The 72089-nt window shown below is 41.0% G+C and overlaps 1 protein-coding gene across 4 annotated transcripts; it reads right to left on the bottom strand.

Annotated features, from left to right (window-relative positions):
- Positions 1-20482: 20482 nt before the first annotated feature.
- SOCS5 (suppressor of cytokine signaling 5) lies at positions 20483-69038 on the bottom strand. 4 transcript variants are annotated; one of them, XM_066546523.1, is made up of 3 exons: positions 68944-69038; positions 30624-30715; positions 20483-28224 (listed from the first exon to the last, which is right to left on the bottom strand). In XM_066546523.1, exon 3 carries the CDS (start codon positions 28210-28212, stop codon positions 26602-26604), a length of 1611 nt encoding a protein of 536 aa, XP_066402620.1. In that variant the 5' UTR covers positions 28213-28224; positions 30624-30715; positions 68944-69038; the 3' UTR covers positions 20483-26601. The 4 variants fall into 4 exon arrangements, with proteins under 4 accessions (XP_066402620.1, XP_066402619.1, XP_066402618.1 ...); XM_066546522.1 differs by lacking the exon at positions 68944-69038 and adding an exon at positions 54368-54458; XM_066546521.1 differs by lacking the exon at positions 68944-69038 and adding an exon at positions 54071-54173.
- Positions 69039-72089: the final 3051 nt, after the last annotated feature.

Here is a 72089-nt window from a genome sequence, read left to right as displayed (position 1 = left end):
GTTGTGGAGGACCTGAATACTTCCAAGAACTTGTCAGTGATTCAGTGTGCCATGCTCTGAGCAAACAGGCCCCTGGGGATGATGCATACCAGTGGTCTGACAACATCTCCAGCCACGAAGTCGTGGCACAATGTTCATTTCCCTGAGGACCTGAAAAAAGACATTTCCTGTAAGGCTCTTTGGATTCCCCTCTGGACAGGGACAAGTTTTTCCAGCATGGAGGTTTCCAAGCCCAAAAAGGAGCCTTGCTTTGGCTTCCCTGACCTTTTCAGCAGCCCCCTGGAAGCACGTGGCAGAAAGGGAAGCTGCTTTTCCCAACACCATTCAGCTGCCAAATCCCTCCACAGTATTCCTGCAGCCCTGCCTGGCCCTGAGGCCATGGAGCAGGAGCCCCATGGGCATCAACCTGCCCCTAATTCACCCCCTGAGCAAAAACCACTACAGTGAATGATGATGACAGCAACCAGGGCAGGGGTGGTAAGCAAATCTGTGACCTCTTAGGCTGTGCCATTAGAAACGTGGAATATTCTATTTCAGTTGAAAGGGACTTACAATGTTCATCTAATCCAGTTGCCTGACCAAACAAGATGTCTGACATACAAAATATTAAGCAGAAATCTTATTTCTGGCATTTCTTCACTTCTACATCTCAGAACTTGCAACTAAACCTACTCAATCTGTAAATTTGCATATGTTGTTTATTAGATTATTTGCAATCTTTCTTGCTGCTGAAGGGTTAACACAGTGTCCTTATATCCTGATGATCCTTAATTATAAATAATTAAGGGCACGGCAGAACTCTTCACTAAAAACTACTGTAGTCTTTTCCAGAACTGATTTCTAATCCTTTCCAGGACAGCTGCACAATTTAATATTAAAAATAAAAGGTGCTGAACCATATTTCACAACTTGCCAGCTGCCTGCCAGGGCAGAGGGGTGCGTGGTCCTGGCAGGGAGGGCACAGCCTCAGCTCCAGCCTGCTTGGAGAGCCTAGCTCTGCTCAGCCCAGTGCCCCAAGCAGCAGTGGCTCAGGAAGGACCAATTCCCAGCCCATCCAGGGATTTACTGGTGTGGCCACAGGGAGGGGGTAAGTGCTGCAATGGGGAGGCTTCTACACAAGTTTGGAGAGGGCAAAGAAGGCACAGCTGAGAGGGAAGAGCTGACTGCCAAGGCCAAGGTGGCCACCTCAGCCCCTCTCCTTCCTTACAGCTCTGCACCTTCCCCTCCTTGTAGGTCACAGAGAGGTGATGACAATGGGAACTAAGGGAATTAGCTGGCTGGGCTCAAAAAAACAAAAACAAACAGGTGGGCAGCAGGTCCAAAAAGCTGACTTGTAAAAAAAAAAAAACCAACCTAGAAAGATCAATAGTGACACCCCCACATTAGAAATGCCTTCCCCTCTAATGGCACAGCCACTGACACACTTTCTTCTCTTGCTTTGCCATTTATCTTGTAAACCAATCCATCTGCCTTCAAACCAAACATGCCATGTAAATATGAATGTTATTAGGAAGCCTTTTTTTTTCCCCTAGAGTAAACTAAACAGCTGGAGGTTACATTTTTTTTAATATTGACAAGCCATTACCAGGCGTAACATAAAGCAGTTGGCTGTGCACACAGCCCCACAATGTTTCACTGGGCTGATGCAGCAAAATAAAGGAACTTGTGCCTTGTACCCAGCTGCAAATGCCAGAGAGACTCCTGAATGCCACTGAATTTACAGCAACTGTCACACCCGAAAAGCTGATGCTCCCAGACAGTGGAAGTACACAATTAGGTCACATTAAACATTGAGAAAATACCACAGGAGTTCCACATGCCAGCTACAAGTGAGTGACACTGGGAAACAGCTCGTAGCTGGCAAATGCCATCCCAACATCAGTGCATAATTTCTGCTAAAAGTTCCTAGATGAAGTCTGCAGGTGCAGAAGTGTGAGCAATCACCCAAACAGAGGCAGTAATAACATTTTCCCACAAGGCAGAGAAGTGAGACAGGCAAGAACCAAAGACAAGTTTATTCCTCCTGGGAAGCCACCACTACCTCCTGTTCACAGAAGGGGAATGGCTGGAGACTACATTCCTTCAGGAGGGTTTCCTTTAGGCTCAGAAGAACAAGATGAAGCAGCGATGCTCACAGCAGAGGCCTCAGACTTGTGTAGGTTTTTTTTTCCATGTACAGCACCAAGCATAGCAACTGGCTCTCCTAGCCCTACCACAGGAGGAAAAGCATTTGCAGGGTCCTTACCATTGCACCCACACACTACAAAGTACATCCCTGGCCAGAGGTGGGCTGGTGAGAAATGCACAGCCCACAGCCCACACAGCCCACTCTGCTTACAAAAAGCCTTTTGCATCCTGTCAGCATCACCAAACTGTTCAGCCGAGTCCAGTCTTGCAAACCTGAAATCAAAGGCAGTTGTCACTTGCAAGGTAGCTGTTATCACAGATAACAGACACTGTTGCACAATATTTGGTGCTCGCCATAAAATTGCACTGAAAAAGACTTCTATGCCCTTTCCATCACAACGGTGATGATTATTTAAAACATCAATAAAAGGGCTCTGTACAAGACCTCAAAAAGAGGGCAATGCTACATGGGGAAAGTACAGACCATGACATGTAAACTTTAACCATGTGAAAAGTGTCAGTTTGTGTCTTTTTACTCCCATGTACCTTGAAGCTACTTGTGGAGTCCACTGATTACAAAAGCACGTTTAATTTTGCCTGTGATCAAACACATACCCGTGATGCAGCAGCAAGCAGTGCACCTCAGGGAAATGTCACACAGTTTTTGGGATGGTGAGTGGGCAGCACAGCTTTCTCAGTACATGAATTAACACCTCAATTCTTTGAAAGTTTCCATTTTTCCAATTTCTTCACCAGGCTTTTTCAGTAGAAACGCTAGCTGTCACGATCAGCAATCCTGTTGCAATATTTCCTCACAGAGCATCCCCAGGTTTGCTCCCAAACAAAAGAGCAAGGCTATTCTTCACACTTTCAGGTCAGCCCTTTAGCACAGGCCAAGAGCAGCATCTTATCCCAAAAGCAGCTGTCAGAAGGGCACAGGCAGATATGTGTGCAGGAAGTAACCTCCTGAGGTATTGCTGCTGCTGCATGACCAGGGGCTGAGAGCAAAGCCACACACCAGCACACACTAAGAACCAAGAGGAGCACTTAGAGGAAACAACCAACCTACAAAATATTTTGAATTGTGAAACTTAATCTAAATTCCAGCCCAGAACAAAGACAGTAAAGTTATGACACCGTCATAAATCAGATTTAGTATGGTCTGTCGTGGCACAAGATTACAATGTTACACTTTCACAGAATGGTTAAGATTGGAAAGGGACCACTGGAGGTCATGTAGGTCCCAGTCAAGCAAGGGTCCCCCAAAGATGGTTATTGAAGAATGTGTCCGGATAGCTTTTGAATACCTCCAAAGAGAGAGACTCCACAACCTCTCCACACAATCTGTTCCAGGGCTTAGTCACCCACACAGTAAAGAAATCCTTACTCAATGTTCAGGTGGAACTTCTCGTACATCAGTTTCTGACCATTGCCTTTTGTCCTATTCTCGGGCAACACCAAGCAGAGCCTGGCTCCATCCTCCTGGCACTCTCCCTTCAGATACTGACAGACTTTGATGAGGTTCCCTCTCTGGCATCTCTTCTCACGGCTGACCAGGCCCAGCTCCCTCAGCCTTTCCTCATACGTGAGATGCTCCAGTCCCCTGATCACCTTTGTCACCCTCGGCTGGACCTGCTCCAGGATCTCCATGTCCCTCTAGTCCTGAGGAGCCCAGAACTGGACACAGCACTCCAGACGGGGCCTCACCAGGGCCCAGAGGTGGGGAAGGAGGATGAGGGCTGTGTGGGAGCCGGGCGGCCCCGGCTGCTCCCTCTCGCGGCTGCCGGGCCGCGGCCGCCCGGGGCCTCGCTGCGGCACAGCCCGGCCTGAGGGGAGGGCCGGACCCGCCTGCCGGGACACGGCCCCGGCTGGGATCGCCAGGAGCGAGCGCCATGGGAAAAGGGAATCGAACCAAAATACACATACCCCACTCTCCCAAGCTGTAATTGAGGGCGAGAGCTCATCAAAACGGGCCCAGCCTAACCTGGAGGAGACCTGAGACAGAGGAGCTTGCATGGCTGATACCCGGCAAAGCAACCAAAAGTCTTCACCAAAAATGATTTAATTAGTTTCTGTTTAGCGTAACTTTCCCTCCCTTACTCCCCGTGCCCTCCCCACGACCCCAGCCTGCCTGGGTTTTGGGGAGTAATTTTAGGGCTCCGTGTTTCTGACCAGATCTCATCTACTGTGACATGTGACAGAGCCCAGTGAGTGGAAGGCTCCAGCCCACAGATACCCAAGAAAATCTAAGATTCCCTTGCTGCTCATGCAGTTTTCTTAGATGGTTTGTCAAAAGTTATTGGTGGCTATTTTTTAAATGGAAGGAGTAGTGAGAAAATAGCTTTGCAGCATATTGGGCTAGCAGATTGTTCAGACTCTGTACAGGGACAATAAAGCCTTTAGGAGCCTTTGATTGACATATATAATGAATGTAGCTGTCAAACTTTTGTGCAGCGATCTTATTTTGGCAACCTATTTCACTGGCCAGGGTTTGCATGAAAGGAATAATCCACATTGTTGTGGTGCTGCTATTTACAGAGCCTAGAGGACAGTGGCATCAGTACAGAATAAATATTAATATTAAAATTTCTTTTGAAATACATAATTCTGTATGCAACCTATACTACATGTGCATCTTCATACAGGGAGAAAGGCATTGTTCTGCAGAGAGAAGGGGGCCTGGAGCTGCTGGGAGTTGTTCATTCACTGATTCATTATGTAGCCTTTGAGAAGGCACTTAGTCGCTCTGCAGTTTAATGTTTCTCTCTGTGAAGCAGAGAACAAAGCCTCAACACAAACTGCGATCACTGTTATCAGTCAGAGTGGCAGAGGTCACAGAGCCAGCATGGGGTCAAGGGCCTGCTCTGAGCAGAGCCCTTGTGTGCACAAAGCCCAGGACAGCTGTGCTCTTCTGAAACAGCTTCTTTCTCCTACCAAAGCAGTGGCAGGGTCAGCTTGGGCTACCTAAGACAGTAGTTGCTGCTTACCCACCACCTTTCCTTGGTTATGAACGATAACTTGCCAAAAAATCACTAGCCTCAGAGAAAACAGGCAGAAAGCTACTGAGAGGGCAAAGCAAAACATCAAGGAGAGGTAGAAAATAAAAATCTACATAAGCAAGGATGACTCTCACACTGTATTTGCTATGCAGTCAAGCCCACAAGTGGGTTGTGTGTCTGAAGGTGGAAATACAAAGACATGTCCTGTTCCCTGGAAAGGTAAGCAACTTCTCAAATTATCTTTAGAGGCTATTATTAGCCTCACTCTAACACTGATGTACCCTGTGCCCAAAACCACAGCACACACACATTGTATCCATAAAAACAGATGTTCACAGCTCTGCAGTTCATAGAAGTGCTGGGCCCATGCTTTGGTACCAGCATAATTTAAAAAAAGAAGTCTGAGTAGTAAGTGAGGGCATGGAAAGGACATGCAGAGCAAGAACTTGAAAAGGGCATGAAAATCCAACTTGAGATGCTGAGGTCAATGGACACACATTTTTTAAAAGTGTAACAGGTTTGTTTGTTCAGTCATTCCTATATTAAATTCTAGAGATAGGAACTTTGTGTCTACCCCCAAAATAATAGTATTGTCTGAGACAAAGCCAACTTCATACGGTGTGCCAGAGCTTTTGCCAGCCCATTTATGTCATAAAGCATCATATACAACCAGGAAGCAGAACAGGAGCTTTATGTCCCTGTTGCTTGGGTCCTAAAATACAGAGAAAGGAGACAGGGCACAGAGCAAAGAAGAACCAAGCCTTGTCCTCGTTCACATGACAGCCCTGTAAGGCTTTTACACAAAAGATGTAACTATATGGTGAAACATCTGTGGGGGACACTCTTGTCTGGCACAGAGGGGTTCTGCAGATGGATTTCCAAGGTGGAAAAAAGAGTACCTAGTTGGCAATGCAAATTACTTCAGACCAAACTCCAATACATAACTATAGATTCCATGTATAGATCCAGCCTTAAGCCCAGGAGCAATACAGGTGGAGAGAAAGGAGCCTGGGTGATATAAACAACATATATAAGCAGTTCAAGGTAGCTGAAAGTAGCACTGGTGCCTCTGGGTTTCTGTGTTCATCATTTAAGGTGAACATACAAAACTCAGAGTGCAGGAGCCCAAGGATGTTCCTCACTGGCTTCAAGCTGGCAGTTTCCTAAAAGCAGCACTTGTTGGTTTCCTTGGTTTGCTGACCAGCAGTGCCACCTCCCCTCCCTGCTGCCATGGTGCTCAGCCTTCCCCAGTGTCAACAAAATGGCATGTTACTCTACTTTGCCAAACTTTAGCACTGAGAATTTAATTTCAAACAGTTCAGCATCTGCTTTAGCCAAAACAGTTCAGCCATTTCCAGGAATATTATTAAAGGAAAAATATACTGCTTGGCACATATTAAATAAATCCATGCAACCTTTTATATTAGGATCTTTAGCTTCAGAAGAGAAATTTTCAAATTTGGCAGAGAAGTGACCTTTGTGGTAGAAACTTGTCTATATTAACACCTACCTAAATTTGGCCAGATTACAGGGCAAGGAAATACTGCAGTTAAGGACCCAGTAAAGACTTTTGAGAATTGCAGTTACTTGCTGTTCCTGCTGTGGGCAAGAGGTCCCTATCTCCTGCAGAGCTGCAGCTTGTGTTCACCCATTACCTTGGCCAGTTGTGCCTGCACAGGTCCTCCATGGCTGGATGATGAAATTACAGAGCCAAGGGTGAGTGGGGAGACCAGCATTCCTTCTGACATCTTCATATATTGCCATATTTTTCTGATAGAGGACAGCCTCATCTGCCACACAGCCCAGGTACAATGTCAGCATCACAAGTGCTGAACAGCACGAGGACACTGCAGAAGACAAAGTGTGACCAAACAAATCAGGGCAATTACAATACATAAATGCACAGCTGGAAGAATTAATGTCAAACAGACAATGGCATTGCAGACATCCCCTAATAATGAAGGCTTGAATGTGCTGTCTCAGTAAAACTCTCTGAATGAGGTTTGTGTGGAGTATAAGGAGAGTTTCTGAGAGAAATATAAATATAGGCCACCATTCTGCAAAACTTCCCAAACCCAAGCCCTTGCATTCAGGTGCCATCTCAACTGACTTTGCTGCAAAATCAAGGCCATTCATGTAAAAAGCACAGACAAGAACATCTGCTCAAACTGGTATGTTTAAACTGTATTATTTAATTATTATTTAATTAGTTTTTCTTATGTCACGTAAGTGCAGTTTGAACACTGGCAGATAAATGCTCGTGCATTAAATAGGGAGGAATCAGTATTTGCTGTTATATCTCTGACATGAACGGGAGTGGCATGAGTAGGTGGGCTGCAGATCCCATTCATCTCTTACAAATAGGGGTTATGAGGATTTACAGATTTACAATGAAAGCACTCACCTGATTGATAGTTACAACATTTCAGTAATTCTTCAGTCTTGGCTCATGGAAAAAGGACAAAGCCAACCAACCTCCTAGACCATGCTATTCCTTCAAGGATTTACAGCCCAGCACATCAGGGAAATGGTTTCAAGACAAGGAAAAAGATCTACGGAGGAAACACTCAAAGCAGCCATTAGAAAAAAAAGTTTCCACCTTTCACATAAGGGTATCTTCTCCCCAGTCTTCAGCACACTATGCAGTCCTTTTGTATATCCATGTGTGATCTCAGGACTCATGTCCATATACCAAGAACTGGCATGTCATCATCATCCTAGAGAATGATTTCAGTTCATGAAGTGCTGCTAGGAGAAGGATTATAATTCCTCTCACCAAAAGACTAGACAGGCTACAAAGGAAGAGGTTAAAAGTTAGTTAGTTAAAAGTTAACTTTGTTCAGGATATGTGCACCATCCCCTTTCCTCACCCATAAAGCAGGAGCAACACAGAACTCATATACATATATAGAAGTTTTATATATATATATATATAGATAGATAGATAGATAGATAGATATAGATTATAATATAAATTACATACTTCTATACATATACATATATATATATGTAGCTAGATATAGATCTGTTTATTATTATATACATACTTCAGGTCTGGTTAAAGCATGGTGCAGAGCAGAGGGAGTCTGTGGGGCTTATGTTCCATGGGAGAAGTAAACCGTACCTCCTGCAGAAGGCAAAGTGTCCCTGCAGACTGCAGAAGGCACTCAACAAACAATTTTGGTTTGTCACTCAAGTGCTTGGTTAGTGATTCACCCTGAATAGCCAGGCAAGGAAGAAGTGAGCTTGTCCTCCTTAAGTCCACTGGCTGCATTAAGAAGAAAGAGCTCAATGTGGAGCCAGTGCAAGAGAGAAACTTCCCACCCACAGTGCTGCAGGACACACTTTCCCAGGAACATGAACCAGGATTATGCATCACAACAGCAGGTATGGCTGAAACAGGTATGGGCCAACCCAGCCACACATGGACCTTGTGTCATATTTTTCATTAGCAGAACCTTTACACAGTAATTGCCTCCCAAATGAGGAAACTGCAACATAAAAACCATTTGGGTGACTTCCTGATTGGTGACTGCAGAGCCACAGGCTCATCTCAGCTCTTCCACACACCCAGGCTTAGAGTGCCTGCAAAATCCTTTTCCTTTTATGCCTCTGAGTGGTTAAGGTAGCATGGCCAGCCATTTTGCAGGGGATTGCAAGAAAATTACACGCCTGATGTTTACATGTTTTTGTCCATGAGACAACTTCGATATGCTTTGTGAAACACACACTTTCACAGAAATCTGAGGAGGAAAGCCACATAACCAAGAACAGCAAGATGTCGTTCTGTTTGAAACAGACAATTTGAACAAGACTGTTTTAATGGGAAGAGGATTTAGTAGACATTTTTAAATGTTGGCAGCAGGTTTTGCTAGACAAAATCTTATTATATCATTCATTGGATAGATTGCTAATCTGCAAAAACTCATCATTTGAGACCCACCAAATACCCTTCTAATGTTAGGGAAATCCCTTGACTTCTATGTACAGCTTTGGAGACCATGATACAAGGTCAAGCCATTTCTGAGTGTGAAGTCTCCCCAGTACTTAATTTTTCCAGGTGACACTTGCTGCCACTTTGCTGTTTGAAGGACAACTTTAGTTATTACAATATTTCAACAGAGGACTGCACAGAATGACCATGTTCTTCTTCCCTTCTAAGAGTTGCATAAGCAGATAAATGCTTCTGTGTTCAATAACTAAAATTAAGATTCCCTCTGCCTGTAGCCTCCTTCAAGAACATCGCTATTCTGCTTGAGAAACCACATCCTGCTCTGCATCCTATGTGGATTTGTTCTGTCAATCGAGAGACATCAAGCTCAGCAACCTCCCAGGACTGCAGATAATCTCTTGAGAGTCTACAGTAAACATTTGTTTACAGACTGGGTCAGATCTGATGAACTGTACAATTTCCCAGCACTCAGGAAAGTGCATGGGACTGGCTTTTCAACCAGTGCAGACACAGGGGTGGACTTACAGGCCAACTATAATTTTTCCTAGAGAATGCTGAGTATATCTTTTTCCCACTTAGAGATATTGTTCCACATTTTCCTAGGACTTCAGAGCGTGTCCAGCAGTGACTGGAACCCCTATGTAGTAAATCCACTCAGGCTTACCAGGAAACTGGAAACCCAGCGTGCATATGTGCTATAGTCCATGTAACCTGCTACTGCTAAGAGTACTACAAAAAATTTGAAAGTCTTACTCCAGATATTGCTCATGGCTGCAGACTGGATTGCCCAAGTCTGATTCTGCTGGAAAACCATTCTGCTCAGTTGGTACAATTCACACACATACAGTCAAGGACTTCCCAAATCATCAGATAACCCACACAGCACCTCATCCATGTTCCCATCTTAGGCAAGGGAGATTTGACATTTCTTGGACAAAGTCCTGTATTTCCAAGTTCAAATACATGCTACAGGCAGTAGTAGCACTACTGAGTGCATTTGCAGACCCAGATCCCTGAGATACCTTCAAACAGCTCTCTCCCCACCTCCTGCATGCCTCAGCACATAAGGAAATCAGACCCAAGTGCCTGATTTCTCAGTATGGCCAGATGGTCTGCACAGACCCAGTGCTTTGCCACCAAGCACCTCTCAGAGCAGAGCATGAGCAGCTGGCCTCCAGCAAAGCTGCCACAGACAGATCCCCTGAGTCTCACCATGCTTCACTTAGAGGATGTCTCATGGCTGCTCTGACTTGGAGGCGACCTTCACTCCACCTGATGAAACCAGCAGTGGGCTGAGGGCCAGGCTCTGGGCCCCAGCCTGTGCAAACATCTGCTGGGAGTCACGCAAATGGCCTTCTGCTGTGGAAAAGAAGTCTGATTTTGAAATCTGCCCTAGAGATCTGTAGCAGAGGACGCTTTCTGTGCACAGGCTGAGCATCACGTCACGAGCAGTCTCAGCTGAACATGCCTATTTATGGTGGAAAGCTAAAGGTGCTATGAGTCAGGTGCCTGAACAGGGATCTCTAATTATACCTTCCAGCTACATGTAATATGTAAATATGCTATGTGGGCAGGAAATGTATGAAATAGGAAGGCATTTATTATAATTATTTTAAATGAATTTAAAAAATATTTAAGTATTTGAACTTTATTTACAGCATGGCAAAAGCTGCTGCAAAGAAAGCTGGAAGTGAATAAACTCCTTACCCACAGCTCTCTTACAGGCCACTCAGCAAGATGAAGTGAATGTCACTTTTCTGCCTCAGTTTCTTTATTGTTTACAGCCACACCAGGCAAAACTGAGCTGTTCAATAAACTGATCTGAGTTTTGCAGGTGGAAAGGAATTTCTAGAGTATTGTATGATTCATAAAAATGTAATACAAGAGTATTTAAACTGTGGCTTCTTCTGACAAAGTGGACAAATTCCTGGATTTCTTGGTTGATGTTCATAGCAAATTAACCTACTAGGAAAAATGCTGAAGTGACAGCAACAAGAAGCAGAGAAAGAGGCACAAGGGGGTGAACAGCATCAGTGGGAAGGCTCCCCAGGCTAGCATGTGCCCTCAGGAGAAGGTCCAGGATGACACTGGTGACAAACACAGTGACCTACACACTTTTGTCTGCTATGCTCTGTGATGAGATCCCCGTATATGCCCATCCCTGGCCTGGCCGCTGCTCCTTGGGGACAGCCTGCTCCCCTGCTCCCAGCTCTGACTTGGAGCCTGCAATGTAGGATATGCCTATGCAAACTCCTGGGAAACCATCCAGAACGGCCACAACACAGCTCCCTGACCAGAGGGATAACAGATCCTCAGAAATATTTTAGAATCATCCCTGTAAAAGTGGTTTGAACCCAAGGGATGGGTTTGGACAGTGACTCACGGTGCCCGGTGCACAGCTGGAGCAGGACTGCATGTGCAATTACAGTTATTAAAGTCAGCCAGCTATAAAAACTCACTGCTTCCAAGTGGCATCTGAGAAACCACAATTATTTCCCGTTCAAACTGTAGAAGAAAAATGTGGTATTTTTTGGTACCAGCATGCAGCAGTGTTTGCAACAGCTGTATGTGTTCAACTGAAAGGGAAATGATGGGTTTTGACAAATTTAGGTTCCAATATTAAAGGTCTGTACTATGAAATTCATCAGCCATGAATCATTTGTGTTTACAGATGTGACCTTAGGACCTTCACTGTCAGTGCAGGCTTTGGACCTGTGATATGGTCATACCCAAGCTAAATGTCCGTTCAGCACACCCTGATGTCATCTATCTCCTCCTTTCTAATTTAAACGGAGAACAAAACTTACTGATAGAATTACAATTTTCTAAAGAATAAAATTAATGCACAGAAGCTGGGAAGCAGCAAAAAAACCACCGTTGAAGTAAATTCCTAAATCAAGTGAAGAGAACCTTGGACAGCAACTGTGGCTCAAGGCTCCCATGACGATGAGAGCAGGGAAGGCAAGTCTTGTGCTTCACTTGTTTCCCGACACGCATCTGGGAGCTCCTTGGATGGGGCTGGCATGAAACCTTCACGGTAGGATGATCGCTCAGAGGCTTACAGCAGACACACCACAGAGAAGAAAAATGTCCCACACCTACTCTGTGGATCAGATGGAACTATCATTTCAGAGGAGGTATCAAGGGAGAGGATTAAGAGCAAGGAACAATTGCATCTGATGTTCTTGAGCCAGCTAAGCTGCAGTGCTCCTTGTCTAATGGGCAACTGCCCCAACATTTTGGGGTTTAGCAGCTTTAAATAGTCAGTTAAACTGAGTGTGGCAAGGAGGAATAGCCTGAAACAATAGTTGTGTGTATATGATTCTTGCCAGTATCCTATGATAGCAAAATGATCTCTTTGGAGGGCTTACTACTTCTTCTAAGAGCCCAAAAAGCTGTTAGGTACAAGCTGGGCCTTTTCTCCTAGCAAATTTGTCCAGATTTTACACTGCTAGAATCACATAGCCAGCAAGCAAAGAAAACTTGGAGCTTTTTGTTCCAAGGCACCAAGGGGAGGCAAGTTCCCTAGAGCATGGTGGTAACAGACTGACTTTTCTGGAGCAATAAAGTCTGCACCCATTCAGCAGTCCCCAGTGCCTGTTAAAGTTTCTCAGAGAAGCTTGGGTGTTTGTGGATTTGAGTTATCTCTGAATTCAGAAAAACAGAGGAAAGCTGTTGACAGCATAGCCATCATAAGAGGGCCAATGGCAATCCTACACCAGCACTACATCTCTGCTTATCTCCACACTTAGCAGAATATTTTCTCCTCTACTTCAAAGCATTCAGCTAATCTCTAAGAGTATCTCTTACTTTCATCAGCCAGATTCTGCTCTTTAAGGTATCAAGCCTGGAGATGAATATAGTTTTAATGTGATGAATTCAGTATTTTCAGGCCTCTCTGGCTTCATGAGAGACTACCAAAGTCAGCAAATAATTCAGATTGCTTTAAATTTTTATTTTCTAAAAAAATCTCTCAAATTTGAAGAACACACTATTGAGGATTTTTGTTCTCAGAAGTAACAAACGTTAGATCAGTCTGACTTCCTTCATCATCACAAACAAAATTTAATGTAAATATGATGTGTATTCTGACTATTATCTCTAGCTCTCATAACAGAAAAATTCTTTGGTTAATAGACTTTTCTTTATGTTCTATACCTCTGAACACTACAGTATTCTCAATAGTTTTAATGTGTCTCTTCGCACATGATAAACCTTTCAGGCCTTGCCATTAAGGGACATTACTGTTTCACATAATAAATTGGTATAAATAGAAGATTCCATCCCAAAATGTGTAGTACCATTAGGAATGGGAACATGGGTATGTCCCAGTTTGCAGTGTAAAACGCTAATGTCATAATGTATATTAATTTTTAATACTAAAAGAACCATTTCCACAGATTTTCTCCTATGTATCTATTTAACAGTTTCAGGCAAAGTAAATGGTACATAAATTTTAATTAAATAGATTTAAAAACAAATCTAAAAAAAAAAAAAAAAAGACAAAAACCAAAATAAACCCAAAACCACCCAAAAATCCCAATGACCAGGCATCATCATCAGAACCGCAGGTCTGGTCTATTTAAATTTCAACAATTGCAATAGGAAAGAAAAGACAGTGAATTACTTACAGTTTGTCTCCATGACAGCTTCAAACAAACAAACAAAAAAAAATCCAAGTTAGTTTTTAAATACGTCTACCTTTTTAGTCACAATTACACACACCAGGTACAGAGACACACAGGACCTCGTTCAAGTGACAACACGCGTAAGTGAATTACCACGCCCCGTGTTCACACAGCCCATCCTAATCATCTCTGAAGAGCTGAACAGCCTTTCTGTTGCACAAGCAACTGCTGGGATTGTGATCTCAGCTCTTTGGGGTGTGCCCTGAAACACCAAATATTGGGATGTTTGTACAATGGACAGTTACCTGTGATGTCCCTGCAGCTGGTTCCCCTCGCTGGAAGTCGTCAGGCTGAACCTTTGGCCATCTCAATATTGCCACAGCACGAGTTGTGTGGGAGGCCTTTGCCATGGCCATGCAGGACTGCTTTTGGCAAACATGCTCCAGGATGACCACAGGGCTCATCCTAAAAAAGTTTGACTGTAAATACACATAGAAGCCCTGGGAGCAACAGGGAGCACTGGCAGTGTCTCCCAGGCTGGTTGCTGAGGACAAAGAGCGAGCTGACTCAGCCTGCACTCTATAGGATAACACAACAGAGGGTGAGCACACAAGCAGCCTGACAGGCCACCAAACAGCACTGGGTCCCAAGCCAGACATGGTAAGCGAGGAATAAAGGAGACTCAAACTTTCTTTCCACAAATACACAACAAGAAATCTCTTATTTGGAGCAGTGACCTAATGCCAGCACTGAACAAAGCACAGCTGTGTTCCTGGAAGAGCGTGGCCTTACAGAGGGAGTCCAGTGGAGCAGCTGTGGCCTCACGGCCGTGCTATGAGACATTCTGAGGAAAGAGGTGAGCATGCACTATCTGTGGCCACCTTCCCCATGTTGCAGCTTCTATGCAGACAACATTCAAATACATGGCTCAAAAGCTGCAATAATTTGACAGGCTGGGTGAGTGGGGAGCTAGGGCTGGGAGATGCATTCCACAAGGTATTCCATGAATGCTTCCAAGCCCCCCACACAGGCAGTGCTGCCTAACCCAGTCCACTGTTTCTGAGTCTACCTACTCAAGTTCTCACAATAAATCAAAACAGCCCCTCACAGCTTTCCCTTACATCCCCATTGTAAACTCATGCTAATTTCTCATCTCACACAACAGCATTTAATCACTGTAGAATAAACCAATCAAATCAAGACAAAATATAAATGATTAAAACCTGCAGCTTCAAATTCTGTATTTCTAGATCTACAAGCTCACCTACAGAAAATTGTAGGTGATGTGCTGATCCAGGTCTGGATCTCATACAGGAGGAATCCCAGCCCTGTCATTTTTAACTCGGGTTCCAACACAAGTTGACCTAAACAGGAGCTGGGATGCAATGATCCTGATGGGTCATTTCCAACTCAATCCTATTCTATGATTCTATAGCCCATCACACACATGCCAAGCACACCTTCTAACTTTCACCTAATGTCTATGCTGACCAACAACTGCACAGTAAATTCTGGGTGGGGATGTGACAGAGATACATATGCACAAGTTAAGTAAGCTGTAGAATTTGGAAGGTCATTCTGTACATAAGCACGTTGTAAGAAAGTTTTAGATTTCTTTTGCATGTTTACTGATTAGTTAAAAAACCTTTATGTGAAGACATTTGCCTAAAGTCTTTCAGTCTTTTCCTCGTCCATACAAAGAGATTGGCTTGGCACAGAGAAACATCCTCCCAAAATACAATTTCAATAAGCTTGAAATCTTTCAGATAATTAACTATAAAAAGTATATATCTGTTAAAGTACATATTCACTACCCAAGAGGTCACAACAACATTTTTACAGGAGCAACATCCATTTCCACAGACTCTCCACTTGGTAGACAGCCCTGCTATCCCTGGAATCTGAATAAATGATGAGGTGCAGTACTTTGCAATCCCTTGGAAAGAGGGGAGCAGGGCACTGTTTTGCTGAAAGCTCACATTCCTGGAAGCCCTCACATCAGCACACTCCTTGGTAAAGATGACAGGTAGCTTCTTTCATTACCCAGTTCACCAGAGAAGTCCAAGCTTTGCTGAGTGGCGTTTTAACCACATTTAATATTTTCATCTTCTCATCTTCATTATAGGTGGTGTCACAACCAGCACTTTGGTTCCACAACCTTTAGATAAAAGAGCTGAGACCTGGACTTACACTGTGGAAGGTGGTCCCAAAAAAATCATGCTGTTCAAATAGAAAACCAAAAGGTTCCTCAATCTCAAAGATAAAATGAGATTATTCAGATATGTGTATCTGCAGTTTTGGGAAAAACTTTAATTAGCACAAAACTCAGATAAAACAGTAAAGCAAGTGCAAAGGGCAGTTTAGTCAAGAGAGAAGCAGTGCAGGGAGGGCCAGCTAGAAGGGCATGCATTGCTCACCCTTGTCATCAATTCAACAGCCAGCAGAATGGTTGCTATGGGCTCAGCCATCTGATCTTCATAGATGTCTAATCCAATTAAAGTACTCTAAGGAAAGAGGTTTTAAAATAACATCTAGAGATGAAAATTAAAAGAGAATGAAAGGAAGTGTTTCTAAATCTATAAGGTTTCTAACCATTGCAAGATAGAGGAGAAAAACAGTGTTTGAACAGGAAAGATGGCCACAAACAAATTTTTCACTAAGAAGCTCAGACATCAAACAGTGTGCCAGAAGGAAAGGGAAGAACATGTCCCTGCAGAGAAGTGATGACTAAACTTGAAGGAGAGAATCTAATTACTTGGCTTAAGCATTCATTGCTGCTGTTAATTAGGGTATCTCCCAACAGAAAAGCAAAGTCATGATTTAACACTGAGGACCATATGACTAAGGGCAATGAATAGAGCTTTGAGTGGAGATGCTGATTTAAAAGACTTTGAGCAACTCTGAAGCATAGTGTTGATCAGTGTCTACTTGATTGTTACAGATTAGTTAATTACTTAGTTATTTTTGGCAAAACTTGCTGTACCACAACAAATTATAAGCTATTACAGAGTCAAGTTAAAATGGACATAGTAAGACTAGACAGTGTTTTGAGAAAACCAAGAGCAGCCCTTTGAAAGAACCTGAGGGGGGCAATTATACAGCAGAAATTATCCTTACACAGAACTGAAAGCAGCTCACTGCTCAGAGTGCAAATTGCTCATGATATGGGTACAGACATTATCTCTGTACTCCAGGAGAAGGCAGCCCAAGGAGAGCCCTGTCCCATTAACCAAGGCAGATGGGCACAATCTCTTACCTTGTACATGATGAAGGGGATGCCAGAACTGACCCTATTAGGATGGAGTGAATTGGTCTGTAGGCTTACTCAGGCAGGAGCCAAGTCAGAATTTCTCCTGTCACCCCAAAACTTCAGGCTAAAGGAGGGTAGTAAAAGCTCTCTAACCACAAGGCATGGAAAACAAGGTTGGCCACTAAATCCATTCTCAGCCCAGTCTGAAATGGGGATCAACTCTCTTTCCACCTACAATAGCTATCCCCAAAGAAGCCAGGAAAGATTGAGCCACATTCAGAGCCTCAGACTATCCTGGGCTGCCTCATGAGGTGGCACTGGTCCTGGGAGGAGCATAAGGATTAGAAATGAAAGTTTTGTGAAGAAGTGAAAACTGCCAGAAAGCAGGACTCAGGGCAAGCTCTGGAGGGCACCAGTGCCTGTGAGGCACACAGCGCATGCAGCAAGCGATGACCTGCTGGAAAGTGACTTCCAAGGCATCCACCAAGGGCGGCAGCCAAGTAGTGCTTCAGGGCGGTGCTCGACCTCTCTGGGCAACTGTATCTCTGGAGCCCGTGCCAGTCTTAAATTCCAGCCAGAGATACCAGACACCTGAGAATTTAAGGAGGTCTTAAAGTGACACATATACCAGTCTTGGAAATAGCTCTTTCAAAGTTTGGAACTATTTACAAGCACTTTTCCTTTACCCTCCAATATAACAAAACAAATAAACAAACAAGCATATAGTTGAGGTGACCCAGCACATAGATTAAGACTCCTTTAAGTATGGAATCAAGATGAAGCTTAAATCATTTAGGGGAAAAAAATAAGCTGAAGCTGTTGCTGCTTCTTGCAAACACTTAAGCTAAAACCCTACTCAGAGAATGTTTCCCACTGACTTTTTCCTGAACAGCATAAACACTGGCAGCACTCATCTGATGGTCAGCGTTGACTCCACCACATCTGGAACAGTTTAAGCTACAGCCTTCATGCAAAGCCATGCCCACAAAGTCAGGAAAGCAAACCTGCAGTATAAAAGAAAAGCTGGATAGCCCAGGCTGAAATGGACATTTAAAAGAACAAGGATGAAAGCATCCTCCAACCATAAGTACACAACGTGTGCCAGGCTGGGGGTGGAGAGGAGAGCATCATCACAATCAGTGCTAGGGCAGAAAAGCATTTAGCTGAAGTATCGAGGCATCCGCACGCCCATAGTATGAATGGTTATACAAGCAACCACTTGAAGGGAAAGTCTGTCTTTTTTCTTCTTGGCACATAATGAAACTGAAGACAAACGGTGTATAAATAAAACAGGGTGCTTCTGTAGTACAGAATGATAACAATCTCAGCAATTCCTCGGCTCATGCCAGGAAATTCTCCTCACACACTGTGTGCAGGTTTATCAGCCTTATCAGATTGGACAAGAAAAATAAAATTACAAAAGCAAGAAGGCAAAAGCCAGTGTCTCCACAACGGAGCTTCTAAGGAGCAAACACCACTTTATGTGGGAAAACCCAAAGTATGGCTTAACAAAGGCTGGGTTACGCCATAAAGGGCATTTGGCACTCAGTGGCCATTTGGCACTGCATCCCTATGTATTGTGTACATCATGTCAGCCATCCCTGAGCAAAAGCACTGAAGTGCAGACACACACACCTACCTCAGCTCTACTGCTCGCTGAAGGGAGAGTGCCACACATGTGGTGCTCCTCACCAGAGCACAAACTGTTGCACAGATGAATCAAGGATCATTGCTCTTCTTCCACAAAAGGGAAACCTGAGCAGCAACACATCCCACTTGCCCCACATCCAGACAGTCTGATTCCAAGCAGTTCTTTGTGGTCCCGTGAAGTCTTTGTCCCACTCTTGAAATCAAGATGAATTTACGTATTCCTACTAAAGTAACAGATGAGAGCTACAACTAATGCTATTCTGAAGATCAGAAACCTTGCAAATGGCAATTTTTTATTAATTTGGTAACTTTTCAGGAGAAGCTGTGAAAACCCCACTGAAGGTTTACAACTTTGACTTCCCAGATACCCCACAACACCTGATGGGAAAGTGAAAACAGTCTTCCAAGCAGGTCATGCCAACATTATTTCATCCACACCCAAGCTATCAGATGTTAGAAAGCTCAGATGTGAAACCACCCTAATGTTCCTCACACCACCAGCTGCTTCAGAGATGGAGTGACAACACAAACCTTTCTTATGGATTAGTTTGTCCAGGTCCTCTGTGTTCAATGGCAGCAATGTCACTTCAGCAATCTCTACTGTGATTACAACTCTTGCATTCAATCTAGGAAACCAAACAAATGCTTACTGGACCTTTAGAAGCCCAAAAAAACCCCTGTAGGAACAGATTCTGCCCTGCACAACCTGTGCTAGTGTAACAGAGAAGTTCTTTGCAGGGCCTCTCCTACATCTATTTTATATACTGACATGTTCTCTTCTAGGTATCTGCCAAGTCATAACACAGCAGCTTTCTAAGAGACTCCTAAAATTCCCTTCCCTAGGAAAGTGATGCAGAAGATACTGATTTTAGGAACTTCAGCTTCAGAATACCTGATGTTTTGAAACCCTTTTGAAGTATTACTGTGCCTGTATTTTCCTTAGCTAAATACATAAAATACTTAATATAATATTATCTGCTGTAAGTTTTACAGAATTTGAGAGTAATATTTCAAACCCACCACTACAACAGGTGAATCAATTTCCATAACTTCCACTTCTTAATCAATTATGGATTTATTTCAGGTGAGTTTAAGACACACAGGCTTCTCCATGTACCAATGAAGCTAAAACTACAAGGGCAATCTCTATATAAAACAGCCAAAACCACATGGTTTGTTTTCAGGGTTTCAGTTTTCTATTAGTTCACCAGTGATGAGATATAAATACTCCAATGAAGCCTAGACTAAATGTATTTTTAGGAGCAGTGGTCTAGAAAATATATAATTAACAAATTAAGAAGCCCAAAATAGTTCCACAGAGCAGCCCACGACACTTCTTCAGCTTGTCACATGGTTGTTGCTGTGCCCAGCTATAACTGCTCACCAGCAGCATTTTGCTCAGTTTTCATAATTAGCTATAGGGTTTGCACTAATTTGCTTTGGGAGCAGCTCCCATCAGGCACAGAGGAGAAACACTCTCAGTTTACAGGATGACATCTACATCTGTTCCTGAGTTTGTGCTCATGGGGGCTGTGCTCTAGAAGACACGTCTATGTCACAAAAACATGTCCTTAGCCCACAGCTGGAGAGACAAATACTTTAAGTGATTTAAGTGAAAGCTTGCTAAACTAATTGATGAATTTCAGAGAGTGATAAAACTTTTGAAGACAACAACTATCAGTCTGTGGATCTCTTCACTCAAGTATTTTAGATGAAAGAGAAAAGGACTCTAACTAACATGAGTTACTGATTACTTACTGTTCTTGACATGTGAAACTAAATATTTGTAAAACTATGCATTTACAGCACGGACTTAAAATAAACTCATTAAACCCACAACTTTTTGCTCCCAAACAAATATAAAAAGAAAACAATATGGCAGTTTATACCCCGTTTATTAAGACAGAGCCATCTATTACTTAATACACTGGTTGGGTAGCCATAAATCACATTATTTTCTTACTCTATTAAGATGCAAGACAGTTTGGCAACCAAATAACAAAGACAAATTAGGCAGGGTGGAGAAACATTTAAGCTGCAGTGAGTTAAAAACCATCTAAGCTGGGGAGACCTAAACCAGCAGAGTTACACAAGGTGCTGGCATCGGGTGACGCTCGGCACGGCGTGCTTGCCAGCCAACTCCTCGAGTGCCCAGCGGGCCTGCCAGGCCCCTCAACTGGAATGTCAGAAAAGGTCCAGGGACCGTCTGGATGCCGCTGTTTGGGACACCTACCAAAGAGCGCGCCACCAAAGCTACAGTTTCTGTGTAGGGATCGCATAGTTCTTTGTAAGAATGAAGGCTTCTGGTAAGAAAGTTTATAGTGCAATCTGAATTAATTTGTGCCCACAGTGTCATTATTCATTTTCCCAAAACAGTTTAAATATAATTGTGGAGGAATTTGATATCTCTGTAAAGATATTACAAAGCAGTGCTTATACAGTTGTTGACTACATAGATTCAATTTTAATAAATATATCTCTTCAAGCTTTTGCAAAACGACAAGCATGAAAGCAAGAAGTGGCAAAGCAGCCAAGTGCTTCTGTATCTTCCGAACGCTATTAAAATTCTCAGGGCTCTAAGGAGTTCAGATACCCTATCACACAGGAAGCACACCCCGTGTTCCGTTAACAGCTGCTCAGGGAAGAGCAAAACCTATTTCTGCTTCCACTTTGCCAACGTGCCACCAAGCTACAGCTCCTGCTGAGAAGTCAGAGAGGTTGCTTTACTCCCGACAAGCAAGTTCAGATATGTTTCTGCTTGTCAGCATAGCTGTGTGCTTAACATGGAAATTTGTAACACGAGCTGTATTGCACAGAGCTACACACTTTTTTTCCTACTGAAGACAAAAAAGGGTCAAGCACCATGAGCTTCAGCTCATAAATTCATTGTGTTGGCCCTAGGGAACCTCGCTGGTAACAGCTGTAGCCTTAATGCAAATTTACAAAGTGAACACTTAGCTCGAAAAGTATAAACACAACAGTTACCCTGATAACAACAAATACAGTATCAGGTTAACATCCTGTTGATAGACAATTTTTGTAAATGGAATATTTCATAAAATCATAAATGGCAATGCTTCATTGAAATAACAGATTTAATTTGCTTCTTGAAACAACTATTCTTAAATCAGTCTGGCAATATGCAAGCAAATTAAGTAAAAGCACCAGATTTCTTTTCAGTTTTCAAAAGATTGTAAGGTTTAAGTCATCAAGAGACTGTTTAGGGTTTGATTTTTCTTTTTTAAAGAATCTTGATTTAAGACAGTGACAGGGGAAAACTTCTAAAAAGCATCTTCAACAGATCCTCATCTCATTGCAAAACATTCACTTTAGGTATTCTGACATAAAACCATCAAACCTTTTCCTTTTAAAAGTCCTCATCAGGAGCATTTTCAATTAAAAAAAAAAAGCTTAAAATTCAGACATATGAAGTCAACTACATTCAACAGATACAACTCGTGGTCAAGCTAAATGATTCTCTGTACATCAATACTGCAAAGAGGAAAAGAGCAATTAGCAGTGTTACACCATGCTCCATAGGAATTAATACTTTAAAAGCCAACTGATTTGATTTCTACTTTAACATAAACAGGTATGAAAAATCTCCTTTGGTCACAGTCCAGAGACAACTGTTTAGGTAAGTGTGATGACAACAGGAAAAAACACACCAATCAACTGGTCATAATATATAAGTGCAGGTGAAGATACAAATAAAATAGTCCTTTTAATTGCAAAGCATGCCATACACAGACGGAAAACAGACAGAATTTTTAGAATTCCAATATATTAATGCTCACCATATTGGTGTACTTCAGTAGCTTCAAAAAAGACCATGAATGTAAACATGCTTGGAGGCATCTTATTAACATATAAATATACATGTGCCAGATACTTGCAGACTAAGGTTTGGCACATACATGCTCACTTCACAACAAAACTTTCAAAAAATGAGGCTCAAAAAGTGCTTTCATAATTTTAAATGTGAGTTTTAAATGTCTTAAATGGAGAAATACTATTTTAGAAAAGAATCAACTAAGATTCAGTTCACATTTTTCCATTAAATACTGTCTTTCAAGATAACTTTGGAAAAAAAATAACCATGATGCCTGCAGATATATCTCTCTGGTACTCAGCAACTTCTGACAATGACAATTGCTGTCTTACATGCAATTCTGCAGCAGAGAAAAGCTTTAAAGCATTCTGCAAATATTTTGGCTTGCACATGGAGACTGAAGCAAACAGGTTTTTTACTACAGAAATTCAGAATCTTTGCTTGTTTCTAAGTAGTGCTGAACCTCAAAGTTAAATACGGACTTAAGGATTTGAGTGACATCTGTAAGGCTTGACATGATATTGTCAAACACTACAGAAAAACAGACACATCTTTTCACAACTCTATGCTATGATTTAAGGGCTATCATTTTGTAAGCAGCAAGTATTCAAATGTGAATAAAATTTAAAAGTACATAAATGCAAAACATTAATTAGCAACTTATTTTCTTCACAAGTTCCATTCTGACAAGTAAATTATCTGGACAAGTGTACTTGCCTTACAAGTATTTTTAAGAGTTATGCATTTAAAACTGATAAACTCCATAGACCTGATAAAACTGTGAAGAGATCCTAAACTCACAGACCCTTCCTGGATACTCATAATATAGTATATTTTCCTTTCCCCAATTCCACAGGGACATAAAATACCTTTGGTAGGATTCCTCACAAAACCCTCCTACAGAGTAAGCACTTTCTATAGCTCCTTCTGCTGAAACGAGAATCACCTCAAAAAAACACTTGACAAGACTGAGGCTCAAAAACTCATCTGTCACATAACCAAATTAGATTGGAATAATACAAGTGTACCTTTTTACATTGAATCCCACCGTTAGATTAAAAAAAATAAAGAGGTGCACAAACCACAGCTTTAAGACATGTTTAAGGTTTTCTAAATGAAACCAGAATGAGAAACACAAATGAGAAATCAACTATTTGCATTCTCCACCCACTAGCATTTTAATGCCTTTAGAACCGAAAATGTATTCATTAAGAAATACACTGCAACTGGAATAGTCAACATTCAAGTCCATCAAAATTTAAGAAGTGATTCATTTTAGCATAACCACACTAGCAAATTATTCTGTATATTTCAGTGAAGCAGAGCTTTAAAAAAGTTGTAGAGAAATTGTGTGTTTTAGGGGAGCAAATCTCTCCATAAAGATTATTTATACAAATTCAAGAGCAAACTTTCTGAGGTAAGGGTTTGGGGTTTTTATTTTTTTTTCCCAAAGATTCCACCACATGATTAAAAATTAGATGAATGTGTATTCCTGACCACATTGACAATGGCACAGCTAGTTCATGACAAGCAACTGCAACAAGTGTAAATGAAAAACAGGTCCCTGCACCGGGACAAAGCTTGGTTGCAGGCTGACTGTATGACACTAATATTGAAAGCAAGAATTTAAGTAAACTCATCTGGCATTCAGATCTGACTGAGGGAACAGTGAGAACGACACAGTGAAGGTACACTTAGGTGCAATTTCATGCTGGTGACTTTTTCCTCTTTTTACGCTTAGAGCAGATTTTAAACCAAGAGTTGCATATCCAATGACACATACACAATTCAAAACTTAAGAGACCAAGAGCACAGTTGTACACATAATTACATAAACTTAGTATTTACATATTCTAAACAAAGTTCCATTTTAACAGTTGAAGTCTTTTAACACATGAAAGAAGATAATTACTACAAAGAATGCATAACGGGATCACAAACTTTCCACAAGCATATAAACACATGTTTTAAAGTGCTTTCTGGGTGCTTCAGATTAACCCCTCGCAGTACGAGCTATTCTGTAGTGCTGTTCCAGTCATTACAAAATTATTTAAATCACTCCTCTTCAGGTGCATTGTGAGTTCAGGAATAATGACAACACCATTGATGAAAAAGCTTTAGGCTCTACCAACATAAACGTATACATTACTTAGGTTCAGATGACGTTGTCAAATACTTTGGTTTATCATAGCTTGGGATAAATATTTGATAGAACAAAAATTGCACCTCTCCACTCTTGAGTTTGTTTTTTTTTTAACTAAAAAAATACCCCAACATAAATTGACAGTATTCTTTGGTAAAAACAGGACATTTGGCCAGCTTGTGTGTACATCTATTTATCAAAATATCCTAAAAGTGAACAAATGTCGCTGCTGTACTGTCAATTTAAAGGAATAAGCATTCCTCAGTGGGGAGTATCAAAATATTAACCTTAGCAGTTACCTATACAACAAGCTGAAACACCTTCAGCAACCATTACAGGGGATCAATAATGTTTTAGAACACTTTTTGCTTAACATTTATCCTTTGCATTACAAAAACCTGTAAAATGCTCTATGCCTGCAGACAAGTCCACTACCTTGCAGTGACTACAGAAACGTTATTCAATGGTGTACACTGTCAAGTTGCTGTAACAAAAAGCAGGAGTAAGGTGTGCTGACCAACTAATACTCAACTGCACAGTACTTGTGCATTACCTATCCTAAATACTAAGAAAAGCCTATTAAAAATTCATTTAACTGCTACAAGTTAGGTGAATATATAAAAACAGAGCAGATATACAAGTATAACACTGAACATACTGTACTTTATTAGCACAAAAAGCCAGAACAAGGCACAGCAAGCAGAAAAATACATCAATAGAAGGGTTAGTGTAGCATACAAGAATAACGTTTATTGTACTTGCAGCCAAAATGTTTCCTACCTCACACAGGTCACTGCCGTAGAGAAGGAAGGAATCAAATACTGTAGCAGCTGGTAAAGAAACTAGGGAGCACTCAGAATTGGTACAAAACATTAAACAGGGGTCAGGGCATTCCAACAAGATTTTAGTGCAAAATATCTAAGATAGAACTACTTTTAAGTTCCATCTCCAAGTAAATAAGCAAACAGAAGTTAGAATCTTGTTTCTAAGTAATCTGTTGAAACTATCATCAGTGCATATTACTTTAAAACATTTTTAAAAGCGCAGATGGAAAGATATTTACAAATAAAGTGTACCAGTACCTTTGAAACCTGACATTTGCTTCAAATATGTCAGATTTTGTATTCTGATTATAATAATTCAACCACTTGTCATGTTCTCCATAAAAATATCAGACAACTTTAAATACTTAAGAATTTTTTTTCTTGTCACTATTACCTTCCACTGTAAGTTACTAGCAGTCAGGACACCAAAATCTGTTTTGGGAAAAACCCACAACCTTCTGTTCCACAGCAAGAATCTAATTCTGTGTCCTGCCACAGAAGCAGCAATTCACACTGGAAGGTATTTTTAACTGTCTGAGACAGTATTACTTTTGCTAACAATGCCACTTAAATCTCCAAGTGTTTGTAACAGAATTACAGTACTGAGCAGGCATATTCAAGTCTTAATGATTAGGAAACATTATACACTGTGAAAAGCATGATTCATCTGTTAGCCTCAAAGCACCATTAACTCTTAATGGACTGCTTCTAATGAACTGCTCTTCATTACAAGAAAATATTCACTAGTATTTGGAAACTTGTTTGTGAGCTAAATTATTACTTTGAGTTGAGGAAAGTTTTCAAGAAGAGAATTTAAAAAAAATACTTCAAATATTAGCAAAAATGCCCCTCCGATAAAGCCTTTCTTTAACAGCATTACATGAATGCCCCATGGGAAATGCCTCATAGTTTCTTCATCCAATTACTACAGCTATAAAAGGGAAACAAAATATTTAGAAATTAGCAAAAATATTTTCATTAGGCCTTAATGAAAAACGTGCAGAATTGTGTCTGCTTATTGTTTCCAAGAGGCATCACAACTTAGTTTGATTAACAGCAGGCAGCATCTGACAGGATACTAACACTCAGCTTAAATAGGGTATTGCAGAAAAGCTAGACGCCATTGGTGCGCTTGCTGCAGTTAAACTGTAATACACAAAAAAAAGCACGTTCCAGAAGCTTATTTTGATTTCCTTTTACTTTGTTTTTATAGGTTCCCGCTCCAGCCATCGCACCCTGACTTTTTGTTTATAGTGATACTCCTTTAGAAAGTCTTGCAACATTGAGGGTAGAGGAAGGTCATCGATTCCATCGTACGTAGTGCACCTGCAGATTACTGCCCGGCAGATATACTGCAGACTAAAGGGGAAGGTCCTGTTCAGAGATACAGTGAGCAAGGGTTCAAAAAACATGCAAGAGCTGGGGTCTTTGTAGTGTTCCAGAAGCCCCGTAACAGTGGAGGAGTGGAACACACAGGGGTCGTGGGCATCAAAGCTGAAGTTGTGGTTCCACTGCTCGATGCGTGCGTGCAGCGAGCGGTTGTAGCGGCGGAAGCTCACCGAGAAGAGGTAGTCCTCCTGCGCAGAGTCCCTGAGCAAAAAAGTGCCTTCGGGTTTCCCCTCCAGAAGTGCTTCTGCTTCGTAGCGGTCCATGACGCCCCAGTAACATGGGTTACCTGTGATCTGGAGCAAGTCCGGCACGAGGCAGTGGATGTAGTCGATCTGAGTGTGCACTTTCCAAGCCCCCTGCCTGCTGATATGGCCATGGCTCTCTCCTGACATCTGACGCTGCTTCTGCCGGCGCGACTGCAGGCAAAGCGTCGTCGTGTCCTCTTCGGAGTCACAGCTCCCTGGAGGTGTTATGGTTTTGTCCCCGGTCAGCTCAGTCATACCAGGGGCTAACTTTGGTCCCAGTTTATACAATGGATTTACCTGTGCTGTAGCTTCAAAAGTGTGTATTTGGGCATTGGGAGGGGGATCAACCCCTTCTTCAATACTAAGCCTACGTCTCTCTCTGAGTCTGTCCTCTTCATCTTCTGTGGAAACCAAGGAAGGATCAAATGTGTCAAAGAAAGTTGAATGAGGGCTCACGGGTGCTGTGTGTTGTTTAATCAGATGCCACTTCTGGGCCAGATCTGAGCCTGCAGGGAAAGGGCATTTCTCAAGCATTAGTTCAGAGAGGTGGATCTTTCTTTTGTTAGAAAACAGAGGTTTGGACTGCTTGCTGTAAGTTCTCATGGGAAAACACAGCCCAACAGTATCTTGGAGACGCTGCCGCAGAGAACGGCTGCCTACTGTCCTGCTGGATACCGCGTCCATGTCATGGACTGAGCTCACCCCATACCTTCTCTCCCTCCTCTGCAAACCACTTCGTGTTCTACCAAATCTTTTTTCACCATCCAAGGAGCTCTGTGTTTTGGTAGAGCAGGAATGCTTCTTCTTCCCACCCCAAGGAGCATGCCGAGAATAAGAGTCCCTTCGAGCAAGCCTGGCTCCTGTGGTGACACATGAGTCATTCTCTTTCTCAATGCTTATTTCAACAATCTGAGGAATTTCTGTGACACAGTTTTGGTTCCGCCTTGCTGAATTCTTTGAAGGACTTAAGCCTAATTGCAAAGCAATGTTTTCTCTCAAAGGGCTGCTGGGCTGTTGTTGAGTCAAGTCAGTTATCTGGATGGCTTTCTCTTTACCAGATGAGCAATTATTGGAGTTCACAACTATACTCTCATTTTGGCTTCCACCCTCATGACTAAAGAGGTTCTGGCACCTGTATTTGAAATTGTTCCACATCTTTCCCACTTTATCCATGGATTATGTTATCTAAATCAAGAGGAGAAGAAATATTAAAATAAAAATATACTTTAAAACATGAGGATACATCTTCAGTTATCATTTAAGTTACAGACCAAAGATGACTATTATTAACTGAATGCAATACATTTTAAAAAGTGCCCTAGTCTTTGTAGGGTTATGTGGAAGCAAGATGCATCACATATTTCAACATTTAGAAGAATAGCCATCCTTTTAAAATATTTTCTAAATGAATATTTAGAAAAATGACCACAAAGAAAGTGTTTAGGAAATTACAAATATTTAATTTACAAGTAGGCCCTCCTATTTTTCTATAGGCATGTAGGTAGGTCTGCATAGTTGTATTTGATAAATAGGAAATACACAATCTAAAATCCTTTATTTAAGAAAGAATTTTTAAGTCATATGTTAGGTATGACTCCCTGATAAGCTTCCGATAAGCCACAGTAAAACAAATCCTGAATAAGAACACTTCAAGTCACTCCAAACTAGGAGAGCTGTTAGTAAAATCCAACAAGTGCACTGCAAATGTCCAGATGCACCATGTAAAAACAAAAGCTCCAGCTGCACACCACATAAATTCCAAGATATAGCTTTGTAAGATTAAAAGAATTAGCACAAAAATAGAAATTTAGGGGGGAAAAAAGCATTCATCATTATTAGATGAGACAATCACCAAAAGACAATTTTAGAATTATAAAGACTCTGATACATTAATATAAGCCATATGAAACAGCTGAAAAAAACCCCAGCAACCAATGGTCGGCTTTATTACTTAAGATATAAAAGAATGAAAGAGCCCAAGGAGCTTTTCTATCTTTAGTAAGAACACTTAAAAAGAAAGCAGCTCCACAGCAGAAACATGATGACAGTGAATCATGAAGATACTGTAAAAAGATAAAAACATTAAACATTAGCAGTGTGTATTCTGAAACTACATCTTTAGAAACCGAGTTTGATAATTGGAACAAGACTGCCAAAATTATAGGACTGCCCTAGGACAGAGAGAAACAGGCTAATTCTGTACTAAAAAAAGTCAGGCAATGCCAAACTAAATTAGATCTAATTAAGTTCTGAGAGAAGTGCTAAACTTAAAAGACTAAAATACGTCATTTTATCTAATTTAACTCTTTATGGAAACTGCTCTGTTCTTTGGAAACAGATTATTTTGCAGCAACACTCCTCTGTTGCTGCACTACTTTTCTGTTCATAACCAGAGAGGAATCTGAAGCAGTGACTAAGTGCACTGGGGCTCATGACATAAAATGGATGATAAACAAGTCCTTACAACAGGAGCATAGCTGTAAGCCTATGACTTTATAGCAGAATCCACTGAGACTGGAGAAGAGTCAGAGGCACAGCTTACATGAGAAACATGAAAGAGAATGAATTGTAACACCTGACTGTGATAGGAACAAAAAACAAAAGCTTTCTTTCTCACTGTCATCAGATGATCCAGCAAACCCAGCGAGCCAGGTACCCAACTGCACTAAGACCATAAGAATTAAGTGTGGATGAGGGAGCTGGGGAGAAGGGGGAAATCAGTCTCTAAAGGTTACTGGTACAAATTACCTACAACAGTGCTAAAGGACAATCTGCACAGCACCCACGTGGTTATTAAGGAGGCAGACACTTGCAGAGCAATGTTTCACACAGAAGATGCTACACAGTTCCATGTATACATGAACACTGTAAGCAAATGAGGAAAGCACGTCTTCCTGATTAAAATAAAAAAATCCTTAAATTCTTTTTTGTTCTGGAGTTGTCTGGATCAAGCTGGGGAAATTCTAGGAGCAGCAGAACTACTAAAATCAGACCACATACAAATTTTCAGGAAGCACCCAACATGTCTCATGTCATTGCAATGATCATAGCTGTTTGTGGTGTCTCAGAATACCCATGCTGACCATGAGGGAGCACATGTTTGCTGGCTGCCAGCCTGTCAACACAATATATATAAGGTTGACTTCTACACTTTTGTCTCAAGTTGTAAGTTTTTTATTCTCTTCCTAGTCAGAGAGATGTTTAAAATTTTTGGGAAGAGAAAAGAATGAGATAATATATAAACACCATTCCATTGGCAAGTCAGGCTAGAAAATGTACACAATTTTGTGATAATGAACTGGAATTACTTTTCTATCCACCAATCACATGCTATTCAGTGGTGTCTTTTATTCTGAAATTGCTCTTTATTGCTCTTCCTTTGCTCTCCCTAAAAGGTCTTAGGGTGGAAAGTTCTCTACATGTGCCCAGAAAGCTTCAAGAACAAATAAAAATAAAAACCAACAAAACACTCCACCCACAACCCCCCCAGCATACTGGCTTGACAGACTGTACTTTTCAGAAGTTAAATTTAAAAGGTTAAGTACTTTTTGTCACACTCAAGAGAATAAAGATACCTTTCTTACCCAGAAAAGCAAATGAGTCACTGTGTCTTGTCTTGAGAATATACCTCAACATGAACTTGCTAGATTCCTTCTTTGACTTGTGGACATGTTTACTACAAAGGGAAAAGCAGAAATTTTGTTAATTGTTAGAATATCTTTTCATTTAGACATTTACCATTAATCACTGACATCAAAGGGATATTTTACTATTTATTTCTGAAATGTGTCCATGTAACTGCCTACTCTTTATATATTTTTAACGCATATTAACATAAACAAAAAACAGAACTTGCTTTTTCTATACATTAACAACATTTGTCAAGTACAGTCATGGGAAGGACTCTGAAATAAAACTTTTGACAACCAAGAGCAAAGCCACAGTATCTGGATCACTGAAGTGCCAGGCACAATGGGCATAATCAAGCCTATGAAATGGTTTCCCCACATTTTGGTCTCAAGTTGTGGTTGGCAGTGCTGTCAGATCACCACATACTGTCTCTCCTCCTTGTTTCCAGCTGCTACATCACATCAAAAGGCAGCTAAAAATACACACTTTTCTAATATTACTTTTCCAGGTAAGCAACTGCTGTACTCTCCACAAGGATGTTATATGATTGTGAAGCAAGAGCAATATGAACCATGATTCTAAAAATGGGAAAGTGGAATACAAGACAAGTTCTTTATTAAAAGAGTAGGTCAGCAGTTCCCTAAAATAATCATCATTGTTTTTCAGAAATCCAAGAGGAGTTGAGGGATTTAATATACTCACACCACTGTCAGAAACCTAACAGTAACAGAACAGAGAAGATTTATTTGCTTTTCCATGCTAGATTCAAGCCCAGGACAGCAGTAAGAGTTAAGAGAAAACATTGGGAACTTATATTAAAGCTTTACACACAGAACAGGAAGAAAAATATTGAAATGGGATGCACATGTACTTCAATGAAAAGCTACAGGGTTGAGCAATCATTAAGTGGATATTAAAAGTTAATATTCTTATGTAGAAACTCCAGAGCAACGGCAGCAAAGTCCAAGTATTTCTAGTTTCCATTCCCTTCAGGAGGCACTTAAATTGCTGAAGCATTTTTAAAGTTAGGCCACACTATTGCTATTGAGATTCCATAAAAGTAACCTTTTCAGAGAGCAACAGAGTGAGAAGTACAAAGTATTTACCAGATGAAGATCAAAGCACAAGTACAGTTCTTCTGCAACTGTAACATTTACTCTCACTTCTTTTATTCTGCATTATGTTCCTAGCAAGTTTACAAACACAAGACAGTCAAACCTATTAAAATGTGTTCAGTGCAAGGCCTTAACAGAGCAAATGCAAGGGGAAGTTGCTAGAACAAGGGCTATCCAACTTCAAACAAAACCTTACTTGGAACATTAGCTCATTCAGCCCTCTGAAGTTTGTCTTCATTGCAAACAAAACCAGTGATACTGTTTTACTGGGCACAGGTGGCAAAGGGGCTGCATGCAAACCATTTTAACTCATCAAAAATTCAAAAAACCCACATGGATGCTTATCCTGACGTGTCATGCTTCATGGCACTAGCTTTATATATCCCCATTCTTCTCGGTTCTGCTCAGAAACATGAGCAGTCAATACACCACCTATCACATCACCACTGCCAGCCAGCTGACACGGCCTGTTGGACAAACTGCCAGGTGGCTCCAGGAGGGAGTGGTTTCTTTGGGAACCAGCCTTCCCTAATGGAAAACAGTTCCTTGAATTTGGGCAAATTTTCTCAGTTAAACATCTCAGACTGTGTTAGAATAAAAGTTGAGTCACTGGTAAAGTATTTAAAATTCAACCTAGTGATTTTAAATTACTTTAAATCAATGTGCAACAGATGTGTGGTTTCACAGATTTCTTGTGGCAGCACTAAGCTTGACAAAATAAAAATTGTTTCTGAACTGGTTCTAAAGCCATCCTAATTTTACAAAGGAGCACCGCCAGTGGTTATTCTAGCCTAAACAGGAAATCCATTTCATTCCATGAAAATCCACAAAGTGAATTCAACCATTTGTAGATTTTCTAAGAAAAAAACCCCCGATTATTTTTCTAAGAAAAATAGAGGTTCTACTGATATTCTTAACACAATCTCTTTTCAACTAAAAATTATTTCTACCTACTTTGAACTGGCATAAATGATCTTAAAAATAACAGATAATAAGCACTCTATAGGGATTACAGAAGCAATGAGCAGCAATACCGTAGTGCTGTATTCCCATTTGCAGTAAATTTAGAGACATTCAAATGCATGAAGTTTGCATTAGTGTAGTCTTCAAGTATTCTGAGAGCACAAATACTGAGACAACAAAGAAATTTTAAGCAGTATGATAAAGCTACACTTGCAACTTCTTTGCAATCCTAAAATACCACATATTAACAATTACTGTGAAAACTCAGACCATTCTTTCCAGAAATGTCACAAGATCTAGGCAGAGCTTTCTGCCTGTGACTTCAAAGGAACTCTATTCAAAGTCAAGGCTGTGCTCTGTCTGAAAGAAAATGCACTTGTTTCACCCTCACAATTCACCCAATTTAAAATTTACTCAGTATGGTTTATTATATTCAAAGTATTAACTCCTAACAATGTACCATCTTCACAAAAGATGATACACTACACAAAGTATGATACCTTACATACCTGAGAACAGGCTCAAAAAAAAAAAAGAATCTACAAGATTATTTGTTTTGGTATTTTTGTAAGATGATAGCTTCATAACACTGAAAGGTAACAAGGTCAAAATATTGAAGGAATAAAAAAGCAGACAATTCTTACAAGTCAAAACCCCAGTAACCTGACAGGAGTTAAACCCAGAAACCTGCACACTGTTTAGCTCAATATTAGCTGGAGCCTACACAGGCAAACTGCCTACCACATTCCCTGAACCGGGTGCATGGACCATGGAGGTACAAGCAAAAGACTGGAGAGAAACGCTGCTTCTATTTGTGTCATTCCTTAAAATGATTTGCTTAGCAGTGACAAGAGACTCTTGTTAAAGACATTTGCTGCCATTAAGGGATGTTTGCTGAAGAGGTCCCTGCCCTATGTGCACGCTGCCAAATGCCCACTGCAGGCTTCTGCTGTAGGGATGCACTGAGGGAGCTGCTCCCACCAGCGTTCCTCAGCCTTATCCAGTCAAAGTGAGGAAGGCTGGCAACCCCCTGCATCTGACCCACTTGAGGAAGGAAGGGCAGTACTAAGGATTACAAAGCAATTTCCTCCCTTCCAATGCACATTCCAGAAATAATGAATTACCACTGTGATACCAGAGATAACGTTTCTTAAAAACAAGGAATTTGTTGGCTCAAGAGGAACCATGCATTTTTCCATTTTTCTACACACACAAAAATGTGCTCACTGCAGACAGCTCAAAGAGCTGATTTAGAGGCCTGGAAGGAAAAGGTGGCTGCTTTTTTTTTTAACTAAACAAGGTAAAGGGGCCAAATATATCAAGTGCTCATGAAAGCCTTATTAGGATAAAGTACTACTGGTTTTTAACTATTAGGCTTTGATAAATTGGAAGTGCAGTTGCATAGGAAGATGAATATGAAGGTTTGAATCCCCAAACCAAAACTCAAACATGCCAGAAAAAAGGTAAAGGATACAGAGCTACAATTCCAACAACACACAGAATTGGCCTAAGTCAGCACTGCAACCAAAAGAAATGGCGTCAGCCTCTTCCTGGCCACCTGTGCTGGGGCAGGAGGTGGTCTGTACACCATATGGCTGCTCAGTCAACCAGCTCAAGGAACTGATCCAGACTAAAACGAATTCTCAGAAAAAGTCTCAATCATTTACTCCATCTGGTTTATGACTTCTGTACAAACATTCAAGTTAACACATGGGCGGAGCAGATGAGGAGGGAGGAAGCAGCAGCCAGGGCAAGACTGCTTCCTTCCACAGCAGCACTGGTTAGTTCTGCTGAAGTTATTATGTTCTTAGATGGCTACTTCGAAGAGAAATCTCCATTCTCAACTGTGGGGCTCTGGCTGAAAGAAAGAGATTAGGACTCTATTCAGATGCCGCTTTGAACACTTGCATTGAAAGTTCAGCCACTGAAAACCTTTACTTCAAAAATAAAATGCTGAGTTGGCTTGATGCATTCTGCTAAAACACAAGGAAAGCTGAAAGTTTCAAGGACTTAAGCTGGCAGACTGTCAAGTCAAAATCAACAATGATATTTTGCCATTGCTCCAACCTGGAGTAAGAAGTAAACTCCTCCTCCTCTTCCTTGGTGCAGATTTGCATTGAGCAAAAATCAGTCTTAGCTTGGACAGCTGATGTTCTGCCAGTTTCTTCCCAAGCAGCTACACATTGGTAACTTCAGTCCAAAAATACTGCTCCAAGACTTTCAACAGTGGGAACATTCTTGTAAGCCCCTTACTAGGCTTTGGGTTTCCAAAAGGACAATTTTGGGACTATGTGTGTTTATCCTGGATTGAAAAGTACTGTACAGTTGCTATCCATTTCATTGCTGTTCAGAAAATCTGAAATCCCTGAAGCAGACAAGCCATCAATAGATGAACAGAAAGTTATGGCACTGAATCAAAACTAGAGACAACTGCTTTTTAAATACTTCTTTCCCTCCACTTACACAAGTCAAGTAGGTAATAACCCTCATGAGCAAAGCTGGTAATTCTCATTATGTAAGAATCAGAGCAAACATGAGTTTCAGATATTAAAACAGAAATAACACTATACAGATTTACCAAGAACTCCACATAGTGTTAGATTTCTATGCTAGAAACTGCAAATTCAAGACAATGGCACACATCAATTCCAAGTCAGGAATCCTTCAAATCATTTAGGCAGTATCCTGATGGCAGCCACTCATTGTAACATGTAAATCCACACAAGCAACATTAGATGAAAGCAGTTTCCTTAAAACTACCTCCATACACCCTAAACAGGCAAGTCAATTTCACCTTAGCATTTCAAAAAGCCACCAACACCAATGAGCATTAAGTTAGCAAGGTAAAGAACCTGCCATGAAAGGGAACTCTAGGTGATTTAGTGTAGTAATGGTTCCCATACTGCTACATTTAACTCTTCTCACACAGAAGCTGCCACTATCCTTTTTTAAAATTCATGTGGATAGAATAAATGGTTCCAGTCAGTGTTCAAGTTAAGTACAGCAGCCCTCTTGATGACTTCTGCAAAAGCCGTAAGTACTCCAAGAAAAGTGATGGAGCTCTCCCCTCGTAGAGAAGAATTTGTTTCTACTTCTAAGAACACTAATGAAGCATGTCCTCCTCTACAAACTTCTAAAATATAAATAGGTATCAAATTGATAAAAAGAGTGATTTAATGGTTATTTGTATGTAATTCTTGGAAGTTCTGAGTTAAGAAAAAGCATACCTTAATAGCTGTGCCTCACTAAAAGCAAAAGAAATTGGAAGCAAAGTTGAAAAGATGAGTCAAATCACATCCCACATCTTTGACAAGCTCAGTAAAAACATCCAATTCAATATATTTTGTAAACAGAGCATTTCATTCAATTGCAAATGGCCTACTTTCCAAACACAATCCTTCTGTTCTGGGGTCAATTTATACTGGTTTAGCAGTCCTATTTCTTCTCACTACATTCTTCAAAAGCTCAACAGCCTGTCTAATACCTCTCCCTCACCACTGTACCTGTGCCCCCCATCAGCTTACAGGCACCTCCCGGACACAGAGCTTTTCTCATGCATCCAGCCACTTCCCATGTGTCCTTTCAACCTGACCAAGCAAAAGATCATATTCTCCAACACAAACTAGCTACCTGCCACCTCTTATCAACTGATAAAAACAAAGTTTTACTTGTCTTTCTCTAGCAATGTACCTAGAATGGTGACCACATAGGGAAAAGCATTATTGCCATTCATGCAATTTGCAGGAAAAATAAAATAAAGTGGTCTTCTCTCAAATTTAAGTGAAATGGACCCAAAAGTTCAAAAGTTTCTAAAACCATAACAGCTGAGCAGAGTAACAGCCCAAGCTGCTACCCAGCTACAGCTATGCTTCCATCAAGCAGAAGGCGGCCTGAGATGGACAGTTCTAATAACATAAACTTATAAAGTGCCCTTCATAATGACTTAACTCCCAACTCACATTCTGTCATGCCAGAAGTTTGGCAAGTAACTGCTATCACTACAGCATCACTGTAAATCTTAGATCAGTTTCTGTACAGAATATACTTTAATAAAATAGAAAACTGAATAACTGCAGAATGAGACCAGGGGATTTAATCTGCAAAGCATTTGGCAAGCAAGGAGTTAAAATCTTGCCTAAGACTAGCCCACAGCTGCTGTCAGCAGTCAGGCTTGTCAAGAGAAGCTCTGGGCTCTCTTGACAAGACTAATTGGCAGCAAGCACCTGGTTCCCCAGGCTGGGCCTGGGGAAGGTAAAAGAACATAAACCCTGCAAAGAAGAAGGAGAAGCAGCTGGAAGGCTGCCAGTAGGTCTAGCCTGTTTCATGTTTTCACTTTAATCCACAGGCAACTTTATCCTAGACTATACCCAGCTAGAGCTATCAGAAACATTTCAACTTCCCAGCTGAAGGAAACCTGTGCTTTGTGGTTCTGTACCTGCAAGTTCTGCCAGTGAGCACTCACCAAGCCTTGGAGTGCAGGGTCCTGCTGCAGCACAGCCAGCTGCAACATCAACACTAGCACTAAACTGCAGTGGAACTGACATTTCTGACATGGAACTGACATGGTTTTCTAATGCCACCAAAAATTTGCTTAAAGGTGTTACCATAACTTTAAAATTATGGACTAAATTGCCAGAAGATCTAAACTAAGACTGTTCTGGATATTCTGTACATTGAACACATAAAGCATGGGCAACGACAGCTTATGAACATAGCAAATTAAAGTGCATCTTTAAAAAAAGTTAAAAAAAAAAGGTTTAAAAAATCCCCAACATTCTGGAAAGCAGCTAGAAGTAGGATGTATGAGAAATTTTAAGTGGGATGTCCAGAAAAGTTAAAAGACTTTAAAAATATTTTGACCTCTGCTAAGAATCATGATTTCAGTGAATGTGAAGCTTTCTGAAATTCTGCCCTTGTTTTTTTCATATTAAAACTCAAGTAAAAAAAAACTTAAAGAATTAGCCTTGCAGGTTTAGCCCCCAAGGTAGGAAGATCTTTCTTAGGGGTAAGGGACAAAAAAAAAAAAAAATCCTTTAGTTAGTTTAGCTGAGTTTGTACAACTGAACCAACAAGCACCTAGTTATATATAGACATACACAAAAATTGATATATGTGAAATATGTATAATATCAAGATACATGAGAAATTTTTGTGTGCAAGACAGTGTAAGTACAAACATTAAAATGTCAGAATGAAATTTCTTCAAAGCAAATTGCTCAGCAAATACATTGATTATGTCTTGGCCAAGTTTCACATTTTAGGCATTTTAACTTGCTAGTCAAGAATTCTAACAATGTAGAGCAGCACTAAGTTTCCACATCTTAAAACTGGAAATTTGGAAGTGTACTTGTACATAGTCTCAGTTTGAAAAACACTTCAATCAATAAGCATTAATGCCAATTGATGGTGCTTGGGAGAACAAAAGATTACAGTGGAATAGCTTGATAGTCAACCCACTGTTAGCAGTAGAACAAACTCACCCAAAGAGCCAGAGTGTGCTCTTACCTGGGACACTATGTGAACTATTACAACATTCCTTTAACTGCTCATGATACTAAACGGTACCAATACAATGATCCAGAGGCAATAGCTAAAAAGAAAACACCTCAGGGTAATGAGATTAAAAGTTACTGTGTTTAGTTACTGCTCTAGCAATAACAAAAAAATGTTTCTCTGCCTGACAGCAAAGGGTCCAGCCCTTTGCAACACCTGCTCTCCATTTGTGTTCAAAGACTACTAATGAGTAATCTAGAGGCTCTCTTGGTCTCCACTCATGAGCTTCATGACTCAGTGTTTTGGGTTTTTTTAAACAAACAAAAACAAATATAAACACCTAACCAAAAAACCCCACCCCAAAACCAAGCCAAGACAAACAAACAAAATAAAAACCCCATAAACCCACCCACACCACACTTTCCTTGTGCCATGCAAAAACAGGAATGCCCATGATTCAAAACATAGGATCAAGACGTACCATAAACGCTTCAAATAATAATATCTAACCCTTCACACAGTCAGAAATGTAAGACTATGACTACCTGCACAGGACATGCATTACAGAGACTGAACAAGCACTGATAAGAAAATCAGGTGTTTCCCCTTAAAGAGCATCAGTTGCCTCAATCTATTACAACTGAGGTGCTAACTAGATTATTACACTACTATCTTATCTTCAAGGTGCTAGACTCCATTGCACAGGAGGATGAAATAGGACAGCAAGATAGATAATATGTGGCTACATCTTCTTCGTTTTACATAAAGCAATCAGTTAAATAAAAACTATTTTAATGAAATGCTTATTCTAGCAAAGAAGCACCTGTGCATGTTACATAAGTGAGCCTCCACAGGATGAGAATTTTCTTAGAAAAATATATGTATTTGGTTAGCTCCTAAATTCTTCTCGAAATATAAAAATGCTTTGTCTTTTGAAATCACCTATCCAATCCAAAAGCTGACTCCAGTTATCACTAAAGGATTGTTGCAGCAAGACCCTAGCCATGAATCACTAATCCACTGGTTAGCTAACGGGCATTCCTATTAACCAATAGGCAAATGGCCTACCTAAAAAGACAACTCACTAACCTGTGGTCCCTCTTGAATACCTACACACCAGCTCATTCAATATTGGAAAGCTGCTTGGTATCCAAGGGCTCCTATCTGACATGGATGAACACAACTTACAGGCTGCAGGAACTCCAAGAAGATGCAGCAAAGGAACAGACTAGAAAAATGAATCTTTACAACACCATTGCCAGCTGCATGGGACTAATAAAACCAGTACTGCTCTTTGGCCCTGTGAAAGCAGAGACTCAGTCACATGAATGGCTTACCCTGCTTGAGCAGGGAGGTTGGACCAGATCATCCACTGCAGACCCTTCCTTCTAACCTTACCTATTCTGGGATTCTGTAATGGCTTAAGAGGCTGCATTTCATGCAGGAAGAGTCTGCAGCACCACAGAAAATTGAGCAAACCTAAATCAATGATTATTGAGTGATAAACTTGTCAGAGGGCAGCTATTGAAGAGTACAGCTCTTTCTAGGTTGTTTCTCATGAACAGAATTTAGCAATAGAAAGGGCACCCTAAGGGTGATAGTCCATGATAATTAATCTACCGCTGCTTTGCTCCTATTAAAAGGGATATTCTTCCTTCCCTCCCATCCCTTTGCATCAGTTCCAACATTTATCTGACCTCCATTTTCACGATAAGCTAATTGGTGGAAGCACCAGACAGACAAACAGCACTTCAATGAGGAAAAAAAGCCAGAAGAGACAAGTGATAGCATGGAGGTAGGAGAATTTCCAGTCTTATGCAAAGAGAGGAAGGGAAAAGAACCATGTCTACCAGCAGCAGTGAGCCATTAATGCTGGTTTAGCCATTTCTGTGAAACCTACTCCTTAATGTTAACCCACATTCTCCTTATAACCTGAAACTTGTTTTATTAAATGACAGATTAAATCAAAGTCTTAATTGTAAAGCAAAAACTAAAATTCAGATTCAAGACTAACACTCATCTAGAAAAACACTGTACCCTTCAGAAGATCAGGAACTGTAACACTGTTAACAGGGGAAACTATTAATTTGAAATATAAGAAATATTCACCTTTATTTTTTTCAAAAAGATGGTTCAACTGCTACTTGAAAGACCAGACATTTTCTGGTGTTTTTATAAAGCACAGGAACATTTTAAGAGCACAGGAACAACCTGTTCAATAAATGAGTTCAGAAAGTTGTGATCCTTAAGTATCCTCCATAATGAAAAATACTTTGATTCTTGATGTAAAAAATAAATTTTAAAAAAGTCATTATGATACATGGCAATTTCCACATCTAACTACTTTCACCCAGGGACAAGGAATTCCTGAAGGAAAACATGCAGCATGGTGATCACAAGAATGAGAATTCCAAATTCTACATTCAAAACTAGATGAAAATTAAGACATTTTCTTAAAATACTTATGAACAGTCACAGCTTGAGCACCCTTCAAATATGTAAAGTTGTAGGGTCCAAATAACTAAAACCAGTTGTGCAAGTTCAGAGATCTCAAACTCTTCTGCTACAGATTGGCAGGAGTCTGCCACTTAGGTGGGGGGAGGGAAAACCCCAGAACACGGCCTAATGTTTGACTGTACACAAGACTACAACATTCTGATTGTACTGGCACCAGTGGCACACAGACATACAAAATTCACTTGTAGGTAACTTAAAATCTGTCATGATTTGAAGAAAAATTATTTATTTTCATAAGAATTCTGATCAGCAGCCAGACTGGAACATTCTTGCAGCAAAATCTGTTTGCTCCTATAATGAATGAACATGGAAAAGAAGCACCTGATCCAGCAGGTACCAACTTCCCAAGAAGTTCACACTGCCACAGTGGGCTCTGCTGCTGGTTCAGAGGAAGCACAGCAAAGAAACTCAGGGAAAGCTCTCTCACACAGCTCCAAGAGTCTACATAATTGACACAGATTTTGCTACAGGGGAAAGGCATTTGAAAAAAGAAACTTTCAGCTGTGCTGTATCAACAGGCAAGGCTATCTTTCTTAAAGTTTAAACTAGTCACCTTCAAAACAGCAAAGAAAGTCAGTCTACTTGCTGGCCCCAAAGTCTTTACCCAATGGGACATGATTTTGAAAATATTTTTTTCTCTTTTTCCTTTTTAAAAAAATGATTTATTTATTACTATTATCTAATGCTTCCCATCATCAGACACATTCAATCACTTTCTGTAGGTTTCTGGTCTGGTCAGAATTTCACAGGCTAGGTAGCTACCTAAAATAGTTATTTAAAGTCTAAGTTGTTGGAAAAATGTCAAAAAAGTTACATTTTGATTGCTTTTAAAAAGCCACCACTTCATTTTATAAATGCAGGAAGTTCAGATTTGCGTGGAGTATCTTCTGCTATCTTTACAAAAGTTCAGATAAACTTGGTCCAGTTTGGAACTCCTGAAGAAAAATACCTTTAGGTTCATTAGCCCAGTAGTCTTTTGAGATTTTATCTGTGAAGTCTCTGAAGAATCATATTGAGTTTTTTTGGCTGTGACAGCACTCAGTCCCGACCAAACGCATAAACCCTGTGTGGGCAGTGACTGAGCACCCCCCTACAACCACAGCTACATGGTGTGATGAGTGACATCCTCATCATGCTCAGAAGTAACAAAGGCATTCAGATACAGAAGAAGCCAAACTTTAGCCCAGTATGGAGACCTCAGCTTCTCTTGAGTCTTAACAAAAAGACACAGTCAAAATACCAGTGTTGGCAGGAGTCTGGAGGTACTGCAGAGCCAATGGGACAAGAAAGGAGGAGGAACAAGTGCATGATTCTGGAGCTGACACATGTCAGGCCTGTCTCAGAGATTTCCCAGCTGGCTTTGTGCCATAGGACCCCCTCAATCAATTAACTTGGGACAAGTCTGGCTCCCATGCTCTGCAGCCCAGAAATGTACTTGAAAGAAAAACCCTGCTGAGCATACAGAATGCAGAGAGTCTCCAGGGTACCCCACAAAAACCAAAACAAAACAGAAAACTGCCATGTCCAGATCAGAAATTTTCAAGAAGAGAACTGGCTCAATTTTTACAGATTTTCATGTAAAATTAAAACAATACTGCTCAGCCAGAGGCTGCCCACAGACAAATTTCACGTAAATGTTCCAGTTCAGAGGTGCACTACAATATTTCAAAGTAGAGACTGACATTAAAAAAAGGCACAATTATTCTAGTTCTGTTTCTGAAAACAGATGAAGAATTTTGGCAAAAAGCTTTAAACAAAATTAAACTCAAGGCAAAGAAAAGTCTTAAAGTATTTCAGTCCAGGAGATCAGAGATCAGGAAAGTTATAAATGATTGAATATACCATCTCTTAAAATTTTTCCAACACTTTCTATTATCTTTGGAAGAAACAGATGAAGGAAGAACACCACTGGGAACAATGACTTGTGTGAACTCCCACTTTCACTTAACCAGCAATGCTCTTTGTTACAGAAGTTTACAGCTGCATAACAAAACAGGATGCTTTGTCAATGATACAAAATCAAACCATTCAAATTGTGCATTCTGACTTTTCAAACTGCTGGGTGAACAGCTGGACACTCTAAGAGTTATCTGTGTGATGACTAATGTCACGTTCAGTGAAATGACAGCACAGGATGGAGCCAGCAAACACAAATAAAATATAATACTCTCTTCCTTTCTTAAAATTCCAATTGCTTGTTTACTCATTGTGATCAAGTAACATTAACACTCTATACCATCTTATTTTTTCCTGAAAAAATCTGCAGGTAAATCAGAGTGACCTTTGCAAGCCTCAGAGACAGACTCAACTGGAAGACTTCATAGCCTTGATCCCAAACAATGTCATGCTCTATCCTAAGAGAGCAAACAAGTGAAGCAACATGGGCATATGCAAAGACAATATTCTCTTAAGTTAATACTGACAGTAGAGGACTTTTAGGCCTACAGCAAACAGGAGCTAAAGTCCATAAGGACAAGATAAGACCCCTCAAAGAGTCTAAAAGAGGAGAAAAACCCCACCTCAACTGTAAGAAAATACACAAGGAGAATATTTTTCCTTCACTCTTCTGACTCTCTTACAAGCAGCCCTGGACATTCTATTTAAATTCCAATCACATATAAAAAAGAGCCATGGCCATTAACTCTTTACACCCAGTCATTGTAGTTCAACTCCCACTATGGGCAATTGTAAGCTATTTCAAGGATCACCACACCAGCACTACCTGCACCCAGCCTAAAATTATTGCAATACCTTTGAATACAGCTACATTTGGTACAAAATCACCTTTTTTAATTACTCTTTTTTGTCATTGTTGGGGATTTTTTTTTAGCTTGTTTGTTCTATAGAATAGAATATTTCAGTTGAGAGGGACCTACAATAATCACCTGCTCCAACTGCCAGACCAATTCTGGGCTGACCAAGTTAAAGCACGTTTTAAGGGCAATGTCCAAGCACCTCTGAAGCACTGACAGGCTTGGGGCATTGACCATCTCCCTAGGGTGCCTGTTCCAGTGTTTGAATAAATGCTTCCCAGTGCTCAGTCTGAACCTGCCCTGGAGCAGCTTTGAACCATTCCCACACATCCCATCTCTGGATGCCAGGCAGAAAAGCTCAGCACCTCCCTCTCCACTTCCCTTCCTCAGGGAGCTGTAGAGAACAATGAGGTCATGCTCAGCCTCCTTTGCTCCAAACCAGACAAGCCCAAAGCCCTTGGCTGCTCCTCACAGGACATTGCTTCCAGGCCTTGCACCAGCTTTGATGCCCACCTCTGGATGCAAGGACTTAACATATTCCCACAACAGATTTCCATGGTCATATGTCCTTCCTACCTGATGAGAAGGGAGAAAAATGCAAAAGCAGAAATAATTCTTTTACCAGGCTGGCACTGTGTTACAGCCCAGGGATTTGGCACCACAGCACCTGTGGCTGTGCTACTGCCAACACACTGCCAGCTTCAGCTTGGCAAGGATGGCACAGAACTCCACTTCCCTCACTTCATGGTACATTCTTTTGCTGCTGCTCCTCACCAAGGAGGCTCAAGTCTGTCTTTCTGTCTACTCCCACAACAAGCAGAGTGCATGAGTACACAGTTTACCCCCAGCTATTTGACTCCTGCACACGCAGGACAGGTCTGCTTGTGCAAAGCCTTTTGAGTAGCAACCTTCTACACATATTTATTTGAGCCCCAGACTCAGCTCCTGCGCAGAGGCATCACTTCCCTTTAGAGCTAAATACACAGTTCAACCGCAAAATTTAGTAAAAAGACAAAATAACATGCAAAGCTAAATGAGTGGGAAACAAAGATTAGGAGTACTGGATTCAGCTATATTTAAAGGACTTGCAAACAGTGCTATACTGGTAAGCCCACTAGTGAGATTTTGTAATAGAGAGTTACCTCTGTACACTGACATTTTATTCAAGATTTGGCTTTCTTTCATCACTGTCCCAAACCAAAGAGCAGAATGTTTTCATATGTAGCTGTATCTGTAACACCACAATTCTTATATACAAATCACAAGGATTTCCAACAGCAAAGACCAAGACTATTTTCCCATGCTAACAACAGACTCCTCTATGTTTGCAAAATGCTTCCCTTTGGATCATTCCTTATAGCAAGACTATGATGTTTTTATAAAAGAAAAGTGCATCCTGGGCATAAGGAAAACTTACAGTGATTAATGAAACCACAGAACTAAACATCCTTCAGAAGAGAGGCATCAGCTGAGCACTCTCACACGCTATTGAATGACTAAAGTACGTCATCCCGCTGCCTCAGAGCACCACTGCTGCCTCTTCAGCCCCTCCAGACTGCAGGAAGGCAGGCACATAAACAAGCAAGGCAGAAGAGAAGAAGTTCTCTTAGGTATGTCATCCATGATGTCAGCATATTCTTAAATCAACAACTGCTAACTTACTGTCCCCTCTGAATTCAGAATAACTTGAAAAAAGACAGGGTACCATGCTTTAGAGATGATGACCTTACTGTTGACAAGAAGCCTGGCAGCAGCAGGTTTTAAAAATATCTCACCATCAATTTGCTTGTAGGAGTGAAAACTAAAACACTTGCAGAGAATTGCTGTCTATTTTACAGGTAAGCTGTACTCCAGTAACTTTCTCACTAAATTAAATCAGTTTATACTTCCTTGGGCAACAGCTCACACTACATCTACAAATTACCTAGGTAACAGAGTTTTGAAAACCTTACTAGCACCTATTCCTATATTTGCCTTTGGCAGAAAAAAGTTTTTGACTCATTTTTACGTTCAATTAATCCACAGTCACATTCTTCATAAAAAGACTTCTGGAAAAACTCAACATGCTGGAAACACTTACTGTAATTACTGACCCTCTTGAAGTCAGCCAAAATTAAATTGCAAAGTAGATTTTCTGGCATTTCAGCTAAAACTTAATAGTACAAAGAAAAGCAAGTCTACAAGTTAAAGAAGAAACCAAGCCCAGCATTTGTGAGAATCCAGAAAATGAGATACAAGTGGTGAGTTTATAAGGGAAAACTGAGAATAGACCCTGAACATTCTCCTTCTACATTTGTACTACATAACAAAAAAGAGTAAAACTTCTGCTTTGCTCATCTTTGCAGTATCAAACTTCTGTCCAAAAAAAGCATTATTATTATTAAAAAGGAGAAATAAGACTTTATGAAATTTCATAGCGAAGAACAAATCATAAACTGTAACTGTATGGCATTTTATCTCCTTACATAACATTTTTCTCTTTTCTCTACAGTTTCCGGGTTTGTTTTACTTATTGCTCTCTGCAATTATGAACAAAGTCAAACCAAAAATCGTGGTGTCTCTGTATTTCTCAGGAAAACAGAAAATACCACTGCAGGTGTCCCATTAGGAAACTTGTGTGAAATTACACATGCCACTGTCAATGAAACTGTCAAATCAAGATTCTTTTCACTTACTACAGGCTGTAAAGCAAGTACAAGGATCACATGCACAGATATGCTACTAGTATGCCACATTAACTTCACTAGCATTGAGACAATTGGCTTATCATGGTGCAAAATAGATGAACATTTCATATTTGACTAATGCTTAGAAATATAGAATTCATGGGCTATGTAGACATTCTGAAGTTTTTGCTTCTACTGAATTATTTGCATAGCAGAAAAAAAAAAAGTGATTTCATAATGTGATAATTTTTGAGCCTATAAGCAAGAACTTCCAGGACTAAAACCCAAATAATTTCTACCTTAAAAACCATTCCCAAAATAAGCTGAAGATTTGCAGTTACTGCTATCTATTGTCATCTATGATACTCCAGGAGAATATTTTCTACCCACATAGGCTATTGCTGAAAAAGGACTGTAAAGTTCCTAGAGCACACTAGCAACAGGGATTTCCATATGTATTTAAATATAGGTACTGCCAAAGAGATAAGCAATGGTATGCTGCTATTTTTTTCCATTTTTAAAATTCTGATCAAAACTAGTTGTGAAAAAAGCTAAACATCAGTCACCAAAAACTACAACAGTGATCATCAAATGTGGGGAAGGGACAAACCAAACAACACTCAAAGCAAGGACATTTCAAACTTTCAAGCTGCTTAAGAAATTGGGTTCTGACCTGAAAGGAAGTGTAAGTTCAATCAACAAAAAGTCAGTTTTTCCTGAATTATACAGAACTACAGAACACAATGTTTTTCCAAATCTAGTGCCATACTGAATCTAAGTCCAAACCTTGATCTAAGATACAAGATGCCTACTACTATTTCAGACACCAGTTGCTCTGCTGGTCTGTGTCTGGACCTTAAGGCACCAAACCTCATTTAATTTGTTCACAACTGTTGGACAAATATCAAAATAGAAAATTTGTTCAATACAGTGGTCATCAGTTCCCCTCATAAGCAACTCTGAGCTATAATGTATGCAATTACTTGACAGTTTTGAATGTTAGTCACAATCATTCTGACAAAACCACTGAAATTCCTTTAACAGACACTTCACTCCTAGAGGAGTTTGAGAGAACAAAGCCATGTTGTATGCTCATGGGGACTAACAATTCTACCAACAAAAATGCTAAATCCTCTAGCAAATGCTTCAGAGCCCAAGGAATTTGAGAAAACAAAACCATATCATCTGCACATGAGAACTGATACTGGGCAACACACACTCTTGAGGCAAAACAGCTTTGTCGCTTCTCACAGCACAACTATTTGAGCATTGTAAAAATTAAAACTCCTGACTGATTCCCAGATTTTATCTTTTTAGTTCCAGTAAAGGGAAACAGAACATCATCAGGTCAATCTGAAAGAGTCTGTGTGTTTATTAAAATAACTTTTGCTAGAATACAATTCAATAAAAATACCTCTATAATATAGACTACTGTGTAGATTAACTGAATTTGGAAATAATTTAACTGAGACATGAAAGAACCACAGAAGACCTAAGAGAATTTAATTTGGAATTGTCATATTGGAAGACTAATTGCTAAGTTATCTTTCTCATAAAGAACAAGAAATGGATTTTCTTTCTCATATAGACTAACTGAATAGGAGTAAAAAAAAAAATCAGTATTTCTACAACTTTGACACTTAGCATAATGTGCACTGGTAGGTATAAAGCCAGATTTTCTGAAAAAGATCGTTTCAAACAGTCTCAACTAAAGAGAACTAAGTTATGGAAAGAAACCAACAATTACAATGTCATAATCCAGATGGGACAGAATTTGTTAATTGCCAAACCAGGCTATATGCTAATCATGTCAGCAAATACTAACAGGCAGACAACATACTCCTGAAATACAGTAATGGGATGTAACATAAGAATAGCCCTGACCATCACAGGGTACACCTAATAAAAATCCTGTCTGGCCAATACATGCTGCTCAGTAGAGAATACAAGAACAGGTGAACTATTTTTTAACACAGTCCTCATATCCTTTCCCAGAGTCAGTACTCTGCAGTTCGGTGTCTTTAAACCTAGAAATATTACTTTTCAATTCTCCAAGACATAGTATACAATCAATACTTTCAATCTCATAATTTAAATCTAAATTACAACACATAATCTGTTTTACATCTGTAAGAACCAGAGCTCCTGTTGTCAAAGCTCTTGCTTCCATAAGTAAAGTTTACCAAATCTTAAGAACAATAAATATGAGGAATTTATTTGGTGGATAAACCACACACATTTGATGATAGAGCTGGTTTGTACTGAAACTTTAAATATGATTAATATTCCAATCTACCATCACTGTGACAATGTGCATTAAGGTCTCAATGTACTATGAACAATAAAATTAAAGCAAAAATCAAAGATCAGGTTTGTTGCCAAAATTTTAGATCATGTCAAATGTCCAAATGAGTTAAACTGCTGGCAAGAACCTGCCAAAATACCCAGTGAGATACTGGCAGCAGGAACTTCACTCACTGAAAAGAGATTTTTCTTACTTTAAGAGTGTGGCTGGATGAGACTTAAAAGAGAACAAGCCATTGCAGTCTGAAGGGAAAACGTAACACCATCACCCCTCTGTACCCCCACGCCCTGTCATGCATCCCAGAGTTGGTCTCCCTTAACCAACTAACCCAAAGGAAAAAAGAAATTAGAACAGTGTGGATTAAATGAACTGGTTGAAGAAAAACGGAGAAACTGTGTCAGAGAATCTGGGGACTCCAAGTGGATAAGAACACAAGTGCAATTTAAGACAGGTCAAACAGAAGCTTTATTAACCATGATCACAGTGAGAGAACATTGAGATCATCTTTCCTGGTTCTCTGCCCAGCGGCTGCAGACCCCCAAACCATACATTGTTTCAGAGAAAGGCAAGGAAAAGCAATCACATCAATGTTAACAAAGCCAGGTATCCTCCCCTGGGAGGGATGGACTCCTTAGGCCTGCTGCTAAACAGCCACAAATCTAATGAGGACTCTGGCAGTAAATAATGTGACAACATGGAGATGGCTCGTGGTGGAGCCTACAGGGATGGCCTGGTATTATCCTATCTGAGATGCAAAGTTGGAAACAATCAGACTGTTAGCTTTTGGTTGAAAGGAATGTTCTTGGAGTAAAGATAACCCCTTAGCCAGACCTCTCAATTTTAACTGTTAATAATTTTACCACCACAACACTTAGACAGCTTAAAAATACATTGTTACTTTTCTCTTCCAAGCCACGAGTAAGACCAACAAATGAGAAATCATATCTACCAAGTCAAAAACACTGCAAGACACAACTCAACAGAAATTTTAACTTATTGAGAAAATTTTAAATTAAAAAAAATTATTTTGATGAAATGTATGAGTTAGTGCACTAGTGGATTGATTAAAATACCTCCTTCACAGATCCCAAGTATAAAACCTCCCCCAAACCAAAATTCATTATCAGGTACTTTTTCCACAAGTAAATCAGCCAGTAAATCAAACAGTGCTGCACATGTCTTGCTGCAAAACCAAAACCCCAGGGTACAGAGGCAAAGTATGTAGTTTGATATAAAAACAGATGTACCTAAGAAGATGAAATCCCAAGTATCAGAAGTTGGAGACATCTTGGAGATGGAAGTTTCCTGTTTAAGTTCTTTTCAAGAAACAGGGTCTACCCCATTAAACATGTTCACCCTTAACTAGGCAAGTTTCATGAATAAAATTAAATCAAACTGGCATAAGCACCACTGCAAGCTAAGTTTTGTTATTAGAGGCCAAAAAGTCTAAGAGATTATCTTGATCAATTTTCATCAGTTTTGATCAAGCCTAATTCATTCAACTGCAGTCCTTGAGTCTCTACTAGCCTAATGGGAATATTAGGTAGTAAGCCTCAGACATTTTTTATCCCAGAATTACAATTCTTAATCCTATGACTGACATTTGAGTCTTGAGCAATGAGGCCCAAGTTATTTTATTTGGGAGCCAGGCTGACCATTGAATTACTACTGGAATTCATTCTGCTGAGGAGGAAAAAAAAGGTATCAGATTTAGTATTGCAGAAAAATTATTTTTGATTGCTCCTACTCCAATTTTTAAGCAATACCTCAAATTTCACCTCTGTAAATGTGCTCCAGTCCAAAATCACTGAAGCACTTACAAACACCGTAAAAGTTTCTGCCTCTAACAAACTGGTGCTCACCATAGGTATTGCAATATGTATTGCATTACAATAGTATCTTAAGGAATGCTCCATGTGCCCACAACAGCAGTAAAATTATTTCTTGTAAAAACCTTGAGTTTATATAGAATAGTTATGTACGGCACTGAAATTGCTATTATTCTGCTGCAACAAAAAGAAAACCAAATTCCTGACTTATTTGACTCTTCAATTACTGTAAAGATTCAAACTTTCACAAGAAAGGAGCACTGGTTTAAATGCTTCAGTTGATAATGCAATACATAATCAAGTAGTCTCCACCTAGCCCTGAACACTCCGTATTCGGCTACATAAAGAAAATACTTTAGAGTCCTCAAGAAGTATTACTGATCTGGGCCAGCCTCCATCTCCCCCTCCTTCTTATCCCAATCTTCCATAGATAGGCTTTAAATGTTTTGCAGCTGTCCAACATTAAGGCTGAAGAATTCAACAACCACGGCACTATAAAAACACAGGGTGAAAAGCAACTATGTTCGGGACCTGTTACAGAGCTAGAAGAGGTTCCTGACTGCAAACTTCTTCAGCAAAATCTGGATAAGGTCCCGAGAGCAGATAAACCTGTAAAATTATTCCTTCTTCCTTCCAGATAATTCTTCAAGTGAGTGCCTACCATATAAACTAGTGCAGACTATGCATATCTGCATTGAGTTTTAGCCAACCTCTCTCACAGCCAAAAATATCAACCACCACCACTGCACACATTTTCTTACTGAGATTTTCAGAAGGTCTGCATAATCTTGTAACTACAAAGTTAGTGAGCCATTTCATATTTCCTGAAACTAAACTGCACATCAGATGATTCACCAATTAGTGTATTCATGAAGCTTTAAGAACCAATCAAAATTTCTTTTTTGTTGAAAAATTTAACAGAAATGTCCAGCTGTATGCATGGAAAGAGCATGTGGGCTCTTCTCCTTTATTTAAGTTAACTAACAGCTACGTTAGCTGGTGAAAAATATTCAGTGTGTCAAAGTTAATTTATCAAGCTGACAAAGTATAAGGGCTCCAGAAGGTATAGCATACATTTACTAAATTTTAAATACAACATTTTAACTAGATATAGCTCAAAGATTAAAATAAGCTGTCCAACAACCAAACCACACAAATACATATCACTCCAGGGCACTTCTTATTTAATGGAGCAATTGCATGCTTGTTTCAAACTAATGCATAGGTCAGCATATCAGAAAAGCTGATCATCCTTCAGACCTCAAACCCCATAAATCAAAATGTGTTTTTTTAAACTAGGTGGATATCTTTGGAAGACAGAGGGCTACTCAGTACAATGCAGGCCATGATCAGATGGAGGGGAGGCACTGCATGTTGCTCAACACAACCAAACCTTGTACCTCCCGGAAGCCTCTAGGCACAAACACCACAAGGTAAAACCAAGTGCTCATTTCCCCCTAAGGCTGAAACTAGGAAGCACAGCTCCTGGGAAAACAAGGCAAGGAAATCAGCCTAAAGTAGACAATTATTCAGGAATTACTTAACTAGCCAACCTATTCCAATACTTTGGAATAAAAATCAGTATTGTAGGAGTTTATGATGAAGCCTTTGCATCAAAAGTTTTTTCACCTACAAAGTAAAAAATGTACAATTTAGTAAACAAAAAGGTATTTACATTTGCTTTCACTATTTGCAACAATAAATAAAATATCACCAGTTTAACTAAATTTTAAGACTAGGCAAAATTACTGTATGGAAGTTACATGGAGTGACCTGAATCTATGAAGTATCTATCAAAAATTTAGCTATTTTGCAGGAAGCTATCATAGGATGAGGTGCTTTACAACTATTAATAAAAACCATCACTGTTGTTTGATTAGACTAAAATCCACCTCTAAGCATAATCAATGAGCCCCAAAAATGCTTGTTTTACCATCTTTGCTTATATGTCCATCATGGAAACATCTAATTTGAAGAATAGTCATCTCTCTAGAACCTTGCTGCAGAGTGACAGGTTTCACATGTTTCAAAGAAGATAAAAAAAAACCCCTTTCTTCTTCAACACAGTTGATTTCTAATCCATTGCATTTGCTCCCTCTTTCTTAGATGTACCTGCCATCATTAAAAGAGCAACAGAAGAGAAATTCTAGATATTCCTACAAGGACTAACTCAGCCATTTTTCCAATGCTCTCATACACATGAAGTCATGTCAAGCTACTGCTACCCAAATGTCTGAATTCACTGCCTGATTTGGATTGCTAATGCATCCTGAAAACCAGAGTAGAGGCAGGGCATTTAGACCAACTGGAAAATCAGAACAGATTTCATCCACTCAGTCCACCAGGTCACAAAATTGGTTTATTTTCTCTCTTTCTATATTTTGCTTTGGACTGACAATAATTCACTCTGCCAAACTTAGTCATGTACAAAAATGTAAAGAATTGAATCTGTTCTGACAGAAACTCTATTGCTAAGGCTATTGCTTCGAAATGAGGTCCATTTGAGTATCTTGGTTTACAGACTGACAACTGAATGAAGTAGGAGGTTGCTAACTTGGAAACTTGCCTCCTTTCAAATGTCTCACTGCAGCAAACTCATCAGCTGAGGATATTCAAGGTAACAGGGGTTATGCTCAGGCTGAGAGCTGCATGAGATCTTCAGCACAAGCTTCTCATGGCACAAACTTGCATGACACAAGGTCTTGAGGTGCATAGATCACACTTCAAAATTTCTATGGATGTAACATTACCAAACAATACTGGAATTAGCTCCAGTGAAAAAGCATCTTTGGTTTGGTGTGGTATGGCCAGAGATCACACCTCACAGAATGGGATATGGTGCCACATGATGAACAGCATAAAATGTATCGCTTACAATCAGAAACAGTGCAGGAAACCTCAACAAGCTTTATAGGAGAGGGAAAAAATAAAAGAGGGGAGGATTCTGTAAATATTCAGGGAATGGAAACAGACTATTGTACATGCTGGGTTCATAAGACCACATCACCAGATGATACACACCCCTGATGAAAAAAATATTCAGAGACAGAAATGTATTTCATGGGATTAAGCTCCTGTGATTCAGTGCAAGTATTGAAGTACAAAGTTAACAACAGCAGAAATAACTCGATTTACTGTTCCTACAATTCCAAGAAATCATTCACAACTTCGATTCAGATGCTTATAAGGACCACTTGCAAACTTTTATGAGCGCTCACGAGGGAACCCGGCCCGATGCCTAACGCACGCCGCTCCGCAGAAGGGGTTAACGGGAGGCTGGACGCCCTGAGGTCCCTTTAGTGGTCATTCTGCCAGGAGATTTCCATACGGACAAGCCGTGCGTGCAAACTCGGGCACAGGAGAGCGCCGAGCACCCCGCTGTTCCCGCACGGGCCCCACGATCGCCCCGGTCCCGACCCCGGGCAGCGCCGTCCGGCCGGGGCAGGTTCGATGCCCGCTCGCGGGGCTCCGCTCGAGCCCTCAGCGGGGCGGCCGGCACCGAACGGAGCCGCCCCCCCCGCACCGCTCCGCGCCTCCCCCGCCCCAGGCGCCCTTCTCCCGGCCGCGGCTACAGCCGAGTCCTCGCCGTCCCTTCCTCCGGCCCCCTCGGGCCGGGACAGGGCGGCAGCTCCCGCCTCCCTCCCGCAAGGAGCCGCGGCCTCGGCGAGCGGCAGCGGGGCCGCGGCCGCCGGGGGGCGAGCGGCGCAGGCAGGTCCCGCCCGCCCGCCGCGCCCGCGCCCCGACCGGAGGCAGCACCTACCGCTGCGCCGTCCCGGCGGGGGCAACGGCGCCTCAGCGCCGTCCCGGCGGGGGCAGCGCCCGTAGCATCCCCGGCCCGGGCCCGCCGCCGGTGCCGCTCCCGGAGCGACCGGACCGAGCCCCCTCCCTCCCTCCGCCCAATGTAAAATAGTTCACCGGGCCCCACAGCGGAGACACCGGGAGCGACACCTCGCCGGCCAATGAGAGCCGGCCTGGCCCCCCGCGGGGCCAATGGGAGCGGCGGGTTGGCGGGGGCGGGGCGTCGCCCAGCCAACCGGGGCACGGCGCTCGCACTGACCCGCTAGGCTGTCTCCGGTGGCCTCCATTGACCACCATCTTGGAGTCGGGCGCGATGCCCGCGCCGGGAATGGGCTGGCCGGCCGGCGGCCATCTTGGGTCCGGGCGGAGCCACGTGCGGGGGCGGGCAGCGGGGAAGGGGCGGCCAAGCGGAGCCCCCGCCCCGCCGGGAGCCGGAATTCCCCGCGACAGCCGGCGTCAGGGGCGGAACGGGAACGGCGGGGGGAACCTGGCTTCTCACAGCACGGCTCCTGAGGCGCCGGATGCTGCGCAGGCAGGGACCGCCCCGGTACTGCGCCTGCAGGCAGCAGGCGGCAGGCGGCTCCTTGCATGCTGCAGGAAGCAGCAAAAGCTTACGCGTAGAGGCCCTTGGAGACGCGTCGGTATTGTGAAAAATGCGTATTTTAGGATTGGCTTTTCGCAAATATTAAAATGAATATTATATGTGTTGTGTTAGAAAGTAATGCTGTATTAATTCTCATAAGTAGAGTGTTAAATATAGTTTTAGGTTATAACAAAATGTTAAGATAGAAACTATGCTGTGTAGGATACTTTTTTTAAAGAAAGGACTTGCAGCGAGATAGCAGCCGCAGGACGCCTAAATAGAATTTAATGCCCTCTTATCAGAAGAAACGAACTTTTTCCCGCCTCGAAGGCGCTGTTAGGATTCAAAGGAAGAAGTTGACGATGACCAGACAGAATCCTGTATTTGAATGGAATTTATGCATCATGTATGAGATGTATGATTATGCAGAAGGCTATTGCTTTTAAGGGTTAATCCTTTGTTAACGAGGGTCCTTTTTCGGGCTTGCGCTGCCCAGAAAAAGGTACCCGGACATCTGTAACTCTTTGTTTCTATTGTCTGATATTGTCCTAACTCAAATTGTCCAAATTATTATTACTCTAATTGTATTACTATTTTTATACCATTTTATTACTATTAAACTTTTAAAATTTTAAAAAACCAAGTGATTGGCGTTTTTACAGTATTGTTGGGAGTAATACCCCATTCAAAGCAGTTTCATCTCCCTTTCTTCGTGTAATGGAGAGCAAATCCATGGCTTGGCCTAAGTGCAGGTGAAGGAACATCCGATCATGTCAGCAAAGGAATCGCTCTCTGCTGCACCAGTGCAAAAAGACGGCTGCTATTCCAAGTAACAGAACATATCATATTTTCCTGTGTCTGGCAGACACACTGGGACACTACAGTGCAGAAGGTGGGCATTCATATGAGGAAGGATGCAGGGATGTCAGGCTCGGAGGGAAGGGTCCAGGGTTTACTCTACTGGGAGGCAGCAGCAAGCAGAGAATGGCAGGAGCTGGTTCTCTCGGCATCTTTCTCAGAGGCTTTTGGGGAGGACACAGCCTGTGTGCTAAACAAGCTTGCAGGTGGTGCTAAAGCAGGAACAGTGAGTGCTGAAGGACAGAGCTGCCATTTAAATGGATCTAGTCTGGCTGGGGAATGACCTGACAGGAAGCCTGTGAGACTCAGCAAGGATGAACACAAGGAAATTTGACAGGTCCTGCACTTGGGAATGAACAGGCCTCTGCAACAGGACAGGGTGGGCTGTGGGGCAGCTTTGCAGGAAAGGATGTGGGGTCTTGTTGGACAACACGTTGGCCATGAGCCAGCAGTGTCAGGCCAAGAGCATCCCAGGTCATACCACTGGACGCATAGCCCGTACGCCTCAGAAAGTGATTATTTATTTCTGCTCAGCTACTTGTGGAATAGTGCGTCCAGTTTGAGGTCGCAAAATGCAAGGAAAATCTCAACAAACTTAAACAAGTTCAGTGGAAGCCACCAAGTGCTCCAGGGGAAGGTGCAGCACTTGCCCTGTGAGCAGAATCTGAGGTAACCAGCCTGGACTGGCTTGAAGAAGAGACAACTTAAAATACTTCAGCATACAGAACACAGCCTAGCATATACATTACCAGCAAAAGCCCCCAAAGATGAAATAATACACTGTATAAGCAATTCTGCACCTTGGAAGATAATGAAAAATATAATGAAACATATATAATTGATGCTAGTTGCATTCAAAATGATACTGATGAGGCCAGTGTGTGAATTTACATTTCTAGAGCAGGGTAGCAGTCATGAAGGATTCATGTGCACCCTGCACAAATGCAGCTAAATTGCCACTTGGCAGCCCTACATAAACAGTGCAAGAAAGAATGTGCTAACACGTAGCAATTACAGGCAAAATAAATATAGAGCCAGCATAGGCAGGATCTGGTTAACAGTTCAACATGGGGAAATGTGCAAGTCCTGCCCCTGGGGAGCAGCAGCCCCAGGTGCCTGTACATGCAGGGGGCTGTCCCAGCAGCTTTGTGGGAAGGTCCTGGTGGGCACCAAGTTGAACACGAGCCAGCAACATGCCCTTGATGCAGGGAAGGATAACAGTATCCAGGGCTGCATGTTGCCAGGAGGTTGAGGGAGTTGATTCTGCTCCTCCCCTCAGCACTGGTGAGGCTGAACCTGCAAAGCTCCCCAGTACAAGGGAGATACAAAGCTACTGGAGAGAGTTCAACAGAGGGTTGCTAAGGTATTAGGGGATTGGAGCATCTCTCCTGTGAACAGGGGCTGGAGGAGATGGGGCTATTCCGGCTGGAGAAGAGAAGGCTTAGAAGAGGATCTTACTCAGGTGTATAAATACCTGAAGGGAGGAAGAGGATAAAGAGGATGAAGCCAAGGGTTAAACCACAACAGTCTTTTCTGCAGTTATCCAACACTGACTCCACTTGTGTAAAAGTTCTATAAGTCAGTTTTAACCTCTACTTATAGGCTGTTTCACTTTTTAATTAATTCTGTAGCAAATGGTAACATTTTCATTACCAGTATGCAGTAAAAATTTTTATGGTAGATACTTAAAATTTATCAGAAGTATAAAGTTTTAGTAACATAAACCCTCAGATTTGCTATATCTCTTTATATTTCTAGAGCGTGTCCTCTTGATGTTACCATTTTTGTCAGGATTAAGGGTCAGCCAACAGTTTTCATCTAATGAAAACACCTGCCATTCTGGCCTGCTACTAGGGCAAAGAACTTACAACTGGCTGGAGAGAAATAATCAACTGCTTTGTTTCATTTTAAAGATCTGATGATAGGATGGAGGAAAAGAAAGGAAATAGGCTACTACATGCTATAAACAAGAAGAAAAATTCCTAATACCATTCCTAATACAGCCTAGCAGAGCTAGGCTGTGGGCAGAGCTCAGCAGGATGGAGACTGTGCAGCTGGTGGTTATCATGCCCTGACCCACACAGCTGTAGGACATACTTTGATTTTGTGAGGGAGCATTGATGCAAGGCACCAGCTCTGAGCCCTCAAAACATGATGGAACTTGCTGTGGCTGTTCTGTACTACTGTGTAGGGCATCTGAAGAGATCTGTCAGTAAGACTAGGAAGGATATGAGAAAGCCATGGACTCTGCTCTCCAAACTATGAGGCTGCAATGAGCCTATTGGAAGAAATCAGATCACCTCCTTTCTCAGGGTGTGCACACACGCTTGAATGAAAAGCAATTCCCTGGGGAAATTTCTGGGCAACCCCCTCTTTGATGAGGCAATTAATTTTCCTGATGGAGGGCAATGATCTGTGCATTGTAGGAGGACAAGGGGATGCTGTGAGGAAACACCACTTGGAAGAAGGTGATCAGAGGCTGGAAACTGAGCTGGCTGCTACCTCCCACATTGGCTTGCTTTCATCTTTCAGTGTTTATTTCCCAGGCATGCCGCCAGCCCGGGGTGTGCGCTGCCAACAATGCAGCGCTGCGGGGCATGCTGTGCACAGTGCCCTCAGTCTGCCACTCCTGGGTGACACTGCCCACTTGCTGTGCTATGGGCCACCGTGCTTGCTTCACCAGCCCCGAGCTGCCACATTAACCATGTTTCCTTAGCCCAAATCTGCTGGATTGTTGCTGCTCCGTGTGTCCCTGGCTGATTCTGGCTTCTGTGTTGCAAATTGTCTGACCCTGGCAACCTCTGCAGCTCTGGCCCCAAGCACTCTCTCCCACTTTCTTGTCCAGAGTTTATCCTCTCTTCAGCCTAGAGCAATTCTGAGAAAGCAAATGCAGGCATAGATCTTATGATGATCTTAAATAAAACTTTTTCATTCCAGATGGAACATATTAAATTTGATGAAGTAGTCAACGTACATGTTCTCCCCTCACTCCTAACAGCCACATACCAAACCTCAGTGTCAGGGGTTGTAAAACTGAATTGGAGATCAGCAAGGCAAAAGAGCACTTTTCAATTCTGGCTGATGTGGCAAGCAGCCTTCTCTGCAGACCCACCATCTGTGCCCAGAAATCTGTGTGTGTCTGTGGAACTGAGGTGCAGCTACAGTGGTAGGAATTTCCTGTGCTAGTGTACTTTTTCTAGGCCATGGTGACACACCAAGCCAGAGGATTGCCCATGGGAATCAGGGCAGTCATCATCAGTGTGAGTACTTGATGCTGCCTCCTTACTTCCAGTCTTTTTCCATTCAAAGTGAGATGAATATTATTCTCTCCTTCAGCCAGGCAGAGAAGACTAATTAGTGATGGAAAACCTAATATAACAGCAAGGAAAGAGAGGAGGAGTAAAACAATAAGCACTTTCATTATCCTGCTGAGGAAATCTTGGTGTCTGTGGATAAATCCTGTCAGCAAAGGATACCTTGAAGCAAAAGGCTGATGAGCATGTACTAGATAAACCACAAGATTTGGCAAGAGGGACTTGCAATAGAGACAGAGATTTCTGCAAAGCAAAAGTGGACAATCCTGGGAAAGGTAGAGCAAATGCAGGGTCTTGTCTGGTGTCTAATCTAAAATAATCCCAACATGGCACAGCTTCAGGATTAAGAATGGAGGAACCCTCATCAGCAGGCCAGCCTGCTGGGCACCTTCACCTACCAAGTGCTGCCCTGCTTTGCCCTCACTGACCTCTGGCAGCTTTGCTTACATGTAAAATCAGTCACAGCTTGGTGATCTGTTTGTTCACAAGCAGACTCATGTTAATTTTACAGGACCAGAAGTTCTATCTTGCCTAAATAAATAGAAGGCAAGGTTGCACTTAAGAATGCAAGAACCTCAGGTATCAGAAGAAAAACAGATTTTTGAAATGTTGTTTTGAACATCCAGCACACCTGCCCTTGCCCGGGACTGCCCTTCAAAGAAAAGGCAAGGCCAGTAAAGTGACTGGACTAAGCTGGACAATATAAATCCAAGTTTTTTAATCTGGGCTAACTGAACATGACTAGAAATAGAGGGGCATGAAATATGGATACCCCAGTATAATCACTGTGGTGGAGGAAGAGCTCAGAAGGGGCTGGTTACTTGCTTTCCAGTCCTTTGCTCTCCTCTGCCTCCTCCACTGCAGCTGAGCTGGGGAAAAGACCTAGAAGTCTTTCTGATGTTTTTGGAAGCTGAGTCATTTGGGTGGATGAAATAAGAACATCTATGATGCTCCTTTCTCCATTGTTCTGTACTTTGAATAAGCATCGACATCAAAGCTGAAACATCAACTTTCTGATTTGGTTGCAGGTTCCCCACTTTGCATGGGCGTTAATAGTGACTCCTCCTGCCAGAAAAAGGACAGCCAGGCTCCAGGACAGCTTCAGGCAGGCACAACACATGCAGTGACACTCAAAAGTTCTCTGACATGTCCAAGCACCACCCAAGACTGTAGTATGCATTCTTCATCTTTCTTTTACTGAGTAATACAAAGCAACTGCTAGAACCAGTCCCTAGCCTACCCTCTTTTGCTTGTTTGTTTGTTCATTAAGTAACTTCCAATCATCCCAAGAGTTTAGAAGTCTGTTCTTGCAGGTGCAAGAAAGGTATAATTTTAAAATATTTTCCTTTGAAATGGATTTATTTGTGATCTAATCTGGTGCTTTGTTACTACTTCATGAATTGGCATACTTTTGTCACCAGTAAAGAGTATCTACCATGGTCTTAAAATGACAGGGTCTGAAGGTTTTGAGAGGGAGCTCGACCATTTGCAGAAAATCAGTGCTTAGCATTTTCTGAAAACCAGGTCCATCTTCAAGGTATTTCAAACCGAATACATAAAAGCAAAGAAACCTCAAACCATTAGTTACTTTTGAAAATTTTAGCCAGGGAACATTTTTTTTTTTAGTGCTGGTTGTGGAATCATTAATTATCATTGCACAGAATGTAATAACAAAGCAGAGCTCCCCAGTGGATGAAAGCAAACCACTTCTCTTCTAGCTTTTCTTTTTTTTTTTTTTTTTTTTACAGCAATAATAAAACACATTATTATGCACTTCCAACCATGAATGTTCTCCAAAGCAATTTGATATTAAACTCCAAATCATCTGACTGGATGAGTTTTTACAGATTGTTACAGCAGAGCAAGCCAGGAATGTTATTAGAGTGCTTGAGGCACAGTGCTATTTCACAGAAAATGAGGAACAATTAAAAATTTAGAGAGTCCCAAAGTTCCTTTTCTCAAAGGGGATTTGTGGTACTGCTGAGATTACAGCCATTCCTATTCAAGCAGCTGCATTCCCGAGGAGACCTTGGTTTGTGCCTGTTTAGTCTGAAGGATCTGGTTTATTTCACCGGGGCAGAATACTAATGTGAGCTGGTGGTTCTGTTCTCTGCACTTGTTTCATTTTCCTTCCTTTCTTCAGCAACAATCCATTTGCACAATTTTTCAGGCTACAGCAACAGTAGGAGGAGGTTGGGTTGAAGCCTAATTAACACTACCCAGATGCATGCCAGGCTTGTATTTTCGGTGCTTTGTCCCTCTGACTGTCCACTGTACTGCAGGATTGGCAGGCCATGCCTTCCATGATTCAACATGGAAGACTGGTTTTCAGCACTTGTAAGAGCAATTTTAATCTGCAGAAATCGCCATTAGTTGGAGAGAGGTGAAGCAAAATTGTGTGCGACACCTGACACCAGCATCAACAGGGCTGCGTTACACCAACCAAGGTTTTTTACCGAACAACCTACAAAATAGCTCTAAAAAATCTCTTTGTTCTCCAGGTCACTTGATTGTCAGCATAATTTGAGTATAAATCAAAGCAGCTGCACAGTCCCCAAGAATATCTGTGCAGGCTGTATTCTTCTGAGGCAGTGTCTACCACAGGGTAGTTTGGGAGACATTCTGGTTGGTGGCTTCATTCCACTTGGAGATTTCCGCACTTTCAGCAAAGAAGTTTTGAACAACTTCTGTGTTTTCAAAGCACTGAACATCAGCAATATAGGATTTAGGATTTAGCTATTTTACTTTCATAAAAATCTGATGATAATCAGTAATGGTTGGTGTTAGCAGCTACTAATGTGATTTCTGAAGGCAGCTAAACACTCCCAAGCACCTCAATAAGGCCAGCAGCACTATGGTGATCCCCAGGTAGCCCAGGCTGTCTGAGGAGGAGTGAAACGGGCTAGGTTGGAAATGAAGAGGGACAAAATTCAAGACAATAGATAAATTGAAGAAATTGGGAAAGTTTCAAATGTGAATATTAAACCTAGAAGGGAATTAGATTGTCATAAATGTGCTATAGTTTGAAAATATTTCATGATTGTTTGCCTTATTTTTTAAATGAGGGAAAACTTTTATTACATGTTCAGCTAACTAAATAGTAGCTAATAACCTTCTAAAGTAGTTTTTGAATCTTTGTCTCCTAGGTTAGAACAGAATATATTTATTAGCCTACCTACCTCGCCATTGGCACTAAGAGAGCACAGGTTTAGTTTAGGCGAGTTACCTGGTGATAGAGCCAGGTAAGACAACTCCTGGCTCTCCTGCCTCACACACCCCCACACACACAGACCCAGAGCGCTTTGCCAATGTCACTAGCAATGCACTGAGCACATCTGTCAAGCACAGTGCTCTTCCCAAGCCTGCACAGCTGGGCACTGATACACCTCCACTGGAGCTGGCCTTGCTCTTCCACCTCCGTGTCACCCTGTTCTGGTGCAGTGACAAAGAAAACAGTGAGCTTTGGGGCACTGTTGTTGTTTCCCACAGGCATACTACATTGTTGGGGATCTTTTCCAGATGCCATTTTGGACTTCAAATGGGTTCTTGGGATTGACTTTTGTTAAGTCACCCAGGTTGCAAGATGGGAACAATAAACTGCATTTCTCATCAGACTTTCACCAAGTAATTCTGAGAGTGCCACAGTTCATTGCCAGCTACACAGACCATTCCTGCATCTAGGATGGAGCCTGCAGTGTCTATCAGAACCAACATGGACTCCAGAAACAGAGTCACAGACATGTCTGAGAAAGCCAGCAGCAAGTTATGGTTGTTTTCAAGCCTCTTCTGAGGTGAGAGGAGGCCTCAGGGAAACATCTCAAAGTGTGAAACCATGACCAGATTAAAGGAGATTTAAAGCACAGATTAAAAGGAGCCCTTATTAGAGAACACATTAGAACTAGTAGGACAACCAGAACATTTTCTCAGGATGTGCTCAGAACCACACAGGAATCGTTTCAAAGAGCAGTGGCTCATGACTGAAAGAGACAGTTTAAAGTGTTTTTGGAGATCATATGTCTCTCATCTTTACCACAGGTTTAGCCTTGCATGGGCAAACAGTCCAATTCCAGCACAAGGGGCGTCTCATTTATTACTAAATGATGCTATTTAAGTGTTGGCAGTTTGAAGCAAGGGTGCAATGCTAGATTTTTATGCTGTTAACCCTCTTCAGCATTTTTGGGATGAAAGCCCATTGAGTTAACCTCCACACAGTGGCTGGGTGAGAGCAGAGCTTATGGTCAAATACTACTGGTTCCAGTGCTTATTTACCTAAGTGATTGTAGTGTCTCCAGTCAGGCTATTTCCATTGATAAAGACCATTCTTGTGGTAAAGGAATGTACTAGTAGGGTTTTTTTGGTTGTTTTTGACTGACAAGTAAATGGACTTTCCCTAAAGTACATTTCCCTATCCCTAAAGTACAGGTAGCTGTATGACTAGAACAAGATTTACTTGAAGAAACTCAAACATTCATATTGAACTTGCCTTAAAATTTAAATGTCAGAGTTTCCTATCTTTGAAATATCTAACTCCCACTGATTCCAGTGAAATAGATAATAATTACCCTTGAGGATTTGAACCTGGAGCATAACAGAAGGCAAAATATAACTCACAGAAATAATAGAAAAATAATTATATTGTAAAAATAACTTGTAGTGCAGTTGCAGTGAATAATCTGCACTTGGATATTTATTTTAAAGGAATTTCAAGATTTATAAATCTGGTTCTACAGTGTTTTAGAATTCAAATCTGAGATAGACCATGTTTATTTTCAATGTCACAAATGTATGAATTTAATTTAAAGTGGTTCAGCCTACAAGAATGAGTATGACTTTCTTGACAGGCTCTATTTTCTCGTATATGTATTTGATAATGTAAGCTACAGTCACTCTGTTCTGCCTGTGTAAAGACTGTACCTCTGCAAAATTCCAAAAGCTCTCAAACCAGTGTGCTAGAGATAACAAGCTATATTGACTGTTATAAGAACAAGATATGTATTGAGCTTTGATGTTAGCTATCACCCGTGGGAAACATTACTAGAAATTGGCAACAGTCAGCATTTAACTTTGTGTGACAGAAAATGTAAGCTATGAGGTTAGTCCTAAAATCCAAGTGATTTTGGTCAAGGAAGTCAAGTTTTCAATTTAAGCACAAACCACTGTAATTACAAACAGTCAGTTTGTACCTGCAGACAGACAATGAACTGTCTGATTGCCCAAACAACACTTAACACTTCTGGTGTGCTTTCGAGTGAGATGCTTTTCGGTGTTCTGAATCTAGATACGCTTACCTTGGACTCAGTAGAACATAACAGATTTTCAGATACCTTGTGGTCTCACTTTGTGAAATTAAAACATTCAGGTAGCTTTCCACTCTTCATCATCTGTATTATATCACTTATCAACCAACTGAAGGCTCTATATTTTAATCCTTGGAAAGACTGCTACACCTCATATTCCTTAGAATCTCCCTAGGCCACTCAAGTAAAATTTGGACAGTACATCTGAGCTTCTCATTCAGAACTGGACCTGAGTCCATCATTCCCTGGGCTTGGCCTCTGCTTTTTGAGAGAAAATTACTGTAGTGCCATCTAGTGCTACTCTGCTGATCCTTGTGTTCGCTGTATAGTTTCCAAGGACATTGCTCTGGATTCAATGCTTCTATCTCTAAACACTCTGAAACCTTGAAAATGCAGTTACCTTTCTTGGCAATATTAGCCATTTTTTCTCAGGCAAGTCATCATACAGATTATATACATTTCTATAACAGACTTTGCAGCAATGCATTAAAATTGGTTTTGAACAGTGTGACAGTATGGAGCTGGAGATTATCTTGCAAAGAGCATGTGTTCCCATATCTTCAAAATGTGCAACTTTTAAAAATAGGAATGCAGAAATTGCTCTGGAAAGTATGCCTATAGAAGGGAAGGAATCCTTGTTTCAGGGACGATTTGAAGCATCAAGCCCAGCCCAGCTGGTGAAGAAACTATTCTTTTCCCTGTATATGTGGGGTGCTATATCTGTTGAAAAACTCACAGGGATTGTCACAGAAGAAGAAGACTTCCAAGACATTCTGTGCAATTCTGTTCACTAAAATGTACTTGGTTCATGAAGCAATTCTCCCTATTAACCCATCCAGGTCTCCTACATTCCAAGACTAGGAGGACTAGAGGATTTTGGTATGGATATGGGACAGTTGCCCTAACTGTAGTTGAAAACCAATTACCCAAAAGGCAGCATCTGGCTGTCCACAGCCTGAAGCAGTGTGCCTTAAGACACCTAGTGCCCTATTTTTGAACTGTTTTTAAAGTATTCCTACAAAGACAGCCCCAGTGAGAAACCAATTGGAAGCAAGCACCTGGGGGCTTGTGAAGATCCTGCTGGGTTCCTGTCGACATCTGCAGAAGTTTTTGAATCTGACCTCAAGACACCTTGAGGTCAAGTAAACCTGCTTTGCTAAAAGTGACTGATTTTATGAGCTGTGGTACAGTGTGACCTGTGGCCTGTGTGATTAAAAAAAGTAGCTGCTGTTGCCAGATGTTCCACATGTCTCCCCTGACCTCTTATTTAAAGTGCTGGCAGCAGCTACCCACCAGCAGTCCAGCTCCCAGGGGGCCAAATGACTATTTCTGTTTTCTTGAAGAGCTCTAATCTTGACACATTTATCTGAAGTAGTTTGAGGCCATGCCCATGATAACAGCTGGGGGGTAAATAATTTCAGGTATGTAACAGGTTCCACTTAGATCAGTAAACTCTATTCTATGATTTCTTTCATCTCACAATCATTATAAAGTTCAAGAACTATATTGGGCTTGCTCTTGAAAAGTCCTACCGACACTCCCAGCATTTGCCTTTTCATCACACCTTCAATATGGATCTAAAATTAGACTCTGTTCCTGAAATGAATATATTGCTCTTCAATATACAAGCTGCAAATTGAACAACAAATTCTTGTCTCAGCATGGAATTAACTTGAGGTAAGATACAAAGTTTTATGTTTTGCCACATCTAAGATAATAAAGTAAATGACAGAAATTATTTTCCATGTCAGCTTGAAACTTACAGCAGTTTACTGGCTCACAGAGCAAACTTAGCCTGAGAGAGGAACCACAGGTAAGATACTAAAATAGGCAAGAGAGGGAAGCTTATAAAACTTTAAATGAATATTTACAAGAATTTAACCCAACCTACAAATCTAGAAGCATTATCACTTTTTTTTAAACTTAGGAATAGGCACAAACTTCCACATACTTGATATAAATGTCTAGACCTTATTTTGTTTGACTGAATTCATGTCTATTTAATAAGCAGAATGGTGCCAACAATTTTATAGAGAGCTCCACATGGTTCTTTTTCCTCTGGAATGTCTCCAAGCAAGTCACACTCTTAAAAATATTTGGCCCTCATCCTGTAAAGCCTTGTGTATGTGTCAAGTTTTACATGCTGTGAAGAGCCTCATTGATTTAAAAAGAGTTAGTCACTAAGTAAAATGTTAAGCCTCTGTACAAATTTCACCAAGTTGAGAACTTTTGTTTTATGTGTTCTCAAGCTTCCTTTTGGAAGAGCCTCTACTGTCCATTGCTCCATTTTTCTGTATCCAGCACTTTCTATAGCTGTTCTAGTATTACTCCAGCCCAAATTTGCTAGAACATTTCACAAGATCCTGCAAGCTGTGGAAGAGGAAACTGCAAGTAGGAAACTTATCTAGTCTGTATTTTTCACAGATCAAGAGTGCAATTCATGATCCTTTGAGCACTATTAATATATTTTTGTGAGTTAGTGACAGATAGAATTTGATCCAAAGAATTTTTTTAAATCCACTCAGCAGGATGCCCCCTGCTCCCCACCATGAATGCCAATAACTTTAATTTAAAAAAAAAGTTTCTAGTGCTGTTCCTGAAAAAAAATTCAAATGTGACTTAAGAATGACATGGTATAGTACCATCTTCCTGAGTTCACAGAAGATTATTCCAGAGTCTCTGCTGCTGCCCAACACCTTCTCGAACTGCAAAGGGGTACAAAAACCTTATGTGAGAAGACACTTTTCAGATTTTGCCTTGTAAGTCCTACAGAATGACAGCAAACCTAACATCTTCCTGAAGTCTTTGAGGTGACAGTATAAGCTATTTCAGAGGTGTTCACTGTCTATCTTGGACCATGCTTAAGTTAGAAAACTGAAAGCAGTGATTTATAATTACCATCTGACTGCCATCCATTTGGAACATATCACAGGAACTGTGGGAAAGACTGATACAGTTTAATTTAGGGACATTCTTACTGACTTTTACTTTCCATTCTATGTTAGCTCTGATAAGAGTTTCAATTTTAAGACTGTGCTAAATATGTCTTAGCAGTAAAATATGCCAAGAGTGAGAATGAGCTATCTAAATTTTACTCTTTTGTAAAGGTCAGGATTACACTCCCATTCTATCTAGAAAACATTTCACACATTTTGTGAGCACAGTGTATTAAACAAAATTGAGCTGATTGACAGTGGCACAGCTTGAGACAGTACACAAGTGTCTCATTAATTTAAAATGTCAGATAGATGTTCTGCTCTGGTATACTTCAAACAGGGTAAGAGATTTAGATATAACAGGTGTAGATCACTTTTCCACTTACTCCACAAGCAGTAGGTATAACTTAGGAAACAATATAGAAACAGAAAGCTTTAAATACAAGTACTTCCTTCCCCTAGGAGTTGTACAGGGGAGCCAACACATGTGACTTCTGAAGATTCAGTGAAATCTGGCTTCACCTTTTTCCTGCATATCATGGGATGTTTGTCATATGAAGTTCTCCTCTCTGATACTGTTCTGACTGCTAAACCTTTAACCTTGATTTCTGTCTGAAGGACTTTTTCTTGTCTGCTTTCTTTTGCATGGTTTGTTTTGTTGGTGGGTTGGTTGGTGATTCTTTTGTTTTGTTTTGGCTTTGGTTTTGATTTTGTTTTTTGGGTTTGTTTTTTTTTTATTACCCTTTGCTGCTTTTACCTGTGGGACTGAACTGGTCTAATTTGTCCTTTCTTTCATGGATGATCCTGAACATGGTACCAAGCAAAAACAGAGTAGGGAACCAACCACTGCTCCAATACAAGTCCTTTCCAGAGTCCTGTGTGAATAAATGATCTCTCGACTCAACCTGATGCAGGAAGATAACAAACCATCTACTGCTATATTAAGCATGTATTTCATAAACAAGAGTCACATAAAGGGTGTGTGCACATGAGCATGAAGAGAGAGGTCAAAACCCTGTTCTAGAAGATATTGTTGTTGGGTGTTAGAAGTTGATGCAGCAAGACTTGGAGTTTACAAAGGTGAAGAAAGGAAGGAGCAACAGTGTAGGAAGAGAGCTGGGGAGGGGAGGGTGTGAGTAAAAACCAGGATGCACAGGAAGAGTGAAAAGTGGGTGAATGAACTAAAAGAGAAGCAGCAAACAGCAATGGGCTGGCAAATGGAGGCTGATGCAGAAATAGCAGAAGCCAAATTTTGGAGTTCAGGATTGTGGGTTGTGTCCAGAAGAACAAGATGCCTTCCAGCTGTTGCTGTGAATCTCTAGGCAATGGGAGAAAAGAAAGCATTTCAGCCCTATGGCTTTTACTCCCTGATCTCAGCCTGAGATGGATGCTTTGAGGAAGAACTAGGTTTTAAAATGCTGAGTGAGACAGAAAGAAACAAGGGAAGGTGAGATAGGAGTCAGGCATCAATGTGACTTGTGATTTTATTTCAGGCTGCTTGCCAACACGTTTTATTTATTTTTCTGGTTACTATTGGATAATATAAAAATGTGTGTCAAGTTATGCCCTGTCAAAGGTGATCAGAAGGCTTTCAGTCCTTAGCAGGGAAAAGGTTCTGCCACACCCCAGGTTAAACATTTCATAGGGCCAAGGGCTGTGCAGAATTCAGCTGGAGCTGTGTGGGCTGGAGGTGGTCCCTGGTAAAGATACCAGATAAACGTGAGAGCAAACTGGAAACTGAGCTGTGAAGAAGCCTGTAAATGTCAATGTCATCTGTAGCATAACATCACACTGAAATAAAATACATTTATAATTTACTCTTCCAGCATTAAGAAAGATTCAGATACCTTGATGCCCTTGAGTATGGCAGGTCAGTTCCTGGGATCCTCTTCCCAGCTGTGCTGATCTTCCAGTGGGAGGGAGGCTGTGTGAACGGCACTGAGACCCTGACTTGTAGTTGTGAAGGCAGCAGGGAGTCCATTTCAAACTGTCTCACCCCAGATATCTTCTTTATTCCTTATTTCAGCACCTTTAAGAGTGAAGAGGAAATTGGTGAATGCACACTGGATCCTGTCACTGAGCTTCAGGTCTCAGGTGTGAAGGTGCTGCAGCATCCATCTCCCTAAGGCTTGGGGTCCTCCATCAGCCTCCACTGCTAGAGCAGGAGACTTCCAGAGCCAGCACTGCAAAGCCAGCCTCTGGAGCAAAGGAGGGATGGAGAGAGTTATTTCACCCCTTCTCTGTTCCCTGTTGTAAAGTAACAGTGCATGGGCAAGTCGTTTTCATAAATCACTACAGATTAGCTGGTATTTAATAGGAGTTGCTGGTTTTGCTTTCAAAAGAACTGACATGTTGCAGGATTGTCAGCTCTGGAGCCAATCTCTCACAAAGATATCCCATTTCACATTGCTGACTAACACACCCGTCTCTCAGTGGCACTGTTTCTTATCCCTTCTGTTTAACAGTCAGATTGATTTTCATTCTTTATTGCCATTTCTTTAGTTTTACACAGTTCACTGCTGTAAATCCAAATAATCTCCATCTGGAATATCACTTTGGCTCTCTTTTTTCATATTACTGGGAACTCAGTTTTGTCAGTGTTTCAGTTTAACTCTGCCTTTTTTTTTCTTTTTTTTTTCCCCCAATTTTGGTAGTGAGTTGCTGGAAGGCTATTAGATGAGTTTCTTGGTGGATTGCATTAGCTTCTCATTCTGATTTAAAGGTACCAAATGCTAAAAGTTAACAGATTATGTCACAGCAGAGATAATTTTTTTTTCAAAAAACAGGAATAATGCTTGTAATGGATTCCTTTTTTGTCCTCCCAATACTTGCTGTATATTTGTGATGGACAGTATCAAGATAGCAAGTTTATATATGAACTTTCACAACTGTGCATTTGTTTTCTGAAGTCTCTGTAACTCCTTCATGATATTGGAATGCCTTTCACCCTGCTCCAGTATTTATACAGCTTCATGTCTCAATAAGTTTAAATTTTATTTTTTTTTAATAGTGATAATGTGGATTTCTATATAACTTCACTTGTCTTTCCATAAGATCATTTTCTTTCTATTATTCTTTTCCCTTACAAATGTAAGCAGTATCTTAGAACAGACTTACCTCTTTACCAAGAGTTCAATTAAAATCATCTAAAGGTTCCTCTTTATGATTTCTGCACTTGCAGAGCAGAAAGTAATGAACTAATTCAGGACAAGGCTCTGTCCTCTTTTTCACAGTAGATCCAGAAATCCCTGCTGACTGGTCTGGAGTTGTAATGCCTTAGTTAACATAAGAACAAAATTTTTCCTTTAATGTGTAGCCAGCAGCACAGTTCTCATATTGTCAGGAGGGTGTTAATTCCTAGTAGTGTTTAAACTTTGCTTTCAGAATGGTTACAAAATTATCAGATCTTTTTAAAGTGTGGTCTGAATTTACATTGATAAATTTAGGTGTTTTCACAGAATTACAGCAGAAATCCATTACATCATAAAATAAAGACAATTGATTTTTTTAAATTTTCCCTCCAAATTTGAATGAATTTGAAATCTCTTTGACTGCCTTGGCCATCCTTTTCCACAGTACACGTTTAGGGTGCTATTGAAGCAAGTTGACACCTACTGGTGCAGCAATCAAACTCTCTCTAAATATGAGGGATTGGCTGTAGATGTCTCTTAAACATTTTCCCCTTCCTTGGGCCTAACATTTGGCAGATTCATAATCTGTTCAAGGCCCTTTCTGTAACATGGCTGAAATGTGTTTTACAATTAACTGAGCCAAGAAAAGGGCACAGAAATTATTCTTCTTACTTTCTGTTCATTTAGCACTGCTGTGTGATTTGAGATTTTCTGACAGAAAAAAATACTTGGTTTGCTGATGTGACTTCTATGATCTGAAGTAAATATTGTCAAAATTGAACAGTTTGAAAAAGAGTTTTCAGTCTTTTTGAATTTTTAATAGTCTACTCTTATCCAACTCTGTAGATTTCATTCTAGGCTTCTGCATGTAAGTTAAAAAAATCCTGTCCCAATAAATGGAGCTTCTCTTCACTAAGAGGGACACTGAGAGAGTACTTCCCACTCCACACAGGTAAACTCCCTTCTCTTCTGGGGCCAGAGCCCTTGGGTTTACCTTGAGGGTTTCAGGGAAACTGGAGAAGGCTGGCCTGTGGATCCCTTGGCATTTGCCATTTCAAAAGCCAGGCTGGGTATCTTTCTACTGGAAGTGGTGGGCTTGATTAGTGAAATCCAGCTGCCCCTACCATGCCAGAATAAGACAAGATGACCTGCAATGACTCTTTCTGGCTGCAGGGCTTATGAAGAAATGAAGTGATTAAGGGACATACAGAAAAAGCCCACGTTCTTGAGGAGTCCTCCTGCACAGGAGGAACAGTAAATATGTTCATGTGCACAAAAAGCAGAGTTAGAGAGGCTTAAAGGATCTTCAAATTATTTCCCAAGATCTTAAAACTTTGCTTTCTATTTTTTAGGTAAAGGTTTTTCATAGAATTGGTCTATAATTTGAACACATGTGACAACTTTTATTATTTTTAAGTAGTAATTACCTTCTGCTCCTGACAGAGCAGTACTGGCACAGCACTGTAACAGCACTGACACTGCCTGCAGGAGTCCCATGTGCCACTCACTCTGCCACAACACATTTTTCTACCTCTGGAATGCTTTTCAATTCTTATTGACTGCTCTCATCTACAGTGGAGAGACAGTGAAAAAAGTTGTGGGTTCTCCTATCATATTTTGCTTCCTAGAAAGACTTATTGCTTTTGTTGAGATATTTATGAAAACTTATTAAATTTGGCTTAGAAAACATATGAGTTGCATTATTGTTTCAAGAGTTGCAATGATTTAAAGAAAGTATCTTATTATAGCTCCTAGGCTCTGAAGAAGCATAAGTTTTCCATAAAATAATGCTTTATTTTTCAAAAAGAGTTGGTTTTACTCCACAGGCCAAAAGCTAAGACATTTGAGAATGTGAAAATCTT

Source organism: Molothrus aeneus, chromosome 3, assembly GCF_037042795.1.
Source record: "Molothrus aeneus isolate 106 chromosome 3, BPBGC_Maene_1.0, whole genome shotgun sequence".
Lineage (NCBI taxonomy): Eukaryota > Metazoa > Chordata > Aves > Passeriformes > Icteridae > Molothrus > Molothrus aeneus.
The sequence above is the reverse complement of the archived record's forward strand: the minus strand, read 5'-3'. Positions and strand labels throughout refer to the sequence as shown.

Excerpts from the sequence above, each read along its gene's own strand:
- SOCS5 (XM_066546523.1), bottom strand. The coding sequence starts at position 28,212 with ATGGATAAAGTGGGAAAGATGTGGAACAATTTCAAATACAGGTGCCAG.